The sequence below is a fragment of the Magnolia sinica genome, chromosome 19 (genome assembly GCF_029962835.1).
Source record: "Magnolia sinica isolate HGM2019 chromosome 19, MsV1, whole genome shotgun sequence".
NCBI classification, from domain to species: Eukaryota; Viridiplantae; Streptophyta; class Magnoliopsida; order Magnoliales; family Magnoliaceae; genus Magnolia; species Magnolia sinica.
In genome coordinates, this window is record NC_080591.1 from 60,916,201 (window position 1) to 60,988,289 (window position 72,089).

A 72,089-nucleotide genomic window follows, 5' to 3' on the forward strand; every position below is an offset into this window, starting at 1 on the left:
CTTTTATGTGCATGACGTCAGGAAGCCCTGTTGTTCACTATCGTCTCATGGGCATGGTCGGATGACGGTGCCCTTCCTAACCTTCATACATTGTTGATTGGTTGGTAATTAGTTTAATTCTGTTGTTTACTTTGTCTCCTGGGCATGGTTTGGTGATAGATTCCATTCTAATTCATACACCTTTCATCTCTTGAAAACTATATCAAAGGAGGTTCAGTCTTGATTTCCATGGTTATACCTTCAACTGGATGAAAATGGACTCTAAGTCCAGTTGAGTTTCTAATGCAGGCATAAATCTCTCTGATCTCTACAAATGGATCCTCGGAATCTCTAGTTTTCTATCTCTGATTTCTCTTAAGTTTTAGATTAATCTCTCACCATTATTTATCACTTTATATTCGATTTAGATTCATCTTAGGCTAGTTCTATTTCTACCTAGTTTCAGGTAACGTACAAGTATCAGTCCCTTGGGATTCGACCTCGGTCTCACCGAGTTTATTACGACATCACAACCCTGCACTTGGGGAGTGAACACCCCACATGGCTTTGAAAGAACATTCAGCTTCCGTGTATATGTTTTCATTTAACTTTTAAAGTTACTTCCTCTTCACGGAACCTTTTACTTGCTTTTCACGCAAGTATGGGTAAATTCAAATTGTGTATCCACGTTAGCGATTTCTGTGGATATGATCATGGGGTAGGTGTTATATCCAAACCGTTCATTCATTTGGCAAGCTCGTCTTAAGGCTTGAGACGAAAAATAAGACAGATCTAACTATCAAGTGGACCACACAAATGGTTTAACAGTGAAAATCATTCTTTGCTGCTATTTGTGGTGTGGTCCATATGATCTTTGAATATTATTCATTTTTTGAATAATGATCTATAAAAATATATGAACGGTGTAGATATAATAAATACATCACTGTGGGGGCCATATAACTTTGATCTCCTTTGAACCGTTCGTACAACTCGAAGCTCGAGGTGCCAGACACGTCACGTGCCAGTACAGCTGTAGCGCTGTACTGGAAACAGACAGGCTACTCCCTTGCCACCGGTCATCACTGCTCTTTGGACCCCACCATGATGTATGTGTTTCATCCATGCCCTTCATCTATTTTTATAGATCATTTTATGTTATTAGAAAAAAAATGAGGTATATTGAAATCTCAAGTGGACCACATTATAGGAAACAGTGTTGAATGAACGTTGACCATTAAAAACGTTTTGGAGGCTATAAAAGTTTTTTATCAAGCTGATATTTATTGTATACTCGACGTCAAAATCGGGTTAGGACTGTTCGGGTCGGTTCGGACCCATTCAGTCCGGGAATTCGGACTAGATCTGTTCGAATACAGTGCTATCCGAACCTGATTCGAAATACTTTCGGATCTGGACCATCAGAATCGATCAGGCCCGATCAAATGTCGATTCTGTTCGGAACGGTACCGAGTTGGGTCTGGTTGGGTCGGATCCACCGGATCGGGCCTAAGTTGCCCACCTCTATCTACACCAGCTATATAGCTGATGTGTGGTACACCAGCCAATTCGCTTCCTTCTGGAGGCAAATTGTGTCCTACTCCCGCCCGGACGGATTGGCTCTGTGGGGCCACCATTATGTTAGTTTTTAATCCACGCCATTCATCGCTTTTCTAAGATCATTTTAAGCTATGATTCTAAAAACGAGGCAGGTCCACAGCTTCAGTGGACTACCAAAGGAACCTGCAGTGATGATGACACCCACCGTTGAAACCTTTCTAAGGGCCACCGTGATGTTTTTTTTTACCATCTAACCTATTCATAAGGTCATGTAGACGTGGATAAAGTAAAAACAAAAATATCAGCTTAATCTGAAACTTTTAATGGTGGACGTTCAATACCCACTTTGTGGTCCACTTAAGCCTTTGACCTGCCTCATTTTTTACATAATAGCTTAAAATAATCCAACAATGAACAGCGTGGATAAAACAATTACATCATAGTGGCCCCACAGATCCATGCAAGTAGGACGCAATCCGCGTCCCTTCCCTCCAACGCTAGCTGGACGCAGATCAGCAGCTTAGCTGGACGCTTGCGTCCCTTCCCTCCAACGCTAGTTGGACGTAGATCAGCAGCTTAGCTGGACGCTTGCGTCCCTTCCCTCCAACGCTAGCTGGACGCAGATCAGCAGCTATGGACATGTTACGTCACCGAGTTATGTGGGACTCACCATGATGTATGTCACACATAATGGACGGGCTAGATTTGTGAACCACATTTCGGTGGGCCCAACAATGATTATGAATGTTTTAATGAGAGAGTCACCCCTCTCAACTGTTGTATGTGGTGTGGCCTACACAAGTCATGGATTTACTTGATTTTTAAGCGCGAGGCCCACCATGGAATGGTGCATTTGATTGATGGGGGAGATGTTCAACATGCATCACAGTGAGCTCTCGATCGCATAGAATATATATATATATATATATATATATATATATATATATATATATATATATATATATATATATATATATTACAAATATTAATGTAAAAAATAAGCATAGAGTCTAAGACTTGTCAGAGTCTTTGACTAATAAATTGAGTCAAAATTTTGGGTTTTTAAAGCAAAACCGCCAGCAACAATGGGTGCACCGATGTGAACATGGATGCAAGCATGGGCCTTTCTAACTGACCGGGTAGAAGGAAATCATGAGAGAAATTGACAGAAATGCACGCAAAGCGTGTTTGCTTCAAGCGAGCTCCCATGATGACCATGCTTTTCTAACAAATCGGGTAGAAGGAAATCACGAGGGAAATTGACAGAAATGCACGCAAAGCGTGTTTGCTTCAAGCGAGCTCCCACGATGACCAGGAATGCACCGCAGATCAAAGTCATATTCTGTATTGTTATGGGGGAAGACCAAACTTGGCTTGCTGTGCAGAAAATGCAACCAATCATAAGAGAAACGCTTTGAAACTTAGCTGATTAGAATACCAACATAAGCTTCGCAAGCTGATAAGGCATCGAGTTCGGAAGATATAGTGACTCTCCTCATTAGAAAAACAAGCCATGAACCAACCTTGAGCTGAGCTGCTTAAGGGCAAAGCTCGGTGATGAAAATCATCTCCTGAGCCGACCGAATTAACCCAGACCAAAGGCAGAACGGAAACTCAAAAAAATCCCACCTTGAACCAAGAATGCACCGTAGATCAAAGCCATATCCTGTATAACAATGGTAGGGTTCAACACAATGCAATCACTCAAGCCTGTTTGATTTTCAATTTAGATAGTAGATGAGGTGTTACCAGTGTAATTAGGCCTAACCGTGACATCAATACGTTCGAGAATCAAATGGATTTTCTACTTGTAAAATCTGTTGGGGCCACCATTATGTATGTCTGAAGGGGACCACACAATAAATCCAAAACTTCCATGGCCCATAAAAAGAATTCAACGATAAGATAAGCATTTAACTGCCCCTATTTCCTGTGTAGTCCACTTGAGCTTTGGATCTGTCTCATTTTTTAGCTCAAAAAACAGAGATTTCCCCCTATTTCCCGTGGTGTAGTCCGCTTGAGCTTTGGATCTGCCTCATTTTTGGGCTAAAAAAACGGACAGATAGCATGGATCAGACGCGTACATAGCAATGAGCCCCAAGGTAAGTTAGTAGGAAAAAAAAAAAATCTTCTTTTTTCCAGTTGTTCCAAACTAGTTTACTGGCAACATCAAGTCAAATCAAGGGATGGCTGTAGAATGTAAATGCAAGGGTAAGGAATAATAACCCATTTACATTGTAACTTGGAAAACAAACGGGTACACTGAATGGATCTTCAATCTTCCCAGCTCAACTGAGGAAATTTCCTTGCAGCATCTTGAATGGTTTCAAGGCTCGACTGAGAAAATTTCCTTGCAGCATCTTGAATAGTTTTAAGGCTCAACTGAGAAAATTTCCTTGCAGCATCTTGTCCAAGTTGACTCATACTTGGCCGCACTGATGGAACCCTGACTTGGGCAAATCACAACCTGACTCAAGACTAGACAAGACAGTTTGAGTTGCTACAATTCTTCAATGAAACCCAATCATTTGAGCACTTGAAAATGGTGGACAACAGCATCTCAGAGTTTGATCCACCTTACCATCGTCGGCTATGTTTGGATGTTCCCACACCAGCGCAAATGGATGTTACCTCACTTAAGAGGACAGTTTAACTGTCCCACTGGGATAATGAAACCAATCCCAAATTGCAGGTGCATCCAAACAGACCAGCTTGAAATCTCATACACCAAACGCTGGCATTTGGAGCGGTCAATCATGCACTTCAAATGGACATCCATTCTATACACAGTTTCAAAGCCTGAAAACTGAAATCAGTCTCCGGTCGGCCGAGTCAATACTGAGTCATGCTAGGGAGCAAGCTTCCTGTTGACTCTGCTCGAAATTTTACCAAGTCAGGCAGAGTCGCCCGAGTTTTAAAGTTGAGTCATGGGTTTTGGAACTATAGGTCTATCCGCTCAAATAGCCCAGCTACAGCTGAATATGAGCTGGCTTTTGAGTCACTAAATCCAAAGGACAGTAGACAGCAATAACCAGAACAGTGGTGCTAGTGGTGCTATCTATTACCTTTAAATCAACAAACCAGAATCTGATCTCTAACACTTTCAAGCATTTCGGATCTAAACAAGTAATTTCCAAATGTCAATAGAAGAATATATATAGGGAAGATTGGAGAACATTTCATCATCCCTCGGTCTGCTCCCTCAACCGTCGGATTGTGCTCCTCACAGTTACAGCGCTCGCAGTACTAAGAACATGGAAAAAGAAGGGGGAAAACGACGCTCAGCAACTACAACAGTTGAATATCTTAAGGGCCCATTTGAACGCAGCTCCTGCAGAAGAGAGTTTCCCACAAAAGTGGGTTTACCGCAATTTTTCGGGCCAACGGCAAGTGGGCTCTTTAGCGCTTATTTCACGAGTGTTGGATTAGACAACAGTTTGCAAAAGTGCATCCAAACACACAAACAACTTGGAGTTTGGCTTAAAACAGCGGTTTGTCATCAAAGACCCCTATCGAGGTTGCATCCAAATGGGTCCTAATGTGGAAAGAAGATGAGAAGAGACGAATATTTACTTCAATGTGTAAGCGCCTCCAGCTTTAACTTTGCCACAGTCCTTGCAACCCCAGATTCCAACAGCCTTTCTCTTAACTGCGTACTGTCCAATACATATGCGAGCATTCAGCACATCCACAACTAAAATCATTGGCATGAAGCAATCACAGAAAGACATACAAATTTGTGGGTTCAAGTGAATCAGCAGTTTCTAATTAAAAGACTTGGATATGGATCACCCTTCCCACATGTAGGAAAGCTATTGTCATTCATGCTCTTCCTTAACGGGCGAGTTCAAGTGGCACTGCTACCACCTTATGCTTATGGTAGTGCAACACAGAGATGAGGCCCACATGATGCACGAAGGCATTCATCCTGTCCATCAGATGCGCCAACTCATTAACCCATCCATCAGATGTGAGGCCCACGTGATGCATGAATGCATGCAACCCATCCATCAGATGTGAGGACCACATGATGCATGAAGGCATCCAACCTGTCCATCAGATGTGAGGTCCATGCGACAAATGAAGGCATCCAACCTGTTCATCAGATGTGAGATCCATGCAATGCATGAAGGCATCCAACCCGTCCATCAGATGTGTCACCTCATTAGCCCCAAGTGCCAAAAATCACTTGCATCCAACACTCAAGTGGGCCACAACATAGGAAACAATGCAAGAATAGATAGAAGGCCCACCATTGATTTACACAGGCCTACCTGCATTTCAAAATAGACTAATTTTTGGCCTGACCCTTCATCCAAGACCAGATGAAGGGTCTGAATGGCCTGGATTTCATACATACAACATGGTGGGCCCTCAAAGCAAATAAAGGGTGAGCCTTGCTCCCAACTTGTTCCCTGTTGTATCGCCCACCTGATTCTGTGTTGGGTTGAGTTTTAAGGCCCTAGAGGTGACGCGCTGAAGCATATGATAGACATGTTGAGTTTTAAGCATCACTTTGGCCCCACATCTGCTCTGTACCAGTACCACCATAACTTACGGTGGTAGTGATACCACTGGAGCGCGCCCCCTTTCTTAAAAATGAGACTATCATGCTTTTTCCTTCTTTTTTCTCTCTTTCCTTAAGAGCTAAAAGAGTCCAAGAGATAATAAAAAAACAGGGGGAGCAAACAAACAATTTTTCCAAGTTGTACATGCTGGATCCATGGTTTATCCAACCACTGAATATTGGAAGATGGACCATGCCCAAAAAATCTCCTAAATTGGAAGAGACCCTAGCCATCAAATATCTTGTCTTTTCTCCATTGAATGTGGACTGCTGCCGCATTTCTTCCTGACCATGTATTTACATGCCAACAACAGGAAGGTTAAAGTTGACTAATTGAAGAGAGATTGTTTTTTAAATGGTTCATCCATGATAGCGGCCATCAGATCAATGCTTGGATAAACCAAACATGGGCCACACATGTACTTACTCAGTACAAACAGGAACTCAAACCTCTAGAAAAAGCCATAGTTCACCCAAAAACTCTACTCAACTCAATATTCAGCCTGACCCGGTTGACTCGAAGACTCAACTTGAATCAACTCAATATTTTAATAACTATATAAATAAAAAAGTTTGAGATGTAATAAACATCTCAAATAGGTATATTATATAAGTAATAAAAAAAACAGAAGCAAAAGCAACAACAAACCAATTTCCTTGCTGGTTACGAGTCTCAACAACCTTTCCAAGGTATGGGTGTCAATCCCGCTCGCCCCAGTCGTGTTTTTTTTTTTTTGAAAAACACTATCAATGTGAGTGACTCAATTCACGTCACATTGAGTCATGACAAATTGACCAAAGCATTGAGTCAACTCGTTGAGTCTTCCCAATTCAATGTCAAGTCAGTTTCACTTCCAAGTTTCCCAGCAATTCAGCTCAAAATCTCGCCGAGCCAAGTTGACTCGGCCGAGTTTTGAGTCAAGTCAGCAAGTTTTAGATCTATGGATAAAACATAATGATCATTCATTTATTATTTCATCTTTCATGCATACATACTACCAATAGGATGCAGATACTACCATATCATATTGCAACCCATGCCCGTATCTGTATCTTATCGTCCAGATACTTATACTCCAGGCCTATTTAGGTATCCAAGAATCATAAGCAACAAAAATGACATGAGAAAAAATTGGCATATAAAGATACCTTCCCACAAAACTCGCAGAAGTATTTTGCATGCTGGCTCACTTCCATCTTCTTGATCTGCTTCCTCAAGCTGGCACCATATCTCGTGCCTGAAATGTTGAATTGTGTAAGTAATGGTATTTTGTTCTTATCAAAGATCAATAACGATGATGCCAACACTCACCGTACTTGCCGACGATCCCAGCCTTCTTCGTACGCTTGGTCTGCGTCCGCAACAAACATCAACAGAGAAACGGATATTGATTAGATGAACCATGGAAACATGGACACGGGCGTGTTTGGATGTACCACAATTGCTAGAAGGGTGGGTGTCCGACTTCTCTCAGACATCCAAACATTACCCTAACATTCAAAATATCAGCTAACATTCAAAATATCAGCAAATACATGCAAGCATGGATATGTTTATTAGATATATAACATGAGTAATGGGGGACATTTTTATCCACCAATGGATACACAGCCAGCGTTAAATTGGTGAATTCTTACAAGGAAATGCGTTGAAACTGTGAAGGATGTGCAATCACATCTCAAAAATAACCAATTTAGTTGGAGACAACGCCCAAGGAAAAAACAAAGATAGAGCATCTCGAGATTGAGAATAGGTAAGACAACTGACACCACGTTAATCTGGAACCATATGGCAATCAATGTAATCTGACATGTAGGCATTCACCATCAACTGCCACTTAAGCTGGAAATAACGTGACAAAGCAGATCCTTACAATGGATTAGCCTGACTCTATCTCGAGGGTGGTTCTTTCAAACCCAAGGGGAATTGATTCATTCAAGCCAGGGGGAATTGATGCATTCAAGCCATTCACCTGGCTCTGAGAGGCTATGGGTAGGCAGAACCTTATGATGGATTAGTCTGATTCTATCTCGAGGATGGTTCTTTCAAAGCCAAGGATAATAAATGCATCCAAGCCATTAACCAGGCTATGAGGGGCTATGGGTAGCAGATCCTTACAATGGATTACCACAGCTCTATCTTGAGGGTAGTTCTTTCGAAGACAGGAAATTGATGCATTCGAGCTATTTATCAAGCTCAATGTTTCAAGTAGCGTAGCGTGGCCGTAGCGCTACGTAGCGTACCAAATAGTGTAAATCCCCTGTAGCATACGCCACAAGGGTTGTAGCGTACGCTACAGCTACGTAGCGTGTAGCGTCCGTAGCGTAACCTACAATGTATTTTTTTACTATTTTATTTTTTTAATTATTTTTTTCACATTTTCTTTGTTTCTAATATTGATGAATGTGACACTTGTATTATACTTGGTACTTTTAACCTATGGGATTTTTATTTCTTTTCATAATTGTGACTTGTGGTTTCAAGTAGACATTATTAATTAAAGTGGTTTGCTTAGAAAGTTGTTGATGTGATAATTATTTGATTTGGCTTATATGCGTGGATTGGCTTTTGATAAATGATAACTAATAACTTTTTTAAGCATGCTTATAATTGATAAAATGAATCATCTTTTAGGCATTTTTATATTTTTTTTTTCCTTTTTTTTTCACTATCTATTATATTTGTCCAATTTTTAAATTAAAAAATAGAAGTATCGTGTAGCTTACGCTACATGCTATAGAGGGCTGAGCGCTACGCATCACGCTACCGCTATTTAAAACACTGATCAAGCTATGAGTCTATGGATAGGCTTTCAATGGATCAGGTTCAGATTGAAGCCAGCTGCACGCATAACTGAACATATCGGGCTCTGGGTTGGGTCCTGTCAGGTCTGGGTACCATATTTTAGTTCTCAAACCCTGATCTAGTCTCTCTTTTTTCTTTTTTTTTTCCTTTTTCTTTATTTATTTTTTCTTTTTTTAAAGGGTAAACCCTGATCTAGTCTGACTCAAGTTCTCTTCGGGTCTTATGACACTAATTTGGTAGTGGTGGTTTTTTAAAGGATCAGATGTCAAGCACACATAGCATGCTGGCAGGTGTGCCCAGTGTAAAGGAGCATGTATGTAAAGAGAACTTTTGTGGTGTTGCTGAATGGCATGTAAACCATTCTCTTTCCTTTTTTGTTATGAGCAGTGAATCCTTTATCCATCTTTCTTCTACTCTCATGAGCCAAGTGGTGTTCCATCTCTCAAGCAAGGATGTTTGCTAACCGTACACACATGCGTAACTTGCATATCCATCCGCAAGCACAAGTAACAACATGTAAAATGTCTGCAAGACCATAGCTTTCTAACAAGTAGTCCACATTGTTTAAATCTTCTTTATTAACATTCAGGTTGTTTTCTTCTTCTTCTTTTTGAAAGATGACGAATACTTTATTAAAAGCCAAAGAAGAGCACAAAGGGAGAGCCAAGCCGCTGAGATAGCAAACCAGCTACACTCCTAAAAAGTGCAGATTACAGCCCTTAGTTTTTCAACCTTGGAAGCCCACTCGACCATTAACTACTTCACTCTATGAACTACAGACTCCACCGAGTTGGAAACACCGCTGAAGCACCTCCCATTCCTTTTCTTCCCACACAGACCACCAGACAGCTAGGAGGACCATTCTCCATAACACGGTCCTTTGTTTGCCTAATCTAGCACCATGACAGGCCTTGAGAAGCCGGCCTACTGAATCTGGGGAGGACCAGATAATATCGAAAGGAGTTAAAATTTCTGGCCAAATCTGGTTAATAAAAGGACAGTGTGTAAAAAGGTGGTCCAACGATTCTCCATCTGCCATACAGCATAGACGCGTTTGTGATTATTATTCCCCTATTTCTCAGATTGTCGACTGTGAGAACCTTCTTCTTGCCAACGAGCCATCCAAAGGCCGCTATCTTAGATGGGACTTCGTTTTTCCAAACATGATCTGTCAATGTCTCTTCTCTTGTAGAGGGATTGCTGCCAATAAAGTTGAATAAAGACTTTACCAAGAATATGCTGGATTTGTCAATTCTCCAAACTAAACTGTCTACGATGCGCTGGTCCGGCTTACTATTGTAAATGCGACTAAGGAGAGCCACATAATCTTCAGTCTCCCGATCTTGGAGATTTCTTCTGCATACAGGATTCCACACTACTTCACCCCCGAGAACGGAGTAGCAACCAGCTACCGCAATGGACTGATTTGGGGCAAGGCGAAAGATGCTCGGGAAGTCCTCTTTCAGAGCTACTTCTCCCACCCACGTCTTCCCAGAAACGAGTGTTTTCGTCGTTTCCTATAGCAATTCCAATACCTTTGAGAACCTCCTCCTTAATGGATAATACACCTCTCCAAAGAGCAGATGCTCTATAGATTGAAGAGTCCTTGATCCACCAACCTTCCTCTGAGCGCCCATACTTACTCTTGATTAACATATTCCAAAGAGTCCCAATTTCAGTCCTGAGCCTCCACGTCCACTTGCCTAAGAGGGCCTGGTTCATTCTTTTGAGGTCTTTTACACCTACTCTACCTTCTTGGACATGCATACACACCTCCTTCCAATCAACCACGTGAAATTTCTTATTCTCTTCCTTCCCATGCCATAGGAAGTCTCGTCTTAACTTTTCTAGAGTTGCCAATATCAATGCCAGACATTTGAATAGGGACATGAAGTATTGATGCAGGGATGAACATGATGAGGTCAATCACCGTCTTCCTCAAGGGGATAATTACTTCGAATCCACGAAGCTTCTCTGGACTCCTCACAGGGACTTCTCGAATCCACGAGGAAAAATAGAAACTAGAAATAATTCTAGAAAGTCGAAATAAATTTGTTGAATATTGATAGCTAAAATAAATGAGTCTATAACCCTTTAAATTGGGATACCAAGACTTGGAATAAGTTTAGGAATTAAACTATAACTAAAACTCCCTAAAATTCGTCACTTACTATAAATAGTAAATTTTCTATTTATAGCAAGTGTCCTATGTGGCTTAACCACGTTATTCTCCTAAATTTTCTAAACACTATTCATGTTGGGCGCAACTCCTAAATCCCAACAGATGAAGAGTTATAATCAAACTAAAACTTACTAAAAATAGTAAAAATGGAAATAAATATGGAATTCGACCGTCGATATGATGGAATCTCGCAAATTTGGCACAGGCAACCCGGCATAGCCAGGTTGGACGGCTAAAGTAGCTCATCCTACCCCAAAATCATATACGGTACGTCGAGTAACTCATCCCGGTTTGCAAGATATGCCTGTTTTAAGGTTATGACGGTCTTGATGACTTCTACTTTCTATCGGGCCTTTTCTGGTCCATCTTGGACATGAAAGTGTCCGCGACCCACTCTACATCAAGTATAGAGGCAGATTCGAAAGCGCCACCTTTATTAGAGTGAGGAGCCCGCCTAGAGATAAGTATCTGCATTTCCATCTTGCGAGGTACGCCTCAAATTTGTCGATGACCTTGGCCCATAAGGACTTCGGGGGCTTCCCTATACACAACGGAAGACCAACGAACATGGTCGGGAGGCGACCCGCTAAACAATCAAAGTAATCGACGAATTTCCTTATCTCTTCTTCCTCCATATTCAACCTGAACATCTTGGATTTTGTCATATTGACTTGAAGACCCAGAACTGCCTCAAAACACCGAATTGTAGTAGGCAACTTACTCACTTTTTCCTGATCTACTTCACAAAACGATAGTGTGTCATCTACAAACTGAATGTGGGATATCGGTGTATCCATTCCTCCCACTCGAAGGCCACTAATGATGCATTCGCCTTGTCCTTTTCTCAACATTCTGGACAGGGCCTCCCCTACTATTAGAAAAGGAAACGGGGACAGTGGATCACCTTGACGCAGCCCCCTAGAGCTGCTAAAAAAGCCTTTTGGGGATCCATTAAGTAATATCGAGAAGAAGGTGGAGCCCACGCATTCCCCCATCCACCTTCTCCACTTGACTCCAAAACCCATCTGATGGACCATGTATTAAAGAAAACCCCAATCAACATGATCATAAGCCTTTTCTAGATCAAGCTTGCATAATAATCCCTTTGATCTGGATTTATGGCTCGAGTCCAATCATCCGTACGCAATGATGGCGTTGTCGATTATTTGTCTTCCCAGGATGAACGCACTTTGATTGTCGGAAATGATCTTTCCTAACACCCCTTTCAACCGAGACGCCAAAACTTTGGCCAAGATCTCATACAGGCCACCGAGTAAACCGATCGGTCTATAATCTTCAAAGAGTCCGCTCCCGAAGTTTTTGGAATTAGCGCTATGAAAGATGCCCCGAGGTCTTTTGATATCAGCCCTCTATCATAGAGTTTGTTTATGAATTCCATTACGTCTCCCTTTAAAACTTCCCAGAACGATTGGAAAAAAGCTATCAGGAAACCATCTGGCCTAGGGGTCTTGTCTCCTCCCCAAAGCTTCCACCACCCCTTTCACTTCTTCTAGTGTGAATGGGGACTCAAGAGCACTAGCATCCTCATCGAAAAGATGATCTACATGAAGATGATCTAGCTTAGGCCTTTTCCAGCCTTCTCCCCGAAAGAAGTTTCTGAAATAGCGAATAGCCTCTTCCAATATTTTTTGCTTGTCCTGTATTCGGGTCCCATTCACCACAATGCTACTGATCTTGTTATTTCTTGTACGCGCACTAGCTATACTGCGAAAGAATTTTGTGTTTTTGTCTCCTTGTTTAATCCACTTGCTCTGCGATCTTTGCCTCCATGAAATTTCATCTTCAAGCACACTTGCAGAGTAATTTTGGATTAGTTGTACTCTTATGGTCAAATTTTCTATTAACATGGAGCATCCTTCCGCATTCATATCGATAGTTTGCAGCTCAGCGAGGATTGCATTCGTTTCCATCACCCTTTTACGAAGCTCTACCGCTTTCCACCATTTAATCTTTTCTTTCAATAATCTCAGCTTATAGCAAAGCCTTAATCTAGTGTAACCATCAACTTTAAACACTGCCCACCAATCTTTAATTAACTGATGGAAAGCTTCTATCTTCAACCACGAGATTTCAAATCTAAACGGCTTCGGCCCCCAATTAGGGCCGTTTACTGCAAGGCTTAGCGGGTTGTGGTTTGACGTGGGTCTCAGGAGAACAGATTGCGATACGAGGGGGAACAATTCAAGCCAATCAGTCGACACCAAAAATCTAACTAACTTGGACAAGATCAGATTCGCCCGCTCGTTAGACCAAGCAAATCTAGATCCAAGCAAAGGGAGATCCACTAATTCATGGTCGTCAATCCAGTGCGAGAAGGTACGCATTGCATCGGTGACCTTTCCTCCATGGGATTTTTCTTCAGCGTATCGCATTATGTTGTAGTCTTCACCTATACACCAGGGTCCGCCAAACTTCTGCCTCCCTGCATTCAATTCCTCCCAAAAATCATTTCTTCTATCTTCTTAGTTAGGACCATAAAATGAATAAATAAGACAGCAGAAGTCAGAAGATACCTCTTTTAGAATAATAGAAACTGAGAAAGCTCCATACCAGCTTCTCTCCGAGGACCAAGATGACGACTTCCACGCGACCAGAATTCCTCCTGCCCTTCCCTTTGCATTTAGAGCTACCCATTAAGCACTCTTCAGGTTGTTTTCACTCCTCACTTCGACACAATATACAATCAAACGAATGACTAGATTTTTTTTGTTGAAGATTTTGTGCGTTGTGGTCCACCTAAGTGAAATGACCTGATTTTTTAGGCCATAAAACATGACAAGGTGTCCCACTAGATGGAAAGCTCGAATGTTAAACACGTGTTCTATATGGGTACGTGTGATTAATTGTAGGTGGCCAGGTTTCACATTCGTGCAGGCTTAGCAAAATCCTCTCAGAAACTCCCAAGTCCAACATGATTTATGGCATTAACTGTTGTAATTAATTTTCATATTATGGCATTAAATATCCTAATACAATGATGTATATATACAAGTATATATGTATTAATCGGGCATGGATAAACACGGAGTATATGGAATGCAATTTTAGTAACTACAGGAGTGAAAACAAGGAATTAGTTAAGATTGCTTAACAGGAGGTACCCAAAAATGATCATTTTCAATATCTTGGGTCAATAATTTAATAGAGCAAGGTGATTGAGAAGGATGTTACTCATGGCAGAGTAGATGAAGTGAAGATGTACATATGGAGTTTTCTGTGATTATCGAATACCAATGAGAACAAAGGAGAAATTGTACAGGCTAGCTATAGGACTAGCTATGCTTTATGGGACAAAATGTTGGACAGTTGAACAATGACATGTTAATAGGATGAGCTTAGCAAAAACGAGGATGGTGAGATGGATAAGTAGCAAGACAAGGAAGGAGAGTATTAGGAATGAATGCATTCGAGGGAACTTAAGAGTAGCACCAATAGGTAATAAGATGAGAGAAGGTAGACTTAGATGGATTGGCAATATGCAACAGAGACCAAGAACTACATTGGTTAGAAGTGGATGGATTCAAGTTAAAGGCTCTGGAAAGGGCAAAGGGAAGCTGCAAAGGATGTGGGCGAAGGTACCAAGAAAAGACTTGATGACCTATGGTTTAATTGAGGATATGGTCCATGATAGAGTAGAACGACATAACAGGATTCATGTAGCAAGCTCCAACTACTTATTATAAGCCTTTGATGATGATGATGATGATCATGATTAACCGGATTCCGGTGGGGTACCCAATAGCCAACCTAATCGGACTTGGTTTCTAAACAAGTATATAGTGCTAGACCCAAACCCAACCTGGTTTTTAAAACGGTCTGAAAATCACACCAATAACCATTTAGATCAAGTTGGGCTCCTCGGATACCCGTTGACAACCCTAGCTATGGGGTACACTAAATCAAATCAAATCAAATCAAACTGAGAACCAATCCCGTTTTCAACCGGTTGCCCTGAACCGCAAGGTATACAATAGCACATGCCAGTTTGTGCATTTGGACGCCTTTTTTTCTCATCTTTTTTTTAAAAAAAAGAGGCATATAGCCGCATATTATGCCTATTTTAAAGGAAATATACAAACCATATAATTTTTCAAAGCCATACAGCTGTTGCAAGTCCCAATGGATGTATATAATGCATATTTTGCAGGCGATTTCCATTTTATAGGAGTTGTAGCTTGGTTTCCTATTTTATAGTCATGATACCAACCTTGCAGTTAGAGATGTACACGAGTCGATCCGAGTCAAGCTAGGCACAGCTCGACTCGGCTCGACCACTAGCTGACCTCAGCTCAGTCCTCAAGCCTGATTGGCTAGCTCAGCTCGGTTCGGTCAGCAACTTGGGCCAGTTCGAGCCGAGTTCGCCTGTGCAGCATTTTCACAAACACATGGACTGCACATTCAAATTCTCACTGTATGTAAAACAACAGTAGTGGTTTTACAGGTATTTCATCAAACACCTTTATGCAACATCAAGATCATGAAAAAATGGTATTTGCTTGATAAAACATACCTTCCTTGCACCAGCCGACACTTCATTGAGTCATTTCATCAAACAATTGGTGAGTGACATCAATATCAAAGTACCCGAGTCACCGAACTGGTTCGATCCGAGTTCGATTCGAGTTGGGTTCGATCCGAGTCGAGTCGAGCTCGGGCAAGCTCGAACTCGGTTCAAAATTTTTTCGAGCTCAAAAAATCAGCTCGACTCAGCTCAAACTCAGTTTCAAACCGAGTTGAATCGAGCTTTTTGGAGTCGAGTCGAGCGAGCTAAACGAGCTAACTCTGTTCGTGTACAGCCCAACTTGCGGTTGTGTATAAGCCCATAGTACGCATGATGACAAGAGGATAAATGCATGATACTTGTTTTATCATTAAGTAGAGTTCTTTTAGGGGATGTTTTGATAGAGAAACCAAAATGTGGACATGAAATCCTAGGGACATGGAAATTGTAAATCTCACGCCCCAAAATCCAACACCCGGGTTAGTCAGACCCCGATCCCAGGACATGACTCTCTCTCTCTCTCTCTCTCTCTCTCTCTCTCTCTCTCTCTCTCTCTCTATATATATATATATATATATAACGTAGACATGAAGAATAACTACAATTCAAAACGTCAAACCACACATTATCATTCCACAATACATACACTTTACGAATATAACAAATAAATATTCATTCACCACTAACATAGAACACAATCGCTCTTCCACTATAGTTCCTTTACAATAAACTCAGCCCAAAAGAAAACTACACTAGCTAACAAAAAATAATCTTCTAAAACTCCACTCCATTCGTTCTCCTGACTTGATCCTGATCTTGATCTTGAAATTGATATTTTAAAATCCTAACAAGGGTGAGCTGTGAAGCCCAGAGAGAGATCCATACTAGATTCCAAAAAATACGTATTTTCCAAAAATAGATATTTTCCCAACAATAGCAAGTTTTTCAAACATAAGACTCTACAATAATAAACTCCCAAATATGTCGAATATACAAGAAAGATAATTCCAAATATGGCAGGTTTCCAAATAAGGTAGGTTTACAATCAAGGAAGGTTTTCAGTAGATTAGCATTAAAACAAAAATGAACTGTATTAACCATTTGGAACATGAGAGCACACCAGCATATATATAAATCACAATGCATATCAAGTGAGCTTTTGGGACTTCAACCTAGGGACCAAGCCCAATATATCCACTTTAGGGACTTAAAACTAGGGACCATGCCTGATATATTTGATATCCGCTTCAGGGACTTCAACCCATCATAATAACTTTTGGAACTTTCACCCAAGGATTGGCCCGATATGTTAGCTTTAGGGACTTTCACTCAGGGACTAGCCCAACATGCAAGCAAGTATTTCAAAATACTCAATGCATGATTTCCATACAATTGTACATAAAATGTACTCTTCCTTAAATACATGCTTCTCATAACTCATATATCATAATCAACTTTCCAAGACTTTTCCATACAAGTTCCACTGGAATTTTATATTGAACATACAATCATCATTGCATGCATACACATGCTCTCAAAACCATAGTAATGCAATAATCTTAAAACCGTAAAGACTTAATGAAAATCATAAAAAGGCGGCATACCTTGCTGGATTTTTCTAGAAATTCATATAAATTCCAACAACGTAAAAAGATTGCATCACGGTGTAGAATATCATGCATATATTGGTATGGTAATGGAATCCGGGTGCATTCTCATTGCACAAAAGGGTTTCTGCTTTATTTAGTTGCTGATTTAAGATCACATAATGTTTCCAACATCGTTTGGTTTTCATAAGGTTTTGCAACATAATGTTTCCATCATCATATACACATTGATTAGGATTAACAGGCTTGATATACTTCAACAATATTCACATCTTAACACAAAACTTTTGGTAAGAAAATAAATCTAAAGCATGCTAAAGTACAAGAAAATACTCCAACATTGCAAACCTTGTACATTGATTAGATTAAACGGTATTGACTATAACTAAATTAAACAATCTTGGAATAATGGATACTACGACTAGAAAGACCTAGTTTGCTATAGAATAAACTACGTATTAAAGTAATGCTCATGGATAAAAGAATAGACAAATACATCAACATTCATTTATCTCAAGAGATAGCCCAATTCTACATTGTATAGAAATCAATATAACACCATGTTGAAGTAGACGGCTTGAAAATAAACCAAAAATATATAATTAATTAAAATAAGAGGAATATAGTATGGATCCACTCACCTAGAAAAGGGTCTCAACGAATATATTTTTTTCTTTGGTTCATTCTTCTTCTTCTTTGCAACGCCCAGCAAGTTGTGGGACCATACTAACCTTCTTCTTCTTCTTCTTCTTCCTCTCTCTCTATAACGCCAGCCCATGAGGACATTGGACTTCCAACATCTTAAAGAGAGAGAGAGAAGGTTAGTCTAGTCCAGCAACTTGCTAGACATTGCAAAGAAGAAGAAGTGTAACAACCCAGAATTTTGGGTGTGAGTTTACCCATACGTGAGAATGTACGGTTATACTTGTTCAACTGCACACTTGTAGATCCATTAATTTTAACTGTCTATCTGTAGTGTAGCTTAAATCTAAACCATAGGGAGAACTTTTCATACACAGATTAAGTCAGCCGACCGTTGACTAATAGGACAAACCTCCAAATGCCCTAGTATTCTCACTCAATTATCAAAACCAACCGTAGAAATATCCTATCACCATCAGATGAAGACATCTAACCATCCATTTTGAATTTGGACCACCCAATCATAGTAAACAAACTATCTAACCTTATATCCGTTCGTACACATCAAATTTAGAATTTGATTTGTATATCTTGTACGTTACTTAAAAAGTGGCTTAATCTACCATCAATACTACAATCTAGGTAATTTGCATACGTGAACAAGTCCTTCCAATCAAACGGTGCGCATTCTTAATATAGATCAATTGCTAAAACCACTTTGTGCATATCCATCTACGAAATTGACCGTACGATAACCTATAAACATGATTAAAATCGTTACCATCCACTTGCATCACTTGTAGGCCATCATCTAACCGTCGATCATATTCATATCCGCCAAATGGGCCACCCAGATATCGGAATAAACCAATCATTGTAAAGATTGTAGGGTATTTGTCAAGTCTATCGGTTAACTTTCCTATCACGTGGTTACAATCTATGATGTAGATCATGGAGAGAAATTAGTTCATTAAGAGCACATCTTGGTCAACTTTGGGAGATCAAGGCCCAAATTTAGATTATTGATAGAGCATACAAAATGGTGGGCCGTAGTGAAGATTCACCTCGAACAAACAATGCAATCATAGGTTATGTAAGATTTAAGTCTCGGCTAACTAGAGTGGCAAAAATGTAATTTAGTTTGCTGATAAAATGGTGGGTCGTTGTGAAGATTCACCTCGAACAAACAATGCAATCATAGGTTATGTAAGATTTAAGTCTCGGCTAACTAGATTGGCAAAATTGTAATTTTCGGAAGTTGTGTATAACACCTCTCTTCCAAGGGAAGATTCAACAATATGTATTTCACAACCCATTTTGTGGCTCACCTAAAGATACGGATTTAGCCTATTTTTGAGTTCCCATCCAAACTTGACCCACCAACACGATGAACGTAGTGGATCTCTGATCAGATAACTCGATGGAACCCACCTAATCATGTGTAGGCAGGTCTGTCTCACTACTGCAAACCAAAGAAACCTAGAACCGGAAACTTCTATCCGTTCTTAACAGCCCACGATCTATGGGATGTACCTCTACCACACCCCAGTCATCCAAACCTTTTCATCCAACGGCCCACAATCAGCCACCAACCATCCTTTCATCATGGTGATCCGAACCATGGATCTCATCTCTTAGCACGTGAATCCTAGCCATCCATGTATTTATCAATTCCATCATCCATCTCAACTGTACATCACAACTTGCTTGTAAAACCCATCCCGTCCATTCACAAGAAGATCTGTATCGTTGAGTTCATCATCATCAAATCCTAAAATCTTTCATCCATCCTAGATCTATCTGATGGCCTATGATCTAGACCATAGAAGGAGATGACTCCCAAGATAATAATAATAATAATAATAATAATAATCATAACAACAAGAATAATTAAATTAATTATTATTATTATTATTATTAGTTGAATTTGAGAGAGAGATTCTGTAGGAGTTATCTTATCCCTTATCGATCTCTCCCTCGTATCTCTCAACCTCCCAACAACTCCGCCTTCTTAAGGATTGAGTCGTGAGAGGAAAATATCCTACTCCAACTATGTACTTAGAAAAATAATACTCAATAAAGTATTAATCTTGTGGGCCCTTCTTCCTCTTGATCTCTCTTTCTCTCCTCTCTTTTCTCTCTTGTTTTCCTCTCTCTCTCTTTTTTTTTTTTTCTAAGTACGTAGTTGGAGTAGGATTTTTTTCCTTTCACGACTTCATCCTTAAGAAGGCAGAGTTGTTTGGAGGTTGAGAGATACGAGGGAGAGACTGATAAGTGATAAAATAATTCTATTCAATAGCAAATAAAAGGATAGATTATTATTATCATCATAAAATTAATTTTTTGCATGAGATCTTGTAAAGATTATTGGTGGTTTACTTTATGCACAAAATATGATTATTATTTTTCTTTGTGCTTAAAATTTGTTTATTGGTGGTTTCTTTTGTGCTCAAACCCGGTAATAACTTTCATAATTTTACAAACATGTATAAAGCAAGCCACCTACATGCAACAAAATGTTCTCGAATGGGACGTGCAAGCATGAGATCTAACACATTCATCAGAGGGTCCTATTATGTATCTCCAAAATCAAAACACTCCAAGGTTATTTATCAAACACATGGGCCACCCTTATATTTTGCAAAAGCAATTCCAAAAGATTCCTTATATGTTTTAACAAAGCAATTCCCACTAAGCAAAGGGAATAATGAAGCTGGCCTCTCAAAAGAAGGAATAGTGGTTTGATGGAGTTTTTGCCACCAAAATGCAAGGTTGAAGTCTTGGTAAGGACGGTGCAAAGAGTCATCATCACTTGCACTTGCACATGCACACGTGGCGTGATGTATGTGCCTAGGTACCTTTGGTGCACTCTGCACTTCTTACATGCCAATCATTGCCAAGTGCATGAGCCTTAGACTTTCCCCAATACAACCTTGACCTGGGTCAAGCCACAACGGGATCCATGGGTCTCTCCCACAGCTTGGGGCGGCTCAAGTGAATGGTTTGAGTGGAAGGATCAGCCCAATAATTTGGCACCTCAATAGATAGTTGACTTGAATTGACTGTTATGTGACATGGTGCACCCGGTAGCAATACATGGACCATTGAATGAGGTGGCAATTATGTTGATTGTTGGAATGGGTGACATGGCAGGGAGACTTAAGCATTTGACCAATGGCCAAAGCAATTGTATGTGCTGGAATAAAGGGTCTAGGAGGGGGTTTTAAGCATTTTAATAATCACTCTCTTTCAAAATTGCGTTTTCAAAACTCTCATTATGCTCATGTTTCCAGAACAATTTGTATTATTTTCAGTGTATGTTATTCCACCACTGGAGAAACAGATAATGGTGAGTGCTAGTCCCATTTGTTGTAAGAGGCATTCAAGGTCGATCGAACAACCGTTCTTGCTGAAGAACAACATAGATATGGGCTTATTGCATCTTGGGGACAAGTTATCGGTAATCCGAATTACCGATTCATATTTTCATCCATAGTGCTGCAAAAATTATCTTAAGCAATGCGACTACGTATAGCAACTTGAAGCTAGTGCCACAAAGATTATCTTAAGAAATGCAACTACGTATAGCAACTTGAAGCCGCTTTCCTTCTCTTCTTCAAATTACAATCTATATACATATGCTTTTCTCTCATGCCTCTCTTCGTTCATGGTCCGATATTTTGGTGTCCTAGGCATAGAGGAACCACACCAAGGTCTCAATGTATTGATGTCGTGGACCAAAAGTCAGGCTGTCCACTCATTAGACGGATCACAATGTTAGAAAGAGGTGGACAGTTGCCCATGTTTTCCCATCCATCCATTTGTTTCATATAATGTGACCCGACTAATAAGTGAACCAACCCAATTTTTGGGCCAAGGCATCTAATACAATGGGGCCCACCTCATGGCCCGCTTGGATTTCAGGCCCAAGTGCAACACTGGCACATGTGGTGGCGTGTAGATGGGCTGCCTTAAACACCTGTGGCCTCATCAAAAGCTGTTCTTGCACAAACAATGCCACTTCTGTAAATATTCAGCAACAACCACATCAAAAGCAATGACCTCACATCGCCTACGGAATCCATAAGGGCGTTTGCTCACGTTTGGGTGCTGGGAAACGATTGGAAAAGGATTCCTGCCGGAACCCATTTCACGTTTTCGAGACAGTTATAATTCCCTCCAAACGGTCATAATTTTTTGAATTCCCGGTTTCCTGAACACGGTTTCTGAATCCTCTAGAACGGTGTTCCCAGCACCAAAACACGAGATAAGGAATCTCTTTCCCAGAGAATCTGTTTCCCGGAAACAGGTTCCGCTCCACCTTTGAAGATTCCTACAGAGCCAAACGATTCCAAATCAGACTTCCCATTGCTTGGAAAAATCTGTTTCGGACGAGAATTTAAAAATAAAAATAAATAAATAAATAACATGAACGAGCTATCTGTATGCGCAGGATAAGGCAGTAGAGCACACATGCGCACGTTAAGATTCTACGTACCATTTTCGCTGACTGGAAGGGTTCTCGTCGGAGCCAAAGGATGGAAGTGAAGAAGCTGCCAGAAACCCTAGGCTTCTCTACTCACACTATAAATATAATACAAGGGGGAGTTTTGCTACTTCCACACCCGTAGATCCGTACACATCCACACGCGAGCGCGTGTGAGGATGAAACACGTCTTCGAGAACCGAGCTTTCCAGCGGGTGCGCTACGCTGCTTAGATTTACCACCGTAGAATTCGGGAGCGGATCAGGTGAGACCCCGGATTCACCGAGGTGGGTTGGACCCCTTGCTGTGGGGCCCACTGATGTATTTGCTACACCCACGCCGTCCATCTATATTGAAAGCTCATTTTAGGGTATGAATCTGCCCGGAATCCCAACGTCCACTTGTCACTCGCCAATTTTTTTGTTTTTGCAGTCGGTTAGACCCTATAAAAATGTTAGGGTAAGGATACGAACATTTCCTACCATAAAATGACTTTTCGATTCTGCGATAAAAAAATTATAAGGAACCGCGGTTATAAAGAGGGATTGTGTTAGGCACACATTCTGCCTGTACAGATGTACAATCTCTACTTCGTAGAATTTGATTATTCTTGAGAGTAGGGATTCAATTCTCGTATATGAATGGATACAATACTGGTGACAAAATGTGAAGTAATTGGCAAATTTTTTGTTGGGCATGGTCCGATTAAATCGTCAAGCCTTATAGCATAATTTCACGCTAATTTGGTGCAAAGTGTGTTGGATGATGAGGTGAATGTTGCGCTATGCAAATAATATGGCTAGATGAAGCTTAACTGAAAATAGAATGGTTACATGGACGGTATTGTCACAAAGGTTGGGATAATAGGGGTTAGGTCGAGACCTTGATGGCTTAAGTATTTTTGGATTTGGTTGGACTTAGCTGTACCTAACTAGACTCTTTTCTATAACTCTTTCCCTTCCTTTGTGAATGGATGAATTGGCTAGACTAAAGGCTCAAGGGGTGAGTGAAAATGCTTAAAAATGAGAGTTGATTCTTCCTGGATTGTTAAGGAATGGTTATTTCTTGCGAAGCTTGAGGCAAAAAAGAGAGTTGGGATGGTTGGGATTTGAGATTGCCATGTAGTAAAATCTCATGTATTGCTTTGGATGGCATAAGGTGTAAATTTGGCTAAATAGAGGGGCATCGGAGTAATTTTTAGATTTTGGGCATGCATAAGATAATCAAAGAGTACAACATCACACGAGTAGGTAGCAACTGAAGTATGTCCAGTGCTGAGCAGCAAGCAGCACCTTGGGTGCCGCTCGTCCTTTCTTTTTTACTTCAGCTTCGGACGGTGGTTCTTCTTATACACATGGACAGCTCTGGCTCGCTGAAGCTGCCTTATTGTCTCCCCTCTTATTCGAATTAGGCTTTGAAATAGGCTTGGGCCAAAATGGGTTATGGGCTTAGTTTAGTAAGGTGAGTTAACTACGTAGGCTATGTGGACTGACTAGGTGAGTTGACATATGGATTAACTATATAGGTTAGGTTTTTCCTAAAGTTGGGGTTTGGGACCAAATTTAGGGTTATGTCGGATTACTGTGACTAGGTTAACCAGGTTTTAGGGTTTTGATTAGGGTTTGGGGTTTGGATTAGGGTTAAGGGTATGGTTGGGGTTTGTATTAGGGTTAAGGGTATGGATCGGGGTTTGGATCAGGGTTAAGGGTATGGATAAATGTTTGGCTTAGGGTTAAGGATATGGATTGGGGTTTGGATCAGGGTTAGGAGTATGGATTTAGGTTAAGGGTATAGATCAGGGTTTGGAGCAGGGTTTCTGTTTAATTAAGCTTATTGCCCCGAGATAGGGTGTCTATAGATTTCCCTCTTTCGCAGAGGTTGGGTGCAACTAAATGCCAAAACGGGTGGACACCCCACCCTCTTTAGTTAGATTAAAATGTGGTATGGACTTATTGCCTATCTTTGTACATGAGTCAGTCGAGTATTCAAATGTGGGTGACTTACATATGTCACAGGGGTTTGGGGAAAATATTATGATTTTCCCTGCGCCTTCTATGACTTTACAGGTAACCAATCGCAACTTTTTCTTTCCTGATTGGTACTAACATCAGAAGAACCCAGTACAATAGAGCCCATGCACTTTCTGCGACCTTACAAGGATACTATCTAGAACTATAATGTCTGTTGCTTCTCAAATCACCTCAGGATTACTTGTTTTATTTTATCATTAGAGTGGTTAGCTTACCCTGCTCTTTTGCAACCTTACGGAGGATCTCACTACGCTGACTTGGAATCGATCAAGGTATGCAAATATCCAGGACTAGGTGTGTGCATGTGATCATTTTTTATGCAGTCTGTTTGTTTTGATACTTGGGTTACAATTTGTCTTTTCTACCTTTTTCAAATAATTTCTTCTGACTAGGACTTGGCCTATCATCTGTTCATAGCATTAGCATTTAGTATGATTATTATGTCACTTTAAGTTCAGATTGACCGTGATTTGCGCATGAGGATCCAATGGTTCCAAGGAAACTAAAAGTCGTCAGATCTTATTTACTTTTGTGTTGGTCCCCAGTCAAAGATATGGAAGATCTCTTAGTACCTCGGAAGCCTGACACTCTTTTTGAAGTTTTCTTATAAAAGTCGCCCCACACTAGGGAGTAATACTCCGTGAGGGGTTTTTTATTGCAAAATGATTTTGAAACGTGTCTAGCTTACTGGTCGTCTCCAATAGGGATGCCTATGGGACTTCAAATAAGTTGATTTTTATTGAAAATACGTAAGGGGCTATTGCGTATGATGGTTGTGATTTGAATTGACATAGATAGGGATTATGGATTTTTAGGATTTTGTGCTTTTATTGCTTAGATTTTGGTTACCAATATCAAACTTGAGATCGGTTAGGGATGGTTCATTAAGCACAAGTCTGATTAGTGGTTTTGATCAAGAATTTGATTTATCAGTGATGGTTGATCGGTTCCATTGTCTCATTGGGTTATTTGACTTGATTGTTTTTGGGCTAATCCGGACCATTGGTTATGATCAATTCCGACTTGGATGGTGAAGATTTGTCCATTGTTGGTGGTCAGGATTTCAATATGTGACTAATAGGGTCCATCGTCTCACTCGATTGCGATCAGGATTCTATTCTATGATTAATCGAATTCGTCGTCCTGTTGGTTTGCAGTCAAGATTCATATCTATGATTGATTAAATTCGTCGTCTCGCTGGTTTGTGGTCAAGATTCCAATCCATGACTGATCGGATCAGTCGTCTTACACACTGTGACTCTCTAGGGATTTAAAAGGTGTTTTTTTTTTTTTTTTTTTGTAATTTTGCAAAATGATCTGATCCATCAGCTAGCGAGTCGACCATTGCAATCGATGCTGGTTTTTATTGGATATATATATATATATATATATGAAGATAATCCAATCCGTTGGATCGTAAAATTGACGGTCGCGATATATGTTGTTTTTTATTTGAGATATTTTTTATTTTTAGAAATGATCCAGTCTATCGGATCGCTAAATCGACAATCACGATCGATGCTAGTATTTATAGGAATATTTTTGTGAATTTTGAAAGTTCGAAAAAGCCTTTTTCTCTCCCTTGCAATTTCTCCTCAATTTCTCATGAGAAATTCATATTTGAATTTGTTTTGAATTCTTCTTCTATTTTTGGAATTTATTCTCCCCTCTTCTATCATTTCACTCTTCCATCCGTGTAAGATTCTCTTGCAAAATCCCTTCATAAAGTTCTTATCTTCCCAAAGGGAGAAGGTTGTGCCCAATCTCATCACTTGTAAAGTGATGAGCGGCTGTTGAGGCTCAAATATTGCATATTTTACCCCATCTATGTCATGCCCCAAACTCGAAAATCGGGCTCACAAAAATTTTGATTGTTGAATCCGGTGCCAACAGCCTCCGTAGTACCCCATTCTCGGCTCCCAACACCTATACGCTAGATTCCGACCCTGAGATCCTACAAGGAGGATTTTTTTTCAATGTACATTATCTCGTAAGAAGCATAACCACAAGTATACCCAAATCATAAAGGCAACATCATCATCACATATCCACTAATATAAACATTTGAATACAATGCCAAAAGGGAAATATATATATCGAAAATCAAAGCTCTAAAAGACCGCTATATGCTCCAAGCTCAACGTTGCTGCAACCTAATGTCACCTGCATGCATCTATCGTGTATAAGCTTATAGAAAGCTTAGAGGATGGTGTAAGTGTGTGCATAAGGTAAGTGTCATGCATATAGTATTAGAGTAAGCGGAAATACCATCAGTCTTATCCAAGCTATGCGATGCAAAAACATAATATGCCGATATCATATACTGAGGAAGCAATGTAGTCAGCTATGTAATGCGGAGACATAGCAAGCCAAATATCAAATACCGAGCTACGAATACCATCAACCTTAATCTGGTTATACAATATGTAAGGCTCGTATCATAGTCCGTACTGTTTCGTCAACTCCCGCGATCCTTCCCGATGAATTCCGGCAATCCCCGACCTATAATCGACGTTTGCACGTGACCTTAAGTCGTATCCGGTAGATCTGATCGGCTTAATCTAAGACCTGTACCATTGCGATCGTGTCGTCGCCGCGGTTCTGACGCCGCGTATTACGCGTCGAGGCAATACCCTGATCAGGAGATGTGGGCCCGCATTCAGTTCAAGAAAAACATCGCGCACTTGCAATCCCAAGAGAATCTCTACAACATGTCCCATCAATCAATCATTCAAATCAATCAATCAATTACCTCATGTCAAGTACAAGAGCAACCCCAAAGTCAACTCTCTCTCACCCTCTCTCTTACACACCCATACATGTTAAGTACAACTTCCCATCACTCCATCACTCACATCCATCACCTCTCCCGTACAACCCCTTCTCTCTCTCTCTTTCTCAAACACAAAAATTCCAAGCAACAAGTGGTGGATGTCCAAGCTATTCCATGAGAGAAAAGTGAGTGTTGTGTGGCCCACTTTCCACCCTAAGATCTATTATCCTAGCCCTTCATTTCTCATCCTCTCCATCAAAGTAAAGCACAAGGAGATCGGCGTTCCATCGGACTAAGAAGATCGAACGGTGGGTGCTTTTATAGGCCTAGATTTCATTTTTTAATGAAGGGACAAGTGAGGCCTACCGATAGATGGTATGGATCTCACTTTGGACCCTAGGTGTGGCCGATGGCCCACCTTGATTCTCATAATCATTCCATGATGGGGCCAATCTCCATGGACCCCATCATGATGTTTACTTTCTAGCTTGAATGAGGTCATCTAGACCTTCCATTTTGGTGGAGAAGGAATCTCCACCGTTGAATCTTGATTTGGTGGGCCCACATGTATTAGGACCCACTTGATGTATGATTGATTGCAAGGGAGGGCTCATAGTGGCGGAGCCCTCAATCATCATGTGTCCCTCTCTCTTTCTCTCTCTCCCTCTCTTTTTTATTTATTTTTGAGTGTGATGATGTGGCCGTGTGGCCCACTCGGATGGACCACACCTTGATGTATGTCTTATCCACACCATCCAACCATTGGTGGCCCACCTAGGTAGTCATCTGTAGGTGGGGCCCACCTTATATATGTGTTACCCAAACTGTCCACCATCCAGGGACGCTGGACGTGGACGTGTAGTGAAGTGTGCACTGGCCGTGTAGTGTACTGACGGCCAAGACAAAAATATAATATATATATATAAAATAAAAATCAGTTTGATTTAGAAACTTGGGTGGAACACTTGTGTAGGCCCCACCTTGATGTATGAACCCAATCCACGCTATCCATTCCATTCCCCAACTCATTTTAGACGTCGAGCTGAAAAATGAACCTATTCCAATTTTCTGGCGGGCCATATCTTAGAAAATATTGATTTATACCGTTAAAATCGACTAGGACCCACCTTAAGCCAAAACATATTGAATATTGGGCTTGTTTGGTCGGTCTTGAGTCATGAAATGCAATGGCTGTAGTGGATTTACCTGATACAGGCCCTACATATGAAAAACTGCGAAATTACTGTTTTTCAAAAAAAAAAAGTAAACATGCAGCCGCTGCTGCTGCACGTCATATGACAGAGCAGCAGCGTCCTGCTGCACCAGCGGTTTGGCAGGGACCACAGTCCCAGCCGTGGGCCCCTCTGTGATGTGTGTAGAACATCCACACCATGCATTTGATGGGTCCCCTTTAACCAGCGGTTCACCCCAAAAATCAGCCATATAAAGATCTCAGGTGGCCCACATCATCTTCAATCATGTGAAGTGTGCTAAACCATATGAAAGCATTTTCTGGGGTCCACCTGAGGTTTGGATGCACCTGAAACTTGGTCTGACCCCTTAATCTAGTGGGACACCCACAATGGATGGGTTGGATTTGTGAACTACAGATTGGTGGGCCCAATGAATAATTATGAATGTTTATTGAGGGTAAAGCCCTTAATTGTGGTGCGTGGTGCAGTGTCCTGCACCACTGGACGCAAGGGCCAGGGACCGTGGGTCCCAGCCACGATGCATGTGTTTCATCTATGCCATCCGTCCATTCGCTGGACGGCCCAGTAGGCCCCACCCTTGATGTCTGTGTTATATCCAAATCATCCATCTAGACAGGGTGTGCCGTATGCACACCGTCCATTTAATTGGTAGGTCACATGTGTGGACCCTACTATGGTGCATGTGTTATATCCATACCTTCCAACCATTTTTAGAGATCGTTTTATGGCATGAGAAAAATGAGACAGATTTATAGTTCAAGTAAGCCCCACCATTGAAAATAGTGGAGACAGTGACATTCGCCATTCAAACTTCTAAGGGCCACAGTAATTCCCAATTAAGTTGATATTTGTCTTCACTTCATTTATCACTATGTTAACTTATGAATAGATTGGATCTCAAATACATAACGGTGGGCCACACCGTGATGTGTCCAGCCCTTTGATCAGGTGGACCACACTGTAAAGAAACAGTGGGTTTGAACATCCACCACTGAACCCTTGGGAAATTTAATGATGGAAATCCTTATCACCACTTATATTTGGGTGTGGCCCATTTGATAAACATATGACCCATGTGATGTGGCCCACTTGCCATATTTATTGCCCATTGTTGAGGCCCACCTTGATGTGTATGAGGCCGTTGTTGAGGCCCACCTTAATATATATGAGGCCCATGTTATGAGGCCCATTGTGATGTATGCAAGGCCCATGGGTTATGGCCCATTACAATGTATGTAAGTCCCAATTGGTGCGGCCTATTCGATATATATATGAGGCCCATGTGATTAGGCCCATCTTGATGTATTTGTGGCCCGTCCATTGAGGCCCACCTATTGTATATATTTGAGGCCCATGTGTAGGGCCCACTTATTGTGTATTTAAAGCCCATAAGTTGTGGCCCATAGTGATGTATATTAGGCCCATGTGATGTAGCCCATAGTGATGTGTATTAGGCCTAGGTATGTGGCCCACCTGTGAAGTATATTTGAGGCCCACTTGCCATGTGTTCAAGGCCCATGGGCGAGGTCTAATGTGATGTATTCGAGGCCCAGCGGCAAGGTCTGATGTGATGTATATGTGGCTCATAGAGATGTATCTGAGGCCCATGGGCGTGGCCCATTGTGATACGTTTGAGGCCCTTGTAGGAAGCCTAACGCGATATATGAGAGATCCATGAAAGAGGCCCAATGTGATGTATGTGTGGCTATTACGTTGTGTATAAATCCCTTATATAGGCTGCTCCTTGGGAGTAATGTTGGTTAGATGTCCACATTGATGTGCAATGATGGTTAAATGTCCTCATTGTGACCTTCCCATAGGCTTTGTTAGGCCCATTCGAACCATTCTCTAAGTGGGTTAACCCAAATAAGTGGCCCCATTCGCCATAGACGGATGACTCCATGCCATCAGATTTGATATAACCACGGCCGTGGGCCAATCTTTATATTATGGTTGATCAGTTGTCCATCTATGGACCTCGCCTTGTTTATATGCTGATTGTCGGTGCCAATTATCGATGCTGATTATCGGTGCCAACTGTCAAGGCCAATTGTTGAGGCCGATTCCAATTACCGAGGCCCATGAGACGTGGCCCATTGTGCAATATTTTTGGCCCATATGATGAGGCCCGACTTGATGTATATTAGGCCCGTGTGAGCGGCCCATTGCGATGTATATTAGAACCGTGAGATGTGACCTACTTGATGTATATGTGGCCCATGAGTGAGGCCCATCGTGATGTGTATTAAGCTCTTGCATGAGGCCCATGGTGTTGTATATTTGGCCCTTGTGTGAGGCCATGAGTCCACTGTATGTTAGGTAATGTTTGTTAAATGTCTACATTGTCGAGGTTGATTGTCGATGCCGGTTATTGATACCGATTATGAGTATGTGACCGCATAGCATCATGATACATGCCCATACGCATCATCTGCATGTTTGTTATGAGATGTGGTTGACCATTGCATGTGTCATTGGGTAGGTTGTTATGAGACTCCCTGATAGGCTCACCTGAGCGCACGGTATGCGTAGGATTGATGCATGACTGGATTGTATGACTCATGCATGTTGTATTGTGTGTTGTGATTACTGTACGCCCTAGCGATATCAGGGCCGTAACCACTACAGGAATGTCTTGGGTGGCCAGATGGGACACCGAAAATGTTTGGTTCGAGCATTGGGCTGTCATAGATGGCCTTGGGTGAAAATCTCTAAAACCCTCTTGGTACCAGAGGACGCCCTAACATCAAGACCGAGTGGATATACATGAGCGCCCGAGTGCCGGATACCAGGAGGCCACGTCTCCCACTGTGTCATGGTCGGTTGGGAGGGGGTGTGGCCTTACCCGCCCGAGGGAGTAGGCATAGCTAGACTGCGTTTGACCAGCTCGAGGAATGGGTCCGCTATAGATGAGCCAGGTAGGTATTGACAAACTACTGACCAGGCAGATAGTGAGGTCTCTTCCACTTACTCAGTTGTGCGCTTGATGGGGCAGCAGGTGGTGTTGAGTGTACTAGACCCCGGTGATGATCCCAGAGAGGAACCGTACTGATTTGTGGACTTATTGAGTAGAAGTTGCATACTCATTCATTCATTCATTCACTATCCACTCGAGCTTGTGGTGCGCAACTATTTGTTATGTGTACCTTCGTAATGGCCAAGATTTCGGTTGGGGCGCGCGACTAACCTGAGATTAGGAGTTTACCACATTACGCCTGACTATCCAAATTTAGGTATGGGACTGGTTTGGATAGAAGTCCCTTGTGATGGACCTCATAGCCTGCGATACTATGTACTATCATCCCGACTTCACACTCCAGCATGGTCATTCCATTCGCACCACATCTCACATTACATCCGCAACATATGACATTCTGGGTTACTATGTTTATGCATTTATACAGCCTAGATATGACTGACGGTATTCGTGGACTCATCAGGATTTGCATATTACATTGATCATCGGCATCTGATATTTGGCTTGCTATCTCCGCATTGCATATCTGATCTACATTGCTTCATCGGTATATGATATTGTTTTTATTATATTTCTGCATCGCATACCCTGGATAAGGCCGATGGTATTTATGGGTCTATCAGTATATTTTCTCATTACTCTGATATCGCATGATTTATGAACTTGCCAGTATTTCTGATATTGTATGATTTATGAGCTTGTCAGTATTTTCGCTTACTATAATTTCTCTGATATTGCTTATTTAGCACTTACCTTGTGCACACACTTTCACCACCCACTAAGCTTTCTATAAGATTATGCATGATAGATGCGTGCAGGTGGCGTTAGGTTGCAGCAGTGTTGAGCATGGAGCATACATTAGTTTTCTGGAGCTTTGATTTTGACATATGTATTTCCCTTTCATCATTGTATTCAAATGTTTATATTAGTAGATATGTGATGATGATGTTGCCTTTATGATTTGGGTATACTTGTAATTATGCTTCTTATGAGACAAAGGTATGTTGGAAAATCCTACTTGTAGGATCCCAGGATCAGAACCTGGCGATTGGATGCTAAGAGCCGAGAATGGGGTACTACGGAGGCTATCGGCACCGGGTTCGGCAATCGACATTCCTATGAATCCGATTTCCGGGTTTGGGGCGTGACACAATACAGAAGCACAGTGAACCAAATGCTATGTGCCGAGGATACAATGTAATATGCGATGCAAATGAAATGACTAAGCTGGAGTGTGAAGTCGGGATGATAGTACGTAGTATCGTAGGCTATGGGGTCCACCACAAGATACTTCTATCCAAACCAGTCCTATACCTAAATTTGGATAATCAGACTCAATGTAGTAAACTCCTGATCTCAGGTTAGTCACGCGCCCCAACCGAAATCTTGGCCATTGCGAAGGTACATATAACAAATAGTTGCGCACCACCAACCCGAGTGGATAGTGAATGAATGAATGAATGAGTATGCAACTCCTACTCAATAAGTCCACATATCAGTACAGTACATCTTTGGGATAATCACCAAGGTCTATTATACTCTACGCTAGCTTGCCGCCCCTATCCGAGCACAGAACTGGGTAAGTGAAAGAGACCTCACTATCCGCCTGCTAATATTGGGCCCGGCTCATCGATAGCGGACCCATTTCTCAAGCTGGTTAAACTCAACCTAGATATTGCCCCTTCACTCAGGCGGGTAAGGTCACACCACCTCGTAACCGACCACGACACTGTGGGAGACGCGACTTACTGGTATACGGCCCTCATGCGCTCATATATATCCACTCGGTCTCGACGTTGGGAGGTCTCCTGGCTACGGAGCTTTAGGAATTTTCACCCAGGGACATTTATCAATACTCGACCTTGACAATAGGAATCGGAATCGGCCTACACAATTGGCCTCGACAAATTGAAATCGGCCTCGATAATTCGAAATTGGCCTATACAATCTTCCTTGACAAATCGGAATCAGCCTCGATACCCGGCCTCGACAATAGGAATCGGCCTTGATACTCGGCCTCGACAATAGGAATCAGCTTATACAATCGGCCTCGACAATCGAAATCGGCTTATACAATCTGCCTCGACAAATCAGAATCGATGAGAATGAGCCAACATGGCCTAAGGGATGTCACAATGAGGACATTTAACCATCATTGCCCATCAATGTGGACATTTAACCAACATTGCTCTTAAGGAGTGGCCCACATAGAGCCAAACATATAGTGGGCCTATGGCCTCACACAAGGGCTTAATATACATCACCATGGACCTCACTCAAGGGCCTAATACATATCACTATGGCCCTCGGTACATGGGCCATAAATACATCACATCGGGTCTTACTCTTGGGCCGCACATACATCATAATGGGCCTCAACACATGGGCCATAAATACATCACATCGGGCTTCACTCATGGGCCGCACATACATCACAATGGGCCTCGACACATGGGCCATAAATACATCACATCCGGCCTCACTCATGGGCCGCACATACATCATAATGGGCCTTATTAAATGGGCCACAAATACACCATAATGGGCCGCATTACGTGGGCCTATATACACATCAAGTAGGCCGCATCACATGGGCCTAATACAATTAAGTGGTCCTCATACCTGGGCCTCATGTACATCAAATCGGGCCGCATCCTATGGGCCGCACCAATGGGCCTCAAGTGAGAGTTTGGATTACATCTAACATCATTTCAATAGTTGCAGGTGCAACATGTGTATCACTGTACACAAACATTCTATGGGGCATATGACACTCTAATGATGATCAATACTGTCCAAACATGATCCAGCACCATCCAGCACAATCTGGACGGTGTGGATGAAATAATTACATCGTGGAGGGCCCCATGCTGGCAAAATAGGTGGACAGCTTGGGTAAAACACATATATCAGGGTGAGCCCCACCACCTGGATGATGTGGATATAATAAATACATCAAGGTGTGGTCCACCATCCAGATCTGCTGGACGATGTGCATACACCACATACATCAAGGTGTGTGAACTGTTTGGATACAACAGATGCGTCAGAGGTGGGTCCCAACCTAGAAAACAGATGGACGACGTGGTGTACAAACACATGCATTGCAAAGGGGGGTGGGGGGTCTCACCTACTGTCAGGGAAAAACGGATGGATGTGTGAATATACAACACATCATTAAGGTGGGCCCTGCCCGTCCAGAACATAGATGGACGGCGTGGCTACAAATACATCAGGACAGGGCCTGCACAACACCGTCCAGAAGGACGGTGTGAATATAGAATGCAAACATCAAGGTGGCGTCCACTACACAGATGGACGGTCTGGATTTAAGGTAGATAGACGGCTTGGATTAGAATAAATACATTAAGGTGGGCCCCATCTACCATCATCCAGCAATGGACGGTATATATATATAACCCACACATCGAGGTGGGGTCCACACGTCCCACGTGTGGATGACCATTACATCAAGGCCCCACAGTCCCTACGTGGATGGTGTAGATGGCATAGATGAAACACATACGTCATGAGGGTCCCACAAACCTTCCTAACGTCAAACGCAGCAGCAGCAATGGCTGCTGGCGAGGTATGCCAGCCAATCCACTTCCATTTTTAACATTTGGGATGAATTCCCATTGTCCAGATGGCCTGGATAGTGTGGATGGAATAAATACATCACGGTGTGGCCCTACAGCACTGTCCAAGCCAGTCCAGCAGATGGTCGGCTGGATGCACACATACATCATAGTGTGGTGGATCATGGTGGGCCACACATCAGAGAGAGAGAGAGAGAGAGAGAGAGAGAGAGAGAGAGAGAAATCGGTGGAGGGGAGGGACCCCGCCACTATGGGCCCTCCCTTTATAATGCATACATCAAGATGGGTCCCACCATATGTAGGCCCTCAAATCACAATAACAACAGTGGAAGTCATGAAATCACCCACCATTTTCATTTCTTCTTGGTCTGATGAAATCCCTAGCTCCTCAGCTTCGAGATTGGGCGGTTGGATTGGGTGGTAGGGAGTGGGCCACACCTAGCTTCTCTTCTTTGGACATTGGAGTTTTCTCCTCTCCTTGGGGTTGCTTGAAAATGGAGAGAATGAGAGAGAGAGAGAGGAGATGAGAGAGAAGTGATGGGAGGGGATGGGTGAAAGGTGATGGATGTACTTGACATAGTTGACTTTGGAGATGGGTGTGAGTGATGGGATGTGTACTTGACATTTGATGTGATGGATTCTCCTAGGTTTGCAAATGCGCGGTGTTTTCCTTGAACTGAACACGGGCCCACATCTCCTGGCTTGGGTGTCGCATCGGCGTGTGAGATGTGGCGTTAGAACCGCGACGACGGCGTAGTTGCAAGGGTACAAGTTTTGAGTCGAGCTGACTCTGATATACGGGACACGACTCAAGATTGCCTGCAAACGCCGATAACAGATCGCGGGTCGCCAGAATTCGATTGGGAGGATCGTGAAAACCTACGGAACGGTACGGGCTATGATACGGGTCTCACAATCTATATCTTGGTTTTATGAACATTATACTGCTTACTGTTATGTTTTACTCATGTTTGTGTTGCAAGGTGAACTTAAGAGCTTAGAGTGAAAATAATGTTAAAAGTGTAGATTTAATGCTCAAGAATCACTAAGGCAAAGAATGGACATTTCAAGACCAAAATTGAAGATTTCAAAGATCCAAGAGTTAAGAAAACCAAGTGAAAAAGAAAGGAAGTGTAAAAATTAGTGTAGAAATTCGCAGGATCTGAGCTTAGATGACATCGAACTAATTTCGATGACATCGAGGAAGTCTTAGATGACATCAAAGAATTATAGGAAAATTAAGTTTGGTTACTAGACAAATTGGATGCAGTCTTTGATGACATCGAAGCCAATCTTAATGACATCGAAAGTAGTTCGATGTTATCGAAGGGTTTACGTGGAGCCTACGCGGAGTGAGAAAATTTGAGGCGATTTCTGAAATTTTCAAATCAGTTTGAAGGAGGGAGTTCCCCACTTATAAATAGGGCTTCCCAGGGCATTCCTAAGCATCATTCAGAGCATTCAAGGGCAAGATCTAGGGTTTTTGGAGAGCTTTCTAGTTTTTTATAGAAAAGTTTCAAGTTTCATAGTTTTAGTTTTTGTTTTTCTTTACAAGTTCCTTATATCTTTATTTGTTTATGTACTTGTTTTTTTATTTTCTTTGTATTTCTATTTTTAATTACATTTTTCTAATTCCCTCTAGCCCATGCTAGAAGGGAAGCACAATGGTTTAATGATATCATAATTTATGATGATTGATTGTTTTTAATGATGAGATGAATGGTATATGCATATTATTAATTATTTAGGTTTAGGTTTTTTATCCTCATGTGAGATCCATATGTTTCCATCATGTGAGATCCATATTGATCGACAGGCTTAACATGGATCAATTAGATTTCTTAAATGAGAGATGTTCTCAACCTGCTACATTTCTTTAATTCATTCTCATGGATATTGATGCTTAAAATCACTAGCGCTTAAGAATATAAATTAAAGGTGCTAATCCATGAATATCTAATCTTTTATATCATTTATTAAAATATTTAAACTATTTTATTTTCCGATTAGGCCGACCATAGTGCTCGGATCCTAATTGCATTATCAAAGTCATCATAGTTTATTTATCATTAACCTATGCGTGGAACTTTGAAGCTTGGGTGTTGTTTTGATTCTGTTAAATTTCATACCTTCAAAATCATTTCATTTGTTTGGTTTCCATTACTTAGTTAATTTTGCATTTAATTTTCTCATTCTCATAGATCATCTCCGTGTGGTATCGACCCTGTATTCACAGGATATTACTTACGAACCTCTGCACTTGGAGGCAAGCAATCAGCGGCCCACCGGGTGCACTTGTCCTCTCTTTGTCACCTGATTTTTTTTTCTAGGCATTGGTTAATGAGGTGCATGGGGCTTTTCTATATATGGTGGTCCAAGAGGTGGTCGTCCCACTATCTATTTCAACAATTCCTCATTCTCCCTCTCTCATTTTCTCTCTTCCCTTTTCATTCTTTCCTTATCTCCCTTAGTTTTTTAGTTTGTCTTTTTTGTGGTGGGCATTTTGAGGAGCTTTGGACAGCAAGGTGGCGTAGGTAAACTTTCTCTCTCATCGTCCCTCTCATTCATTTTCTTCTTTTCTTTCCTTCTCATTTTCTTTTCATTCACCTCTTCTTTTTTTTTTCTTCCTTCCTTAGGTTGTGTTTGGATTGATCAAAGGAGACCAAGGGCAGCAAGTGCAAGTACTTTTCAAGTCACAAATGTGGTGCATGGACATTGAAGTTGAAGCATTTTTCCTTTCATCTTTCTTCCATTTTCATTTATATATTTTATCTCCTGCTTTGTACAAATGTCATTTTTTCCATGTATATCAAGTGTGCATGGGGAGGATTTCATTTTTGGGGAGGAGACTTTGCCATGTAAAAATGGTTCCAAAGTGAACCTTTAGGCCCCATGTGTATTTGGGTGGGCCCAAGGTTCATTTTGGTTCCCTCTTTCTCTTTCTTTTTATGTACTTTTTCTTTCCCTTTCCTTTTCATTTCTTGTTGGGCTCATATGAAGTTTGGGAGGCCCACATCAGATTTTTGTTTGCCAAGACTTTTGTGAAAGGGTCTGAATTTACTCGTAGACATGAGAGAATGTCTCGTGAACCATTGGATCATATTTTGTCTCAAATGGCCCTTGGAAGTTCGTTGGGCCCATGCAGGAATGGACATATAGGTAGTCCTTTCAATGATTTTCTTGTTACTTCATTAAGAACATCCATATCCCTCTCTTTTGGTTTGAGATTCAAGTGGACCTTGAATTGCTTTTGGGCCCATGTGAATGTGGATGAAGGGATTTGGTTTTTCTAAATTTTACATGACTCCTCACACGAGTTATGAATGATTGAAGAGAGCTTGCCCATTTGTACATCTTCATGGGCCTTGGCCCATTTCCATGGGCTAAGACATGAGACAGTTTCCCCTTGAGTTAGGTACTTTGGGGGACCTCAAGGTTTTCAAATTTTTTGGTTATAGTGGGGGTTATGGTGCACTCTCCTTAGTCCACATGGAGGAACACTTGATCTCTTTCCTATTCAAGTGGGCCATGGGATGAGATAATTTTTCATGTGGTCTTCCATTGTCCACTTAAATGTTGGAAATAGTCTGGATCTTTTTAAAGGTATGGGATTCAATACTTACCTCATTCTTGCCTTTCTATAACCATGTCTAGAGGAAGATGGAGTCACTTCATTCATTTTGATGGGCCAGAGACAAACCCGGCCAACATTCCTTGGTCCAACCACCATTTGTCTTCTCATGCTCGTGAGGGAGCACCCTTGCCTGACATGAAGGGTCACAAGGTTTGTGATTGGTGGGATGAATGGTTTTTGGGCCCTCAACCCCTTCTTGATGTTGCCTTTACTGACTTGCCCTTTTCGAGTTTTCTCTCCCTGACATTTCGTAATAATGCTGCCAACTGATTTCTGATGGCGGCCCTTTTGCAAATGATGGAGGGATGAGACTCATACTTTCTGTGGGGAGTGGAGGATCACGCCTCTGGATGTATTCATGCATGCATATTGGACTTTCCTTTTGTGGCCCTCCAGTACCATCGATTCAGAGCCCGCCTCTTGTTATAGAGGAGGTTTGGGAGCATTTCCTTGGTGCGATTCCTCCTGGGCATGAATTTCATTTTAACCAATGTTCACAACCCCAAGTGTAGGGTCGTGACGTAGTAATAATCTCGGTAAGACCGAGGTCGAATCCACAGGGACTGAAACTTGTACGTTTATGAAATTAACTAGAAGTAGAACTAGAAGAAGATGTGAAACTAATTCTAAAGTATTTGAGAGAGTAATTGTGAATAGAGTAATTAAAACTAAGAATTTAAAGGTGGGAACTAGGGTGTCAAGAATTCACTTGTAGTGATCAGGGAGCCCTCTTACTTGATTCAAGTAACACAATTAGAATTAGAGTCATATCTTATCCAATTGAAAAATATATCATTAAAATCAAATCTGAACTTCCATTGACCTAATTCTCAATGAAGGAGAACTATGATAATTGGTAGGGATTCCATCACCAAACCATACCTAGGAGACAATGACAACAACAAGATTTACTAATCCCATAATCTCAAAGCAGGAGAATTGTGAAGATTAGGAAGGATTCCATCACCCTACCATGCCCAAGGGACGATGGTGAATAATAAGAATTACTAATTTCACAATCTTATATCAGGAAAAGAATATACTCAAAGATATTGCAAATCTACTATAATTTGAGTCACAATAAACCATTAAAAACTGAAAGTATTCCTTGAATATCAAATTAGAATCCGTGGAGTTCAATATAAACATGAATCAAAGCAATAAAAACATCCCATCATGCTACAAGCTTCACCTCTTAGCACTAGCTAAGAGGTTTAACCAACCACAAACATGATTGGATTAAAGTTTATTAAGAAAAACATGAAAGCAACTAAGGAAGAAGAAGAAAAACTCTTGACGACAGCTTCTCCACCCTTTTGCTCCACTCCTTAAACCTTAAAAGATGCCTAGGAACATCCTATGGAGTCCTATTTATAGTTGTGGAACTCCAACTTTCACACCTAGTTGAAAAACTCTAAAAATGGCCTCAAATTTACGCAGTTTGCTAAAATAAACTTTACTCTGTGTAATTTCTCAAAATAGACTTCACTTTGCACAATTTCATAAAATGACCCAGAGTTTCAAAATATGCTTTTTCAGAACGATTTCAGGATTCCTTTTCTTCACTTCAAATCTTTAATTCTCTTCATTCCTCACTTGGTTTTCTTGGATCTTTGGCATGTGAATTCTTCAATCTTGGTCTCCTAAGATCTATCCCTTGCCTTGGTGATTCTTGAGCATCAAATCCATGCTTTTAGCACCCTTTTCAATCCCAGCTCTTAAATTCACCTTGCAACACAAACATGAGTAAAATAGAACATTAAGCATTATCATGTTTATAAAACCAAGATATAAATGAGAGATAATATGTAATATTTGACCCTCAACACAATCCCCAACCAGCATTTTCCTAGTCTCGAGCAAGGTATGAGAAAAATATTTTAAGAACCACAGGATAATTTCTATAAGCTCAAGTGGTTTTAACAAAAAACAATCCAGATAATAGATTTCTAAAATACATCAATGTTGTGTATTACCTTCTCCTAAACTCTAGCACTTGGTAAGTTTCATAATTAAGTTCAAAGTATTAATCCTCCAATTAGAACAATTCCAAACATTGAGTTCCATGGGTGTATAGTGAAGTCTAGACTTATCACAATCTAAGGTTCAGTTCTTCACTTTCATGATAACATTGATAGTTAAAAGAGCATTCAGGATAACTAAAACTAAAACCGAAACTTACCTTATAGTTCATCTTTTAATTCCCTCTTTTATTCCTCAAGCTTTTGATTTTTTCATTGATGACTTTCACGTTATGTCAACCTTTTTAAAGATCTTTAATAGGTAGCCCTTTTCAACAACAACTATTTTTTTAGCTGAGTATTTTCTTTTCCTTTCTTTTCAATTCTTCTTATTGAACATGATAGACAAATTCCCCAGGTTGGTTCCTTTCATGCGTAATAATCATTAAGTTAACAATTCAATGTCAAACTGACACTTTATTGTGTAAGCTAGATGTGACATATGAGATCATGACTTAATCAGTGTTTAAAACTTATAATTGAGAATTAAAGACTTAATTTTGAGATCTCCCAAGTGACAAAACTCCAAGAGACATAAGGCATCAACATTAAGCATCTTGTAATTCTAATTTTTAAAAAATTTTCCAATTTTCCGCAATTCTTGCTTAAGGAGTAAGAAAACACTGATTAACTTGTCTAATCCACACCCTCAACTTAAAATTTGCATTGTCCTTAATGTAAAAGAAATAAACATGTAATGCAAAAGTGGCAATGAAAAGAAAAGGGAAGTGATGGAAAGATAATACGTGAAGAAGGAATTTTTGAGGTTTTTCCAATGGTCTGTATGAAGATGAGTTAGCACAAAAGACTCAACAGACAATAAGAAAACTGTCCTAAATAGTGGAAAATAAATAATCCTAATCCTAAATTCTTTGAAAGCAGTAAACCTAACTAGGAAAACAGGGGAAAGTTATTCAGTCATGCTTTTGGTTTCTTCTCCGGCCAATATTTTGATAAATTTCTCAGTAGGTTTCTTAACAAGATCATCCAAAAGCCCTTTTTGCAATAGGCTTGGATGTCTTGGAGCATGAATTTTCAGAGAAATTTATGGACCTCAGCATAAAGTTTCTTTTTAATCTCCTTAGGTGTCTAAAGTACATATGATTCACCTGAGATAGAGAAAGTTTTAGAGTTAGCGCAACATGGTGAATCAGAGACTACGAGTAGATAAAATTCAGAGAAATTCTCAGTAAGTGATGTAATCTCAACACATTATGAAGTTTCAGGTTTCGGTTCAACTTTTAGCTCTCTCTCCCTTAATGGTAAACATTTAAGATCTGTGGAAGGAGGGGCTTCAGAATAAGGGTTCTCTCAGTCAGTAACAACCACCAAGGTATTATTTTGCAAAGCATCCATTATTTCTTTTATCATGTGATCATTTGAATCTGTAAAATATGCCAAGCAATCTTTTAGAGAGTTGAGATAGTCAGTTGAGAGAGGGTTATTTTCCACATTGAGGTCTGTGATGATATGCCCAATGATTCCTTCGTCTTCTCTTAGAATAGAGGGAAACATGATCTCTTGCTCTTCACCTTGGTGAGAGCCAATTGTCACCGGATACATCTTACCCTGCCCTACATAGACAGATTGTGGATTAGTAGGCTCATCGATGTGAAGATTCTGTTCATTATTACTACTCAATAGAGACACTATATCGTCAAGGGTTGACGGCTCAGATGATAGCCTTAACTGGGTGGTTTCAAATTATAGAGTCATATCGAGTGACTCATCCATCTCCCTAATTATATTATAATCTAAATCAGGGGAGTGGTCTACATAGGCCTCAAAAGAGCCGGAAGGGTCGATTAAAAGAGGCTCATTCTCCACATTTAAATCAGGTGTGTCAGATGAGTGGAGTAGATCATTATGGTCGACAACTCCCTGTACCTCGTGATCACTTACCTAAACCATACTTGAGATCGATTCCAAGGAAATTTAGGCTGTAAACTTATGACTGTCATCTCAATACTCACCATCTTCTAATTCAGTGTAGTTCACAAGTGGGATGAGATCACTTTCTTCACATTCTGTTTCTAGGTTGGGTTGAGGCTCAAATAAACTAGCCTCTTCCTCCTCATTAAAGCCACGTGTATCATGTGAGGGAAGCATGTCAATATCATTATATTTGAAAGATACCCATGTCTTTTAATCTTTACTTTGGACAGTTATCAAGATCGACTCTCCGAGAAATTGAACCATATGATCACTAATAGAATTCAACTCCTCATTCTCAATTTCAGTATTCTCCATAATCGCATCACGTGAACCTAACTGTTGTATATCTTTTATAAGTTTTTGTAATCTTTGGAGTGTGTTTTGCTGGATGAGCTCTAGAGTTTGTGTAGAATTCTGAAGTGAATTCTCTTGGATCATTTCTTGTTGGATCTCAGAGGTATAGGACCCAAGAGAATTGTCACTATGATGCATTGTTGATTCAACTTCCCAATCTTGATGTTTCCACCGATTATAAATAGGGAGTTAGGAATGAAGAATTGGATTGGATTGAGGCTGGGGTGAACTAGCCTCTAGCTTATCAAGGCGCGACGCAAGCGCTTCTATCGTTCTTCTAATGCCAGCAAAATCGTCTGTGTAACCTTGAAGTGAATCTTCTTGGATCATTTCTAGTTGGATTTCAACGGTAGAAGACCCAAGAGAATTGTCACTATGATGTATTGCTGGTTCATCTTTCTAATATTGATGTTTCCACTGATTATAGTCATACGGGTCATAAGTGGGAGAATCTGATGGCTGTTGATACATATTATCACCTATAATATAATCTCTCATTATTTTTTATTTGATGGGTGATAATAATTCGTACTCCCATAGTTATGATAACCCCGACACTCACGTTGTAAGGCCCATATCTTAGACCGTATCGTTCTTTAGACTCTCGCAATCCTCCCCATTGAATTCTGGCGACTCGCGATCTGTTGTCGACATTTGCGCGTGACCCTAAGTTGCATCCCATAGATCTGAGTCGACTCGACTCGAAACTTATACCCTAGCGACCGCGCCGTTGCCGTGGTTCCAACGCCGCGTTATGTACATCGATGAGATACCCAGGCTAAGAGTTGTGGGCCCATGTTTATTTCCAAGAAACACTTCGGATTGCGAATCCCGAGAGAATCTCTACCCAAACATCACATCAATCAATCAAGTACTAGTCAAGTACATAAACCATCACTCTACTCATCACACCCATCCCTCTCTTACACAAGCCATCCCCAAAGTCAACTCTTTCTTACAACAACCCATCCCTCTCTTCTTACATCTCCTCTCTCTCTCTCTCTCTCTCTCATTTCCTCCACCATTTTCCAAGCACCAAGGAGAGTGGACGTCCAAGCATTTCCAAGAGAGGCAAGTGTGGACAACTTCCTACCCCCCTAAACTCTCAATCCAACCTTTCAATCTCCATCATCCTCCATCAAAGTTGAAGCCAAGGAGCTTAGCATTCTAAGGAGCTAAGAAGGAGTGAAATCGGTTGGTGATCTAGGATTTCTACCATGGATTTGAGGATTTGAGGGCCCACATTCGATGGGACCTATTTGATGTATGCATTGTAAGATAGGGAGGGCTCATAATGGCGGAGTCCCTCCCCTCCACACGTCTCTCTCTCTCTCTCTCTCTCTCCCTCTGTCTCTTTCTCTCTCTTTTGATCCTTGCATGATGGCCCACCTATGATGTATGTATTTTTATCCATGCTGTCCACCAAGTGGGACACACTCGCTGTCCAAGCAGGGCCCACCTTGTTGCTATGTCCGGGGCCCACCATTGCTATTCATTTTAGACTGGCCCAGACAAGTAGGGGAAGTAGCATCTTTTTGTAATGTTCCCTCTGTTACATGTCATACATTGCAACTACTTTCTATATTAATGATTGTGATTAAATTTACATTTTTATTGATGGATGCAACTATTTTTTTTATGCCCCAAACTCGGAAACCGGGCTCACAAAATTCTCGATAGTCGAATCTGGTGCAGACAGCCTTCGTAGTACCCTATTCTCAGCTCCGAGCGTGCATGCACCAGATTTCGATCCTGAGATCCTATAAGGAGGATTTTCTAACGTATAGTTATCTCATAAGAAGCATAACCACAAGTATACCCAAATTACAAGAAAAACATCATCATCATATATCCACTAATATAATCATTCGAGTACAATGCTAAAAGGAAAATACAAGATAAATGCCAAAAGCTCCAGAAGCTCTGCTGCATACTCCTACCTTAGCTCAACTGCATCATATCGTCACCTACACGCATCTATCGTGCATAAGCTTATAAAAAGCTTAGAGGGTGGTGTAAGTGTATGAGCAGTATAGGCGTACTCAGAATGTAATATCAGAGTAAATGGAAATACTGGTAAGTTCATAAATCATACAATATCAGAGTAAACGAAAATACTAGCAAGTCCATAAAATATCATCAATCTCATCCAGCATATGCGATGAAAAGACATAGCAAGATGATGTCATAAACTAAGAAAGTAATGGGGGTCAGTTATGCAATGCGGAGACATAATGAGTCAGATATCAGATACTGATAATGGAATACCATTGCAATTCTGAAGAGCTATGAATACCATCAGCCTTATCTAAGTCATATGAATGCAGAAACATAGCAACTTAAAATGCTATATGCCAAGAATGTAATGCAATATGTAATATATGGTGCGAATGAAATGACTAAGCTGCAGTGTGAAGTCGGGATGATAGTACGTGGTATCGCAGGCTATGGGGCCTATCACAAAGGACTTCTATCCAAACCAGTCTCATACCTAAATTTGGATAGTCAGACTAAATGTGGTAAGCTCTTGATCTCAGGTTAGTCACGCGCCCCAACCGAAATCCTGGCCATTGCAAAAGTACACATAACAATTAGTTGTGCACCACTAGCCCTAGTGGATAGTGAATAAATGAATGAATGAATATGCAACTCCTGCTCGATAAGTCCACATATCAGTACTGTTTCTCTCTGAGAAATCACCGGGGTCTATTACACTCCAAACCAGATTGACGCCCCATCGCGTGCAACAAGGTGAGTGGAAGAGACCTCACTATTTGCCTGCCAATATCGGGTCCATCTTGTCGATAGCAGACCCATTCCTCGAGCTGGTCAAACTCAGCCTAGCTTTGCCTCCTCCTCTCGGGTATGTAAGGCCACACCCCCTTCCAACTGACCACGACATAGTGGGAGACGCGGCCTAACGGTATACGGCCCTCATGCGCTCATGCATCCACTCGGTCTAGACGTTGGAGCAACCTCTAGAACCAAGAGGGTTTAGGAACTTTCACCCAAGGATATCTATAACACCCCATGTAGAACAGATTTTCAGTATCCCATCTGGCCATCCACGATATGCCTGTGGAGGCTACGACCCTGAGGCCGCATTATATGGGCTGTACCATTGGGCCATAATTGCCTCACCATGGGCCCCATACGCGGCCCTCATATACAACGTGTGGGCCATGTATCTGGGCCTAACGATACAAATAGGTGGGCCCCGCCCATGAGCCAAAATACATCATGATAGACCTCATGGATGGGCCGCACCATTGGTCCTCAAGTGGGCTTGGACCACACCAAAATAACTTTAATAGTTGTAAGTGTAACATGTGTATCACTGTACCTTATCATACATGGGCACATGGCCCTCTACTGATGATTTGCACTGTCCAAACGTTCCCTATGTAAATTAACACCATCCATACATTGAACAACACGTCCAAACATCGGACAGCACTGTTCAAACGTTGTCCAGCACCATCTAGCAAAATCTGGATGGTGTGGATGAAGTAACACATCATGGTGGTGACCACGTGGTGGCCCACTAGAGATTTGAGTTTGCCTTAGTTAGAGGCAGCCTTAAAACGAGCTTGCCAATGGATGGACGATTTGGATAGAATACATCCACACGTGGGACCCACAGAACTTGCTGACATCAGTCAGTAGATGGGTCCCACCATCTGAATGGTTGAATATCACATGGGACCCACAGAATGGGTTGACGTAAATGGCAGTGGGTCCCACCATCTGGCAGATGGATGTGTGGATTAAAGGTTGATGGACGACGTGAATGTCGTCACATGCACAACATGGCCAGACCCACCATCCCAGCCCATGGACATTGGGGATTTACAACGTATCACAAGGTGGGTCCCACGTGGGGCCCACCATCTAGTTATATATATATATATATATATTGAAACTGAACTGCAATGTCCAGTGTCCAGATGGCCGGCTTGACGAAATACATACATTATTGGCCCACCGTCCCATCCTGCTGGACAGACGACTAGGTGAAAGGCACATATTTCTGGTGGGCCCCACCCTCGCACATGTCACACGTGTGGGGTGGGTCCCACACAAATGGATGGATAGCATGATGGGTGGGTGTGGCTGCTGATTAACGCATGCCAGCCCCTTGAAATCCTAAAAAGGGTGAGTCCCACATGGGGGTCCCATACGTACTGGTAAGCCCTCCTAAGGGCATATACACACACCGTATATATTATATTATATAAGATAATATTATATCATATTACAATAATATAATATAATATAATATAATATTACACTATATTTGCATATCATGAACATATATATATATATATAGCCTCTGTCCAGCGTCTTGCTGGACGGTGCTGGATGATGCACTTCATCATGGTGGTCCCACGTAGTGGGCCATGGAATTTCGATCATGCTGATATTTGTCTTTCCCTCTCGTCTAGGCCTATGTGACCGTCCAGTCATGTAGGCCCCAACCGAGATCAAGGTGGCCCATTCGTTGGACATCATGGATAAAATACACACATCATAGGTGGGCCACTAATCATAGAGAAAGAAAGAGAGGGAGAGAAAGAGGAAAGGAGAGAGATCGGCGATGACGGAGGGGCCCCGCCACTATGGGCCCCTCTTGGATACAAAGCATACATCAAGGTGGGTCCCACCATATGTGGGCCCATAAATCACAAAAGAAAATTATAAAAGGAATGAGAATGTGGGTCCAAGATCACCCACCGTCCACTTCTTCTTAGCTCCTTGGAAAGGTAATCGCCTTAGCTTTTATTTCAACGAAAGATGATGAAGTTTTGATGGTTGAGATGGGAGATGAGAGGGTAGGAAGTGGGCCACACACAAAACTCTCTCATGGAGATTTGGGAGAGCTTGGATGTGTGATCTTTTGGTTGCTTGGAAATGGATTTGAGAAATGAGAGAGAGATGGTTGTAAGGAGAGAGAGAGGGATGGGTGAGGTGAGTGAAGGGTGTGTAAGTGCTTTGTTGACTTTTGGGGTAATTTGTATAAGAGGGCTATGGGTTGTGTAAGGAATTGTTAACTTATGGGGTTGCTTGGGGATGGGGTGTGAGGTGATGTGTACTTGACATGCACTTGACCCTTGATGGGATTGATTGATTAATTGGTGTGATATTGGGTAGAGATTCGCTTGGGTTTTGCAACGCGCGGTGTTTTCCTCGAACTGAACACGGGCCCACATCTCCTGGCTTAGGTATCCGACCGGCGCATGAGACGCTGCATCGAAATCGTGGCGATGGCGCGGTCGTTAGGGTACAAGTCTCGGGTCGAGCCGACTCTGGTTTGTAGGACTCGGCTTAGGATCGTGCACAAATATCGAATACATGTCTAGGGTTGCCAAAATTCGATCGGGAGGACCGCAAAAGCCTATGGAACGGTACGGTCTAGGATACGGGCCTTACAAGGTATGTGTTACATCTAACCGTTCGTCTAGTTTTTAGGACATGGGACCCACCCAACACGTGTTACATGTGTGGGGGTGGGGTCCACCTGTGATGTATATATTCTACATCCACACCATTCAGCCCGCTAGATGGTGAGATCCCACCTGTGATATATGTGTTTTAACCATGCGTTTGCCCATTTGTTGGACATGGGACCCACCTTGATGAAGGCGTCGTATCCACTCCGTCTGGCCTGTGGAACGTGGGGTCACCATAATGTATGTGCTGTATATTCATATCATCTATCCCTGAACATGGACTTGACCATGATGTATAGCCACACTGTCCATGGGATGTGGGGTCCACCATGATTTATGTGTTTCATCCCACGCCGACCGTCCATTTGCTGGACGTGCAGGGCCCCATCTACTGCTTGTGCAAGGCCCACCTTGAGATGTATGTTGTACATGTTGCCCCTCCATTTTTACCAAGTTATGGGCTGCCCCTTAAGGCCCAATATGATGTATGTGTGGCCCATCTGTACGGCCCATTGTGATGTATATATGGCCCATATGCTGAGGCCCAAAGTGATGTATATGAGGCCTTTGAATGAGGCCCAATGTGATGTATTTGTGGCCCATTTAGTGAGGCACATTATGATGTATAAGAGGCCCATATGATGAGGCCCATTATGATGTATATGTGGCCCATTTGGTGAGCCCCATTATGATGTATGAGAGGCCCATGTGATGAGGCCCGATGCGATGTATATGTGGCCCATACAATGAGGCCCAATATGATGTAGGCCCACCGGTTATATATTCAAGGCCCATTGAGATATATGATTGTGTCATGATGTATGTAATGATGTTATGTGGGTCACTCCTTGGGAGCAATGTTGGTTAAATGTCCACATTGATGGGCAATGATGGTTAAATGTCCATATTGTGACCTTCCCTTAGGCCTTTATTAGGCCCATTCTCATCCTTCTCTAAGTGGATTGATCCTAATCATTGGGCCCCATTAATATTTGCATGATCCATCTATTCTCATAGGGCTAACCCAAGATGTTGGGCCCCCATTAGTTGCTAGTAGAATTATTTTAATCTTGGAGTCCATCTAGGACTTATTCGGGCCCCCTAGGGCATCTAGCGGGCTATGTGATAGTATGGTGAAGGAAGCCCATTCCAAATCCTTAGGATATAAGTAGGCCACCTAGGTCCAACCTTGATATGAGGAGAGTTCATCATCACCGTTGACGGAGGATCCATGCTGTCAGGTTTGGTATATCCACTGTTGAGGACTGACCCTCATGTTATGGATTTGTTGTCCATCTATGGACCCCGCCTTGTATATAGGCCAATTATCAATACTAATTACAAGTATGCTTATATAACATCATGATACATGCCCATACGCATGATTTGCATGCTTGTTATGAGATGTGGTTGACCATTGCATATGCCATTAAACAGGTTATTTATGGGACTCCCTGATAGGCAAAATTGTTCCACTTGAGTGCACGGTACACGAAAGATTGATGCATGACTGGATTGTGTGACTCATGTATCTTGCATTGTGTGTTATGATTGCTGTACGCCCTAGTGACATCAGGGATGTAGCCTCTGCAGGTATAGCACGGATGACAGGATTGGATACCGAAAATATTTGTTAAAGTACGGGGGTGTTATAGATGTCTCAGGTGAAAGTCCCCAAACCCTTATGGTACTATGGAGGATGCTCTGATGCCTAGACCGAGTGGATGTATGAGCACATGAGGGCGAAATACCAGGAGGCTGCGTCTCCCACTGTGTTGTGGTCAGTTGGAAGGAGGTGTGACCTTACCCACTTGGATAGAAGGGGGTTATTGCTAGGTTGAGTATGACCAGATCGTAAATGGGTCCGCTATCGATGTACCGGATAGATATTGAAAGACTATTGGTTAGGCGGATAGTGAGGTCTCTTCCACTTGCATGGTTGTGCGTCCAGTGTGGGGCGGCAATCTGGTGTATAATGTACTAGACCCCGGTGATTATCCAGAGAGAACTGTACTGATATATGATGCTCTAAAGATGAGATGGATTGATATGCAGATTGGTATGCTTGAGCTGCATCTTGCACATGACATTGACTGTGTAGGCCTTGCATCTCATGGCCTCAGTATGGCCGATAACATTCATGCCTTGCATCGCATGACCCTGGTATGGCCGATAACATTCATACCTTGTATCGCATAGGCTTGGTACGACTGTTAGCATTCATGAACTTACTAGCATGCTTCCGCATTACTCTGATATTATATTCTTGCTTTCTACCTTATGCACACACTTTCATCGCCCTCTAAGCTTTCTATAAGCTTATGCACGATAGATGTGTGTAGGTGACGCCAAGACGCAGTCATAGCTGAGTAAGAGCAGGAGTGTGCAGCTGAGCTTCCAGAGCCTTTTTTGTTATCATTGTATTTCCCCTTTATGTGTATTGTATCTAAAGTTTTTGATCTTAGTGGATTTTGTGATAGAGTTCTTGTTATTGTTCGTGAGTTATGCTTGTGGTTATGATTATTACGAAACAAATTTAGACTGAAAATCCTCCTTGTAGGATCCCAGGATCGGAACCTGGTATATGGGTGCCAGGAGCTGAGAATGGGGTACTACGGAGGCTGTTGGTGCCGGATTCGGCAATTGGAAATTTTGTGAGCTCGGTTTCCGAGTTTGGGGTGTGACACACGTATTATTTTTTTAATCCGTGGGGTGTAATTATTCTCCCGCATATGATCATGTAAGGATTTCTTAATCGATGGAGCATTGTATTCCGTTTGGTTCTCGATGATGTTTCCAGAAAAATTTTGAGACGTAGGTTGTTTTCTAACATAATCATCTGACAACCCTTCACAATTTCTCAAATTCTCTAAAACTAGCTCAGCATATTGACGTTCCCACTCTTGCATATACATCGTGAAACCCTAATCCTCAATCTAATCTTAAAATAAAATAAAAGAAAAATCCTACAGCAATATAGAAAGTAAGTAGAGAAGTTAGAAGGAGTTTACCGATTTGGAGAGTTCTATGTTAGGATCCTACAAAGAAGAAACAATGTTAGTTTCTAAAAATAAATAATAAAAAAACCCTAACCTAAAAACAAAATAAAAAGTTAGTCCTAAAAAAAAATTAGTTTCTAAAAAAAATAAATTAGTTTATAAAAATAAATTAGGAAAGTTTTCAAATCTAGAAATAGAAAAAAGAAAGAATTAGTTTCTAAAAACAAATTAGGAAAGTTTCTAAATTTAGAAATAGAAAGAAAAGTTAGTTTCTATAAACAAATTAGGAAAGTTTCAAAATCCAGAAATAGAAAGAAAAGTTAGTTTCTAAAAAAAAATTAAAAAAGTTTTTAAATCTAGAAATAAAAAGTTAGTTTCTAAAACAAATTAAGAAAGTTTCTAAATCTAGAAATAGAAAGAAAGAGAATTAGAAAGAAGTTACCAAATTAGAAGTTTCTATTTTGGGATCCTACAGAAGAAAAAGGAAAATGAATTAATTTCTAAAAAAGAACTAAGAAAGCAACCTAGTTTCTAAAAAAAAGAAAAAGGAAAGTTTCTAAAAATAGAAAGTTAGTTTCTAAAAACAGAAAAAAGGAAAGGAAATTAGTTTGTAAAAATGGATTAGGAAGTTTTAAAAAATAAAAAATTAGTTTCTAAAAACAAATTAGGAAAGTTTCTATCATAGAATTAGAAAGTAAATTAGTTTCTAAAAATAAAAAAGGAAAGTTTCTGAACCTAGAAATAGAAAGCTAAGTTATTTTCTAAAATAATTTTGAAAAAACCCTAACCTAAAAATAAAAAGTAGAAAAATCTTAATCTTAACCTAATTCCAAAACCAATCAAATCTAAAAAATGCAACCGTCAATCCCCGGCAACGTCACCAAAAACTTGTTGATAACTCCAAGTGTAGGGTCGCGATGTAGTAATAATCTCGGTAAGACCGAGGTCGAATACACAAGGACTGAAACTTGTACGTTTCTGAAATTAACTAGAAGTAGAACTAGAAGAAGATGTGTAACTAATTCTGAAGTATTTGAGAGAGTAATTGTAAATAGAGTAATTAAAACTAAGAATTTAAATGTAAGAACTAGGGTGCCAAGGATTCATTTATAGTGATCAGGGAACCCTCTTACTTGATTCAAGTAACACAATTAGAATTGGAGTCCTATCTTATTAAATTGGAAAATATATCAATAAAGCCAAATCTAAACTTCCATTGACTTAATTCTCAATGAAGGAGAACTATGATAATTGGCAGGGATTCCATCACCAAACCATGCCCAGGAGACAATGACAACAACGAGATTTATCAATCCCATAATCTCAAAGCAGGAGAATTGTGAAGATTAGGAAGGATTCCATCACCCTACCATGCCCAAGGGACAATGGTAAACAATAAGACTTACTAATTTCGCAATCTCAAATCAGGAAAAGAATATACTCAAAGATATTGCAGATTTACTATAATTTGAGTCACAATAAACTATTAAAAATTGAAAATATTCCTTGAATATCAAATTAGAATCCATGGAGTTCAACATAAACATGAATCAAAGCAATAGAAACATCCCATCAAGCTATAAGCTTCACCTCTTAGCACTAGCTAAGAGGTTTAACCAACCACAGACATGATTGGACCAAAGTTTCTTAAGAAAAACATGAAAACAACTAAAGAAGAAGAAAAACTCTTGGCGACAACTTCTCTACCCTTTTGCTCCACTCCTTAAACCCTAGAAGATACTTAGGAACATCCTAGAGAGTCATATTTATAGCTGTGGAACTCCAACTTTCACACATATTTGGAAAACTCTAGAAACCGCCTCAAATTATGCAGTTTTCTAAAATAGATTTCACTTTGCGTAGTTTTCCAAAATAGACTTCACTTTGTACAATTTCACAAAATGACCCAGAGTTTCAGAATATGCTTTTTTAGAACAATTTAAGGATTCCTTTTCTTCACTTCAAATCTTTGATTCTCTACATTCCTCACTTGGTTTTCTTGGATCTTTGGCATGTGAATTCTTCAATCTTGGTCTCCTAAGATCTATCCTTTGCCTTGGTGATTCTTGAGCATTAAATCCACGCTTTTAACATCCTTTTCAATCTAAGCTTTTAAATTCACCTTGCAACACAAACATGAGTAAAATAGAATATTAAGCATTATCATGTTCATAAAACCAAGATATAAATGGAGGATAATATGCAATATTTAACCCTCAAAAACTAACTAAAGATTCATTGGTTAACAATACTTTTTCCCCCATGTTCCTACCACCACTCGAATGGCTGTTTACAAAATCAGGGCCCTTATTCTATTTACTTTAGGTGTCGTTATCTTTATCCATGGGAATGAGTGTATGAATCTTCAGCTGATTCATCTTCTTGTGGATCTCTCTCCCCTATAACTAGAATATCGTGCTTTTAGTTTGCTTGTACCATGGTTTAGACAAATCTTCGTGAGAGTCCAAGTCTTTTATGGGTTTCTGGCTGTTAGTTGAGATGATCTTCCTCCCCTGGCTCCAATCTTGGTAATAATCTCCCCTTTTCTGACCTCTTCTTTGACATCATTCAGAGTTACTTTTATGATCATTTTGCACACTTGGTGCCACCTTTGAAGAATAATGATCCATTGCCCTGCTGATTCATGCTTTGGTATCAACAGTTCTCGTATCTTGAGTGATAATTGGCAAGTTGAACTTGATGGTTTGACCCTTGAGATGTATGTACTCACTTCTTAAATCTTGTATGCGTTCTTTCGAGCTTGCTTTTAGGCTGACTGTACTTCTTTGTAATAGTTTGTTCTGCAGTCATACATCAGTCGCGTACGTATCTATCTCCTTAGTGGGTTGAGGCTTACGAGGCATCTTGCTATTAATACTTGCTCAATGACCCTGACGCCTTTAAATGGTACCTCGACGAACACCTGCTTTATTAAACTACCGGTGTTTCATCCGTGCCACTCTCTCCTCCACCCGAGCTAGGTCGCGATGATCAAATTCCCAAGGATGCACGTGCTGGTCTTCTTGCATACCATTTTGTGATCCTGAATTACAACTATGATATGTGGAGTTCGGTCATGATTGTGGGATCCTGGTCTTTTGCAACATCGCTCATGTGCACACATGTCCCAACTCGCACCATTAATAGACAATACACTGCACCGTAGTGCACCTAGAAAACTCACCTAAGTGATTTATTTCGAATGATCTTGAGATCTCTATCACGTGGACCGCGTCATCGTTGCGATCGCAATGGTGAAAACCGCGCATCAATCCGACGCTTCGTTAGTGAGATATGACCCATCGAATGTAAGGCCCAAATTATGTATCCTATAGCACAAGCAACCTTTATTATGCTAGGCCCATTGGACTTGAGCCCATGTGGGCCTAAAGCCCATGTGGGCCTAAAGCCCATTTTTAGAACATGAAAATTACCAATAAATAGGATAATTACTACATGACAAAAATATGAGCTAGCACATATAAGACAAGCACTACAAAATAAAATTGGATTCTATCCCAAAACGCATCATTAGCTCTCTCCCTATGCCTTAGAAACTAATTATGGCTCATGTCCACCTCATCCTATACATGCATCCAATGCATGTCTTGATTTGTGTCACATCACTTCAAACAACCAATTGCAACACTCCACTTCATCATCCACCATGCATCACCTACAACTCATAACCCTTATCCATCCATTAGCTAATACATGTCTAGATCTCTTCCACCTTGGCCAATGCATACTTAGCACCATCCACCTCATCCATCCACTACCCATACCATACATCACATTCCACCTCACTTTTAGCACCAATAAGATCTCATAAACTTGCCACATCATCTTGCCACCTCAACCCCCAATTTCCTATATAAGAGTAGGAGCTTTCTTGCATTTATTCTTTTCCTATACTTAGAAAAAATTCTGAGATTTTTAGAGAGAGTGAGAGAGAGTGGGGCCAAGGTGTGGCTCACCATTGATCAAGAGGGAGTGGATCACACATCATCATCCAACCATCCATCAATTGAGGTGAGTCTACACCCCTCCTTCCATCTTCCTCATCCTCCTCTTTCTTCCTCCTTTTATTTTCTTGATAGGTGTGGGCCCCATTGGTGTGGAATTCTTGTGTGCATTTGTTTATATCTATGGTGGTCAGCAAAGTGGCCCATGCCAGTATGGTCCACCATGATGAGCATCATATCCACACCCTTCATATGTAATCCTATTTTTTTTTCTGGACAGCAAGTTCTAAAAATCATATAAAATCAATCATGCTAAGATCGGAGTTGACAATTGGTAATAATATGAACCATATGATCTAACCCTGGGCCAAATTTCGTATCCATCCAACGGTCCAATCATCCGTAACATCAAGTTTACTTGGCTGCTATTCAGCAGCACATGCAGGATTTCGATTTACCTAAAATGGACCCATTTTTAACTCTTTTAATAAATGAATTAAATATATATGTTCCATTGGATTCATAGAAAATTGAACTAGCTTTCCAACGGTATATAATAAGCCTCAATCGGAGTTCGGACGGCTGAGATCTTGGCCTTATACGATAGAAGTATTTTGGAAGGTTGTTATGACCATTCTTGTTTGGGCCATATCCGTGATTCCAACGGTCAGATGTATTTGATATTTTCTCTTAACTTACTTGAGATAGTTAATAATCATATGTATGGTCCCTATGGTTAGATTCTTTCATGATAAGATTTAGAAAAGTCTGGATTGATAAATACCTCTATAAGGACAAATCTTGAATTTCTATGTGTGGTCTAGATGGATCCAAGGCTCTATATGGTTGGGAACCTATATACAGCCTAAACGATGTATTACTAATCCATCCATTGGATCAAATTTTCCAATAGAGAATCTGATCATAGAGATTTGATCAATATATTTTATGTGCTACTAGATGTGTATGTTGGAAATATGTTGTACACAACATTCATCCCCTTATTTGACCTACTTGGGTGTGGGATCACTTGTGATGTATGCTTTTTATTAGTTCATCCAATCTGAAAACCCATGTATATTTTTGTGTCTCTTATCTATGGTTTGCTAGCATATGGGCCCCACATGCTATTGGATCTATTTCATTCCCTTTACACTTTTTATTTGCTGAAAATTTTCTAAGTACTTGACTGTATTGCATGTAGGCCTCTTTGACACCTTGTAGTGGACCCCACACTCTGTAGTTAAGGGTCCCACTTTGGGGGATGTTTAATCCTTATATATGTGAGCTGGGATGTCTCATCTTTTTGTTAGGATTGATTCCCTAAGTGTTTGGAAATTGGGCCCAAAGTTGTGACAGACCCCATTTCTAAGAGCTGTCTGATTATTTGTGTTTTGTATCAACTTTAGGCCTCTGTAGTGGACCACACGCTGGAGGTTTGAGTAGGCCACCACTTGGAACCTCTAACCTACATTAATGAATAGATAAACAATATTTTAATTGGGACAAATCAGACCTCACATGATCAGGGAGTGGAACCTAAAATGGGGCCAGGTATGGTTGTGAAGAAAATTAAAGTGCCTATGTTTGGTCCTATACCAAATATTTCATGTGCACAATCAATGGGTTCCAACTTATAATTTTTGAAGTGCACATATAGTACAACCAAGGACACCTGACGGCACACTGAAAGGTGGTCTCCTGTGATCATGGGACGTACTCAAGATCGGGCCAAAACTAATTCTGCACTATATTTCCTGCACAGTTTCTCCAAGTACCCATGTTTGGGCCAGCATCGTAAATTGTACAGACCCAACCAATGAGGCCCTCCTTATACCTCTTAGAGCCCATATATAGAACTACAAAATGGACCCTTCCTTTCCCCATATGTGGGTCCCACATGATCATTAATCTGAATTAAATATGGCCAGAAACCAACATTTGTGTAAAAATCTATTTGATGTAAAATTTATGTGGGGCCACGTTAGTATGGTCCACCACTTTCCCAAGCATTTTATGCAGCATCTAAACTCTGAAAAATAACTCTCAGATATTATTGTGCTTTTTCTTGGCTTGTTGTGTAAGTGGCTAGTGGGCCCAATATGATATATGACATGAAAGATGTTAGCATGTTATCCTTTATGTTTGAGATTGTGCATTATTTCTAGTTGGTGGATTGTGTGGCGCTCACTTAGTTGTGGAACTATATCCACACCATTAAAAGCGTTATGGTTGGACATTTATACTCTTGGGTTAGCTTATTGATTCACCAAATGGGACTCACACTTGACCTATATGACCCCATGCCTTGCACGTAGTTCAAGTCCAGTGTGGGAGTCACACTAGGTAAGACTCACCTAGTGATAGGTAAGATGATGATACATGTATGGTAACATGATAATGATGATTATGAGTTGTTAGTTGAAATGATAGATATGATTTAATGGATGACGAATTATGGCATATGCATTGATGATGGATGAGTAATTATTTACGTTACTTATGACATTTCTTATATTAATCGTGAGTAAAGATGATTCTCATGGTAATGATAATGATATTATATATTTATATGCATGATGACAAAACGTGCTAGTTGAACACCATGCTTGATATCCAAGTGATAACAATGCACGTATTGATTGTCGTGATGATATTGTGGACAAGATAACTATGTTTTGTTTGATGTACGGATGATGATAAATATATGATATTTGTGTGGCCCTCATGGTGAGGCCCAATATGATGTTAGGGTGGTCCATATGTGCGGCCCAATTTGATGTTTGTGTGGCCCATATGTGCGGCCCATTATAATGTTTGAGAGGCCCATATGATGAGGCCCACTGTGATATATGAGAGGCCCATGTGGTGAGGCCATAATAATGTATGAGATAACATGAGAGAAGTCTATTTTATTCCAACCATTTGAGGGCTATGAGATGTTTCATTAGGCCCTTTTATGAGGCCCATTATGTTGTGTATGAGGCCCTTGTGTGAGGCCATGGGCCCCACTATGTGTTAGGCTCTATGTGGGCCACTCTTTGGGTGCAATGTTGGTTAAATGTCCACATTGATGGGCAATGGTGGTTAAATGTCCACATTGATGACAATGGTGGTTAAATGTCCACATTGTGACCTTCCCTTAGGCCTTTGTTGGGCCCATTCTCATCTTTCTCTAAGTGGGTTGACCTTAATCATTGGGCCCCATTGATATGTGCATGATCCATCTATTCATATTGGGATAACCTAAGATTTGGGCCCCCATTAGTTGCTAGTAGGATTGTTTTAATCTTGGAGTTCATCTAGGACTTATTCGGGCTCCTTAGGGCATCCAGCGGGCCATATAATAGTATGGTGAAAGAAGCCCGTTCCGGATCCTTAGGATTATAGGTAGGCCACCTAGGCCCAACCTTGATATGAGGAGAGTTCATCATCGCCGTAGACGGAGGGATCCGTGCTATTGGATTTGGTATATCCATAGTCGAGGGCCGATCTTTATATTATGGTTTAGATCGACTATCCATCTATGGACCCCGCCTTCTATATAGGCTGGTTATCGATACCGATTATGAGTATGTGATAGCATAGTATCATGAAACATGCCCATACGCATCATTTGCATATTTGTTATGAGATGTGATTGACCATTGCATGTGCCATTGGGCAATCTCGAGGACGAGATTCTCTTTAAGGGGGGTCTTGACTTGTAGCAACCCGATCTTTTCAATACCTGAGTATTGAAAGTCCTCGAGTGTTATCATGGAGTTTAACTTGATACATGCATGTGTAAGACGCTAACTTAGCTATCCTAACCCTACATCCATTCCCCAATAAAAATTGAACCATTGGGAATGATCTTCTTTCATAGATCAAGCCATCTGACCGTAGACTTCAAGGTAAGACTCTCTGTCATGAGATCTAACGTATGTGTCTTCTCTTAAAGGAATTGACAAATAACTCCCTATCCATAACAATTTAGATATACGTTCTTTTGTAAGAATTGCTTAGTAACGTACCTAGAACTATGTGGAGCCATTAGATTTCACAAAACTCTTAGATCAGCAATAATTACGAAAATGCCATCAACCTATACCTTGAATTCCAACTCACAAGGTTCTCATGATCCATTTCGTGTGAAACTTTATACCAGGCCTAATTATCATAAATTAACCGTACACATCAAATTTCATCCCTTAGATCACATTAATTTAGCTACTTGATCCCTACATCCGTCTATACACTTATCAGACCAAGATTCTGATCTGTCCATCTTATTCACACCATATGAATATGCTTAACCGACCATTAGAATCAAAATCTGAGAAACTTTCATGTGTAAGAAAGTCACTCGAATCTAACATAATATAAGCCCTACCCCTAATCACTCCAGAAACCTATTTTATGTCTATTCGTTTACAAAACTAACCGTACATCAACCCACATACATGGCCGGAGTGCATACCATCAAGTTTTCATAATTTTTAACAAGTCATTTGACCACCCATCCTGATTAGATCTGCCAAATCGGTCATCCGAATATGAGAATAAATTGATCATCATGAAGATCTTAGGGTTTAAGTCCCAGCTACCTGGTAACTTGTCAATCGGAGGTATATAAATGTCATTTTGAATTACGGAGTGTGTAGGCCACTAAAGAATCATCGTAGACATCCTAGGGAGATCGGGGCCCAAACTGGACCAAGAGAAAAAGCACGAAAAATAAAGAATGCTTGCCAAAATTCAAGAAATTCGGGCGGCGCACTTCAACGTAATGGACGTCGGAAGCTGGTTGAGAAATGAATGGCAACATCGTAAATATTTTTGAATGTCATTATGTAATCTGTTGAAGCTAAAACATACCGTGCGGCTCACCCGATCAACAAATCTGCCCCATTTTTTAACCTTAATCCTAGCAAGGCATGTTAAACATAATGAACAAAGCGGATCGTACAACTACAAGTAGTAAAGTGGACTTCTCGAAAAATATCTCAATTCATTCAAATTTCTACGTGCATGGGATTTCACGGTAGATACCATTTAATGCATTATCAGATCGTGCGGCCCACCTAAAGTTTGGATCTACTTCAAATTTTAGACCATGGGTTAACCCGGCGTGCCAAAGATGGTGAATGGAGTGGATCTTCTGGAAGATCATCACAAGTGAACCCCATCTATTTTGAACAACAAGATAGAAAAGAACTTGTCTGCACGTGGTAACGGTGTATGATTACAGTAGTTTTCACCCCATGTCCCTACAACATATGAACCCAATCATCTGGTAAATTCCAGGGACTATTTTAGCCATTGACGTTCAATTTCAGAACAATCTGACCATTAGATCAACGAGAATCCACCGTTAAAGCTAGGAATCGACCTGTATGGCCCACCTAGACCTTAGATCAGTCTGATCAACGGCCAAGGTCCGTTAGTGGAGCTTTTAGAACTCAATGGATGAAGTAGATTTGGCAGGGAGTTGGTGGACCCTACCTCTAGATTTAGAGTGTGCACACAGCATGCACATGCTCCAGCAGCACACCGAATGGCATGCGTGGTCAGACCAGACTCTGACCCGCCATTTCCCGAAAATGGGAATCCTCCCGCTGCGCTGCCATTTAAAACACGGCTCGTTGTGTTTTTCCCTCCCCCATTTGATTAAGAAATGGCCCACCATGAGGGGCCATATCAATGATCCAAACCGTCCATTTGATCAAGGAGGTAGAGCTGAACAAAACCCAACTAACAGAACTGAATTTTAGGCATGTGTGGGCACACGAGAACCAGCGCAAAACAGCCCAAAAACATAAAAATATCGAAAATGGAACTGTCCACTCCAGCTGGCACGATCCGCGTGCGCTCCTCACCCTCAATCTCGGACGTTCAATCCCAAGCAATCCCAGCCATTGAAAGTCCCTCTCCCTGCCTATAAATGGGGAGGTCCAGCCCTCTCAAATCTCACATAGATAGAGAGGTGAGGAAGGAAGGAAATAGAGAGAACAGAGAGAGAAAAAGCAGGAAGAAGGAAGGTGAGCCTAGCACTCACTGTCCCGACTCAGTCCGTGAGAAATGGACCGAGCCGAGTCAGTGTGAGCCCACGGCCACACCACTTGAGTGATGAAGAAGAAAGAAAAGTGGGGAAAAAGGAAAAGAGATGGGTATGTGCGTGTCAACCCGAGCTCGGGTCGGAGCCGACTGAAACAGGTAAAACTTTCTTTCTATTTTGAGGCTCTAAAATGAATATAAACTAAGCTCCGCCATGCCCCACCCGCACCTCAAACAAACCGCCAGACGGGACCCGGATCATAGTTGAAAATAACCACTAACAGAACCATGCACAGAACCAAGAACAGGCTCTGTTTGAAGAGAGAGATGGCTTGCGTTCAAGCACTGTTTCAAGGCCAAAACCGGCCTGAGTATGGCCCTGTTCTGGGACCAAGCAGTAGCGTGTAAATGGCCCCAGATAGTAGCTAAAATTGGGTTCTAAGACAGCTTATAAGTCAGGCCCTGTCGAGCTGCTGCACACCTCAAAATCGGGCTGAAAACGACCCAAGAGTCAGGGCGAAAACGTCCCTGCTCAGACCGTCCTTGGGCTGAGGGTAACGCTTGCCGCCATGCTACTACTAGGCGCCGATGCTGGTCGAAAAACGACCCAGAAGAGAGCTTCGTTTGAGCTAAAATTGGGGCCGGAAAGTAGCCTCCAAAACTGCTGCAACAGGGGCTGTTTAACATCAGCCAGCACGCTGCAGGGTGCTGTGCACGTCGAAAACCAAGGAGGACTGCATGTGGGCTTCACCAAATGCAGGTGGGCCCTGCACAAACGCAGATGGGTTGCATCCCGCGTCAGCAGGTGGGCCTCACCCTACCACAGTTGGTGGGCCACGTAAGTGGACCCCACCTTGATGATGTAGGATGTCTAGGCCGCCCATCTAAAAACGATGTGCCCACATTCAAATAAAGAATAATAATAAGATAATGTATATATATAAATGCATATGATGAAAATAAAAAAATAAAGTGATATAATAAATAATTAGGAAGTATTGTATAGCACGTGTTGTGGTAGGGACCACTTACACATAAACTCACCCAGCCGTCCATCTGTTTTCTTCTGGACGGTGGATTTCACTGATTAACTGACATCAGTAAGATGGGATGCCATCTTAAGGTATGTAATACCTCTCAACTGTCCAGACTGCAGGCTCCATTTGTCATGGGCGTATGGTGCATCCACACCATCCAAGAGGCCGAGTCATATCCCTGGTGGGTCATGCCCATGAGGTATATGTGGTATCTCAACCGTCCAGGTAGGATAAATGGTAAGGCAGGGGAGCGCTGTTATGTATGTATGCATAAACGTCCATCAAACATGGAATAGATTAAGCCAAAACACAGATATGATTCAAGGACAAGTGAATAAAGCAAGCGGAAGACTTACAGTAAAATGTGTACAAGTGTAAATCCCTGAATTGCATATACAACCCAGATCGTGTAAAAGTGTTATTTAACAAAATTATAAGTATCAAATTACATCATTTCAGTTCCCAAAAATAATCCTAGAGATCCCGCACATCAGACCGAGGCTGCTAGAACCCGTCTGAAAACCGCATATAGGAGAAGGTAGCCTCGTCGTCATCCAGCTCCCGCTCTGCCTCGACGTCGCATCCACGTCTGCAACATTAGGGCCTAAGGCAGTCCGGTGGGTGTGTAACACCGCCCCGTAACGTGGGGTGAGTGATCAACTCGGTGGAACAATAAGGCACTCAGGTTAACATGTTATCGATTCAATCAAACAGGAATGATAAAGCAGGATAAGTAATTAAATCCTAAGTACTCTTGTTAATGCAAGTATGAATGCAATATGATGCGTGCCCTCATGCGTACACCCTCAGGCGTCTTTATCTTACGTTACGCATGACATCGCCTCAAAGTGCGCCACATCTACAAAGCACATGCAAATGCGGTGCATGGATATGATTACCAAGTTGTTATTAGTCCATTTCACACAACAGGATTGGGAAGCTAAGATACCTTCCTCATATCACCATCCAAACAGTGATCCATACTAGGGTCGTCAATCCTAGATATCTCATACGATTATATATTTGAGGTCGTAGCAAAGGGCTCGTCACCAATCAATGCACGCCTTTCACGCCCTTACTACCACAGATCGGCTCGTCACCTCCTTGCGGTATCCAGGTATGCTCGAGGTCACTATAAAGGGCTCGTCACCAATCAATGTAGGCCGACAAAGATGAATATAGTGTTCCATACCACCATAATCGGCTCACGAGTTAAGTTGCTCACGGTCACTACGGGAGGCTCGTTACCCCAGCATACGACGACTCGACCACGGTGTCCCATACCACCATGTCCGGCTCATGAGTCTTAGCGGATCGTGTACCATGGTTATTAGGATTTCACTGGTAAGTTCGGTACTCTAGATCAAGCAGAAGCGTCCATACATGGTTAACATACATCGGACAATCGGGTTACTTGACGAACTCGACTAGCACGAGCGCACGTCGAATTGAGCGACATAGAGTGCGCAAACACTCCGCGTGGTCAAACCACTGCCGACAACTCTAATACGACTCGGGTTCGTCTAATACGTCCTACGTGACGAAAGCAATCTCAACCACGATTCATAGGGTCAATTACTGATTTCCTGGACTAAGGCATAGTCCCAAACACATTACACTACTACAGGTATTCATATGGAATGTAAACAGTAATGGATCGACAACTCAAGTCATGGTACGTAAGCACTTGAAGAATATCAACTTAACATAAATGTAAGCATAGGTAATGCTTGAATTTAAATAACTTGGAATGTAACTGCATAAAGGAAAACATGCGCATCCATAGGAGTATTGAGAATCACTTCTCAATGCCCGCATTTAGTGTAATCAGTTACACTTTAGATCATTCATGCATTTCTACAAACACTTAGCATACATGGAACAACATACATGACGCATGTTGAAATACATGCACTTAGACAATCCCTTTTATCAAGGAGTTGTCATACATGCATCTAGCATACATACATGACAATTAATCATGGCAAACATAAGTGCATATTTTATACGTATACGGTACTTTATAAATACACATAGAATACGCAAATCTCAATATAGCACATGCGTATCAGGAAAGCAATGTAAACACAACATTTGACATGTGAAATCTCATCCATAGCAAGAATAAATCACTAACTGGGATTGAAAGCCTTGAAAACCATAACCTATACACTCAAAGTCCGCACCTTAAGCGAAGAAAGAACCGCCGAGCTGATTTAGACGAGTTGTCTTCGTCAACGGCGCTAGAATACCCTAAAATAAGGATAGAAATGAGATACAACAACACCAAGTCTAGTCTAAGCTCTAACACAGGTTAGGGTTAGGTTAACTTACCCCAAAGGAACTCAGAATCGTCAGAAGAACGATTCAAAGTGAAGGTTCGAAGATGAAGAAGAACAAGGAAGAAACCAAGACGATTCACCAACTTATCTCTCTCACTTTCTCTCTCTTTTCCACTCTCTTTCCAAGCTAGGGTTAGAGAAAATTCGTATGGAAATGAGAGCTAGGGTTTAAGGACTATATATAGGCCTTAAAATGATGGAAATAACCCCAGGTCAAGGTATACTTAGGTTATAACCAAAGTAAGCCTTTCTCGATCCAATGAAGCACTTCGGTGGGCCTATAACCACGAAAGGTCGGACTTAAGCTCATTGACCATGGATCTAGGTCAAGCGAGTTTTCGTACCACTTTTGATTAGCCGTGGCGGACCACACTCAATTCAACGGTCACGGAAACTCGATCAGTCCACAAGCACTAGGATATGCCTGGGCCAACCATCCCGATCGGAGGGTGAAATTGGGTCAGAATCCAACGGTGAGAATGCTTAAAATCGTCGCACAAGCGACACGACTCAAATTTCAATAAAAGCTTAATAAATTCCAATTGTTCTCACACTCTTCACTTCGAGCTCAATCAAATCGACCGAACATCGGATCGACTTGATTTTCGAGGTGAAGATTAAGCCCAACTCGGTGACTGTGACTAAGATCATCGCCATCGGACTTTCGACGCGCGGTCCGAGTCCGATCCGGATCTTCCAAAAATTCCCCAACAACCGGATTTAGCGATGGATCCCAGATTTGAGTAACGTAGCGCTCACTAATCTACACGTTTAGAGCCATGCGAGATACAATTTAAAGTGATTGATGCGGATTTCACAAGCAATCGAATAAAGTGCTAATTACCCCAAAACAACTACTTAAGGAAAGATTAGCACAAGAAAATCCAAGGTCGTTACATCATGCCCATGAGGTATATGTGGTATCTCAACCGTCCAGGTAGGATAAACGGTAAGGCAGGGGAGCGCTGTTATGTATGTATGCACAAACGTCCATCCTTGGACTGTGGTGCGTGGGCCACCACGTCGCACGTACCTTATCCACGCCACCCAGTCCAGCTAGAAGTGGGCCCCACTTACATAGGACCCACCCTAATGTGTGTATTATACATCCACTCTGTCATCCTTGGCCGTCCATCAATGGCCGTCCATCAATGGACGTAGCTAGATCATCCATCTATGGACATCCAGTGCCAGATGTGAACACCCAAATCCATAGCCCCACTAGTAGGCTGTGTGGAGATATCTCACTTCAGCACTTGAGGTTTTGAAGGCTAACATGGAATGTGTGTACTATCAGGGGTAGCATCAGTGCCATCTAAACCATCCGTTAGATACACCCCATGATTGGTCAAAGATGGCCGAGATATCAAACATATCTGCACCATCCACGGGACTTCACTGTGATATATCTGTTAATCTAAGTCGTGGGAATACCTGACAAATGTAAATTATAACTCTAGGAGACTCCCTGAGTAACCCCGGACCAAATCAAGGCTCAGACTAAGTTCGAAAAAGTGTAAGGTGATGATTCTTCCCCTTGAGCTTTCCATCTTCTCATTAGCTTAAGTTATAGTTTTTATTTAAATTTATATTTGATATCTCTCTCTTACAATCACATGTGTTAGCTGGTGGAAATTGAATTGCTATATTGCCTGCTTAATGTTCATCTTGTATGATTGTTCATGGATTATTTGTGGATTGCTTATGGAACTTGAATTGGTACACCAGTGGGAAACCCCCACCTATATGTGTACACCCATACTTGGGATGTAACCCGACTGGTTGTGATAGTAATGGACCTTCGGCTTAGTGGTTATTGAATGGTGGTTTAAATTAACCAGTGATGTGGGCCTACCATCCAGGGTTGTTGTGTCCAACGGTTTTCAAGGATGGTCTTTTATCGCATGATTTTGATACTCGCCCTATGTGGCTTATTTTGATATTTGTCTTGCTTTGATATCGCCGTATGTGTCCTTGTCCTGGTATTTTCCCTATATGGGCTCGATGTTTTTATACTGTGCAACCATGCGATGGCAAGCCCCATATGTTGTAATATGATTGACCACTAGTCGACGGTTTTCCATTAAACATCTTAAGGTGGTAGCCTCATGAGCTGGGGATGGTGGTAATGGGACACTATACTCAAGCTATCAGCCTACGCTGGGCTCTGAGCTCCCCATAGTGACCTTGAGCTTACCTAAATTGGCTGATTATAACTGAACTAATAACGGTTTGGCTAATCATGCATCCATAGCATGTTGGCGATGACGGGTGGCTAATCTAGATGTTGTAGCACGTGCCCTTAAGATCTTCGGAGTTTCATTTTTCTAGCTCCCAGACCACCAACTATTAACCCCTGTCCGGCTAGATGATTTTCCCAAGTCGATGATTTGCATGGGTGACGAGCCCAAGTCCAGCTGGATGTGCATCCTCAGGCCGATGTGCATTCATGCATCCATGCATTTAAAAAGATTGCATCATGTATTATTTTGATTGCTTTGTTGTTTTATAATTATGCTTACCTAATGCGGCAGTGTGTAATCTTGAGAGAAATTCACACTGAGCTGGCCACTCATCCATTAAATATACAACCGTACAGGTAGTGCAGGTGGCCCCATATATTGGTGAGGAGCAGGCTATGGTTGACAAGGGTGCATGATTCTATTTGCTAAGGGTTGCTACATGATTTTACAATTCAAGATTGTTGCAGTTTACCTTGTTTCACATGTAATATTATGTCAATTTTGTATTTGTAAGAATGGGGACATTGGTTTGTATAAGTCATTATGGGCAACCACTTGTATATTCTAAATAAAAATTTAAGCTTCCATTTTAGCTTACTTGTCCATTCTACGCTCATTTGCTTACTCTGATAAAGAAAAGAAAAGAAAATACGTGAATTTGACCATCCTTTAAGATTAACACTCGGGTTTATGAGACTCCCTGATAGGTGGAGTTGTCCCGCATGAGCGCATTGTATGTGCTAGATTAATGCATGACTGAATTGTGTGATTCATGCATCTTGCATCGTGTGTTATGATTACTGTACACCCTAGTGACATCAGGGTTGTAGCCTTCATAGATATAGCGTGGATGGAAGGATTGGACACCAGAAATTCTTGTTAAGCACGGGGGTGCGAAGGATGTTCTAAGGTAAAAGTCCCTAAACCCTTATGATACCATGGAGGATGCTCCAATGTCTAGACCAAGTGGATGTATGAGAGCATGAGGGCCGAATACCAGGAGGCCGCGTCTCCCATTGTGTCTGGTCGGTTGGAAGGGGTGTAGCCTTACCTGCTCGAGGGTAGGGGCAATTGCTAGGCTGAGTATGACCAGCTCGTAAATGGGTCTGCTATTGACTTGCCGGATAGATATTGGCTGACTATTGGCCATGCGAATAGTGAGGTCTCTTTCACTTACACGGTTGTGCGTCCAGTGTAGGGCGACAATGTAGTGTATAGTGTATTAGACCCTGGTGATTGTCCAGAGAGGAACTGTACTGATATGAGAATTCAGATGAGGACTGGCATGACTTGTGATTGCATCTTACATATGATATTGGCTATGTAGGCCTTGCACTGCATAGCCTTAGTATGGCTGACAACATTATACTAGACACCGGTGATGATCCTAGAGATGAGCTGTACTGATATGTGGACTTACTGAGTGGGAGTTGCATGTTCAGCATTTGACTCAGTCATTGATTCATTCACTATCCACTCAGGCTGGTGGTACGTAGCTAAATCATTATGTGTTCCTTTGCATTGGCCATGATTTCAGTTGGGGTACACGACCAACCTGAGTTTGGCTATCCAAATTTAAGTATGGGACTGGTTTGGATAGAAGTCCCTTGTGATGAACCCCATGACTTGCGATAGCACGTACTATCATCTCGACTACACACTCCAGCTTCATCATTCCCTTGCATTGCATGTTACATTACACTCTCGGTATATGACATTTAGGTTACCATGTTTCTATGTTACATGGCGTAGATAAGTTTGATAATATTCGTGGACTCGTTAGGAATTGCATATTAAATTGCACCCTCAGCATATTACATTTGGCTTACTATGACTCCTTATGCCAGCTCTGTTATTGCCTTTCCATCATATGTCATATAGTAGAAAATGGAATTTGATCATCCTGTTCATAATGATTGGCTATTTTAATGATTCATAGTCACTTGTTGAGTGACATGCCTACTATTGATGTCATATTCATAATAACCTGTGTAGTTTCATGACATGCTTAATTGACAACCTGCTCATATATGATAACATGCTCAGTTGATAACATGCCTATGGTTGTTTTGGATGTCTTTACGGGAGCTCCTTGATAAGCAGTGTTTTACTCTTGACACACAGTAGACTCACGAGCTGTGGTTTGCTCATATAGATGACTTACACTTTTTCAGAATGAATGCAAGAGCTATTGGAGTTGTTATTGTTTCCTTCATTACTGTTGAGCTGGTGCACCTTATTATGTGTAATATATTAAATAGGTTCGTCTCTTCGATATGCACTGATACCATGTACAAAATGTCTAATCGCCTAAACATATTAACCATTCAAAAAGAAAAAAATTCATACTAAAAATCCTCCTTGTAGGATCCCAGGATCGGAATCCGGCATATGGGTGCCGGAAGCCGAGAATGGGGTACTACGGAGGCTGTCGGCACTGAATTCGGCGATCGAAAATTCTGTGAGCCCGATTTCCGAGTTTGGGGTGTGACAATGATCCTATTTATCCATCACTCTTTGATGCCTATGAGAACCATCGTTATGTCAATGGTTCTGTGACAATGCCATTGATGGACTAGCATCATCAACAACAACAGGAGAAGGGAGATGATGATGATTGCATGGGTGACATGCGATCCCTCTCTTGTTTGTACTTTTTTACTTTTGGCCTTTGTTTATACGGTCCTCATCAGCTTACAAGGTTTTTATGCATGACAATCCTTTATATGGTTCCAATTGCTTTAATAAGTTGTGTTTCTTTGGATTTTTTAGATGCATTTTCTTCATGATTTGCTGCTTTGGAATGCCTCCGGATACCCTTGAATGATTGGGATCATGTTTCGACGATTCTGATCATGTGGTGGCTTTCGATTGAGGGTTAGGGCACTCGTTATCCTTCTTGATGCTTGATCTCGATGTTTTTGTAGCTCTGGATGCCTTGGATCATGATTTAGATGGTTTAGATTATGTCTTTCCTGTATCTAATGGTTCAAATCACCGGTGACCCATTTTAACAAGTGGTGGGCTACTTTTGAGCTTGACAATGCAATTTTGGGGCAGATTCTTCAGATCCTTGCATCAAAGGGAGATTTTGGATAGTCTAGATTGCATTCTGAGTGAATCTGGAGTGTTTTGGAGGTACTAGCTATTGTTGTGTGTCGTCTGCTAATGTGGCACTATCATTTCACCTACCATGGGGCCCATCGACCAATCTCATGAAGCGGGACCAAAACTGATTGGTGAGAGGCACCCTGGGGGCCGCTCGTCCCTTAGTACACGAGCTACTTCAGCTCATCCTGGTTCGGTTCATCTCAACATCATCTCTGTCCTTTCAGCATAGTCTCGATTCATCTACTTCGATTTCTGACCATGAATCTTCCCTTTATCTTATCCCTTCTCCTTGTTTTGTCTTCTTTTTCTTATTTCCTTTCTTGGGCTACTAAAGATGGAAATTTAAGGGACATGGTGGCTGGAATAGGTGGGTCCCTTCGGTTGGCCGCTTCTTGTCATGACAAGGAGGAGAGAGTCCTTTATTGTATGATGATAGATGAGGCGATTTACTTGTGCATGGAGGTAGATCAACTGAGGGAGATTTTGGCAGTTTACAAGGCAAGGGAAAGATACTTACCTGACGGGGGATCCAATGGGTGAAAGGGTTTTACTTTGATTTTTAGGAGGTTTATTGGGGTGTCTATATGCACTTTTTGTATGGTACATGAACAATAGTCAAATGATTATATATATTTTTTATTTTTGGAAAAAGAAAAGACATATACATGTAAAGAATACAGATGAAATGGAAGGGAAACTTTTGAAAACTATTGTGCGTTATGCTGTCTGTGTATGCATGTGTCTGGATTTTTGTGCCAAGATGTAGGAATTAGTAGCTTTACCTTATGTTATGACATGTGGCCTTGAGTTGATCTCTCAGGGGCCTTTGATTTCCCAAGGGACTATGCAATGGTATTCATTGATTTTTCATGATTCTGACATGTCCTATAGATTTCGTACCCTTAGTTGTACTTTCTAGCTCTTTGTTGTCTTTGTTTGTGCTACCTTGGGCTTTTTAAGCTGCCTTAGACTATCTGAGCCATCTTTGAGCACCTGCTTTTTAAAGCCATTTTTGCCTATAACTCCTTTTCAGGTTTTCACTATAGTCAGCTTTTCTGTCGTTTTTGTCAGTTGTGCCCTTTTGAATTTTGACCACGTCCCGAGTGTTTGATCTTACCTGCCCCTTGGTAGCTATGTTGTTTTTACCCTAGACACCTTTTCAAGTTTTCACCAAGTATGTTATGTGCCCACTGTTTTTACTCGAAGTGCCCTTCTGGGTTTTTGCTCTTCCCTTGTTTAGGAACATATTTCTATTTTCTTTTTCTTTTTTTTCTTCACAGGTTAAGGGGGTAGAATTCTATCATTGCCGACCGACTAGGAGTCGTTCTAACCTCTTATTAAGTTACAATAGTAAAGGTGTTGACTTTAGCCAGACTTATCCTAAGATGAAGGGGCAATTGTTTGTGTTATGGAGTAAATTTGTTTCTTTTTTCTTTTAGACTACGCGCTCTTTATTTCGTACTTATTTCCTTTCTCTCTCTCTCTCTCTTTTGTATTTTCACTCTTTTTCTGGTTATAGCCTTCATTTATGGCACTTATTAGTGGATGGGAGGGACGCTTTTAAGGATATTTGGCCCTAGTCTTTTGACTTCAACTTTACTAATGTAACTACAGATGAGATCAAACAGGTTTACCCGTGAAAGGTTTTTACATTATCAGCGTTGATTGGCTCCGAAAGATCATCTCTCTTCATGTTGGTTAGTCAGAGGGTGCCTCCCAAAAGTACTTCTATGATGATAAGTGGTTCTTCTCATGAGGGTTTGAACTTTCCTCAGGGATCAGGTAGGTGTGATGGAAGAATGAACTTTATGGCCATGCCGCCCACCTTGAAGCTTCTCTTTCAGACTCTCTTGTTGTAGGCTCGAGCGATTCTTTTCTTATAGCATTGGGAGTGGCTTAATGCACGCATGCACTTTTTGTCTACAAGGTGCAATTAATCGTATCTGGCTTATTGCCACTCCCCTTCCTTGACTTCAATTTCCACCAACACTTGTAGTAATGGAATTTTCTATATC

General features: G+C 41.3%; 1 protein-coding gene across 1 annotated transcript; it reads right to left on the reverse strand.

Moving 5' to 3' along the window:
- Window positions 1-4,567: 4,567 nt before the first annotated feature.
- LOC131234320 (large ribosomal subunit protein eL43z) lies at window positions 4,568-22,522 on the reverse strand. The gene is made up of 5 exons (XM_058231109.1): window positions 22,364-22,522; window positions 7,419-7,458; window positions 7,256-7,344; window positions 5,113-5,195; window positions 4,568-4,785 (listed from the first exon to the last, which is right to left on the reverse strand). Exons 1-5 carry the CDS (start codon window positions 22,364-22,366, stop codon window positions 4,722-4,724), a joined length of 279 nt encoding a protein of 92 aa, XP_058087092.1. The 5' UTR covers window positions 22,367-22,522; the 3' UTR covers window positions 4,568-4,721.
- Between the last annotated feature and the right edge of the window lie 49,567 nt (window positions 22,523-72,089).

Coding starts and splice junctions, on each gene's coding strand:
- LOC131234320 (XM_058231109.1), bottom strand. Junction 5,196..7,255: donor TCTGCGAGTTTTGTGGGAAG/GTATCTTTATAT, acceptor TGTATTGGACAG/TACGCAGTTAAGAGAAAGGC. Junction 4,786..5,112: donor GGAGGCGCTTACACATTGAA/GTAAATATTCGT, acceptor CCATGTTCTTAG/TACTGCGAGCGCTGTAACTG.